Below are 72,089 nucleotides of genomic sequence, written 5' to 3'. Positions count from 1 at the left end.
CGGCAATTATAATATTTTTGGAGCTCTTCAATAATATTATGATTGTCGTATTTAAGATCAAATATTAATTCAATAATGATGGAAATACTCCTTATAAATATTTCCAGCATATTTAAAACACTGGACGTGCCCTAAAAGTCACACGATATCTTTCGAGACACGCTATCATGGTTCGACACGCATAACGTGACTCGCAGTCGGTAGTGAGAAAGGCAGATGATCACATAATCTCTGCCTTTAGGGTTTGCTTACGTCATCAAGACGAAACATACGTTAGAAAGAGAGAAGCGTACGTAAGAAGAAGGAACTGGGTGTTACACCTTGGACCTGTAGTTAGCACCCAAAGCCCAAGAGAAAGGGTCACTCAAGCCCCTGCATTTTCGGCCAACTAAGTGGGATTGAGTCCAAAAGCCCTAGAAAAGCCATAGGTCACGCCCAAGCCATGTGGCTTGTGCCGCTTGTCGCACATGCTTATTCCATGAATCTAGACGCGATAGTGGGCTAAGGGGGAGATAAGCTTAGGGTTTGGGAACCCAAAGGGCTTGCACAACTATCCTAGTGACAAGCCCTTGGACTTCCCACATGTCACTCATGCATGAAGGCTTCTTGAAGGGAATCATGAGATTCACTTAGGGGAGACCAAGAGCCACTTGGCCAACATGCCCCACACTCACCAAGAACCACTTTCACTCGCCACTTGTCAATTTATAAATCCAAGAGATCTTGCATGGGGAAGTGGCGCATGGGAAGACTAAAAGAGTTTATTTTTCCTAAGGATTTCATAGGGAACACCAGGAGGCTTTTGGATCCTCAAGCCACACGCCCACTCTAGGGAATTTTCAGACTTAGTGCTAATTGTCATTCGTGCGTTGGAGAAGGAGAGGTTCTAGAAGAAGTGTCACACGAAATTACCATTGTGACGCTAGGGTTTTAGCCACCACATCCAATCTTGTGCTACATGTCATGTTTAGGGTTTCTAAGAGGCATTGGGAAGCAGGAGAGTCACCTTGGGAATAAGCATAGGAAGAAGAGGGTTCTTACTTGGGGAGAGTAAGTGTCACACACGGGTAAGAATAAGGGAGACCATGGGGAAGAGGAAAGATCCTCATGGGGAAAAGAGAGAGGGGGACGGCACTTGAGGGACTCAACACACCAATGCCACTTGGCATGCATGCAACACCCACTTTCTTGGGAAGATGAAGAGGTTTGGAGGAAAATTACACAAATACACATGGGATTCATTGAACCTAGATGTTTGAAAGGGGGATTAGAGAGCATTAGGGTTTCGGCCAAGGGAAGAAAAGGGAGAGTCACGCCACATGTCTTTTATGCATTGGCTCTTGTTTGACCAATCGGCTTCAAGGAGGAATGTTATATAAAGACCTCATGACTAACGACCACCCTCTTTTCTTCTTGTTTATTTTCAAGTTCTCAAGGCATTCTCTCTTCTCCATCTATCTCTCACACCACTTAGAGGATTCTCCAAGTCCAAACACTATTTTCCCACACTTTCCTTTCATCCAAGCAACAACCATACACTCAAGGGAAGAACACAAATTTAGGAGAAGTTCCACGGTAAGAATGTTAAACTTCAATTTCTTCTCTTCTCACAGTCACACATGCCTATTCCAAGGTGTAGGAGATCTCAAAGTGAGTCTGAGGTTCCGAAGAACACACTCACACACACGGTTTCAATGGACTATTTCATCTTTGAAATGCCCTAAGGTTTTTCCAAGGATAGGAGGCCGAAAGTTTTAAGGACTCATATCCTCAAGGCATTCGGCCATGACACACGCACACTACTCACATGTTCATGACCTAGCCATGATCACATGAACTTGAAGGTCTTTGTGTTCAAGCCCTTGAATCAAATGCTTGAAGCCTCACTTCGAGCAAACAACCAACCCTAGCAATTCCATAACACATTAGGGTTAGACCCTTGTTCTAACAAGTTGTATCAATCTATTACAGCTTGCTAGTGATTATTCGAAGGATTTGTAAGTAAACCTTTAACCTACTTTCTGTTAATATTTGTATATACTTGTGTGAATCTTTCATCTTGTTTGATAGTGTGTATGTTTGCTATTTAGTGACTTTGTGAATACAAATCTTGTTGAAAATGAACAAGAAGATGCCATGATTATATGCATCGGTTTACATGATGTTACGCCATGATTTGAAGAGATTAGGGTTTCAGCTTATGGATGATTTGCTATGCTTTCATGTTTGGGATCTTGTAATGATCTTTGCCATAATCTATAGTCCATTGTAGTCCGGTTTTTATGCTAATGAACCTTATAAGTTTCTTCCATAGCATGTTTGTGTATGATGGATTAAGTGTCTTGATGTTGAACTATGCCATGCTCACATGTTACCATGCCACGATTCAAATGTGTTACACTTGATTATTGCATGCACGACATTTCATATGTCACATGTCAAGTGTAAGAAAGAGTATGCCTTAAGTCTCATGTCACATGTATTTGTGTAAATGATTTCTTCAAAAGCGTCTGTAAATGTTTTATCACGATCCCAAATGCTAAGACGTGAGAATGTTTTGGTGGAACTCCTATGTCCATTCTAGAGTGCTTAAGAATGAAGTGGTAACCCTTGGGTCAACAAAGAATCGTCGACGTACCTTGTATGGATCCTTTTGGGAAAGGATGCCGAAGCGAGGTAGCACCTAACGCTAGTGGGTGCCATGACTAAGGCAAATAACTCGACGAAGTATTGTTGTGTTGTAATGATTATGAATAAGACGTATTCACCACGATATACGGATCATTGGTGGTGTGGTAACTAGACGGAACACGCGGTGCTTAGGGGAGTTGTATTGTGTCCACCATGTGTTATAAGAATAAGACAATGAGCTCACATGATATAATATGATATGATATGAATCAAGTGATAAGATACGATATGATATGAATGTTTAAAGATCAAGACGAAAATGATGTCAAAGTTGATTTTTCGAAAAAGTCTAAAGATCTCTGTTACATGTCTTTCGAAAGGTCAAGTGCATAAGTCATGTTTTTGGTCACATCATATGTCAAGTACATGTTCATGCATGCATTCCATGAGTGGTCATTTGTATGCTTATATTAACTGTTGTATGTTTACTTGTTGAGATTTCTCGAAATCTCATTATGGTAGTTTCCACTATCATTCCCCCCACTTGGAATGGTAGAAGCTGTGACAGGTACCCAAGATCATGGACTCGATTAATGAGCTAATAGAAGACGAATTCACCATAGAGGCCCGCTATGACTTTGCGGCCGATCTTTTGAAAGTCATGGCACAATGCTTTAGGGACCTTTTGGAAGCATTGAATAAGGACAAATATGAAACTGAGACCGAGAAAGCCTCTATGATGAAGGACCACCTGGATTTTGTAACCAGATACCTGGGTCAGGTAGAGGATTACTCAATAGAGGCCAAGGAAGTTTCTGCTAGTGTGGGACTTCTAGAACCCGAGCCCTTGAGGACTTGGGGTGTTTTCTTGAGTCTCACTAGTAAAGGGACCTTAGTTGCTAGTGAAGTTTCTTATCTCATGAATTAAGGCCATTTTGTAATCTGTCCCTTTGTTTTGGGGAAAAAGTTTTTGATACTCTTGTTTTGGGAGACAATGAACATATCTTTCATCATGTACTTTTGAAAAGAATGTTATGTTAAAGGCAATGTTTGGATTATGTTTAGTCTTGCGGTACCATGTGCTAAGGCAATTGCTTTAGGCGTTGCCTAGTCTTATACGAACTTTAAATTTTCCGCTGCATTATTTATTGCATATTGCTAGTATACATAGGTGCATTGCATCTTATCTGTCATGTAGGAGGAGTATGTAATTATGTGTTGCATGTCCCGGCATTTCAGTAACCATCTAATCCCAAGTGAGAGCTGGGGGCGCCACATTGCGGTTTTTAGTTTGTTTAAAGTAGAAACTTTTCTCAAGTATTGGGCTATATTATGATGGTAGAAACTGGAACATTCCATGTTAGTTCACTGATTTCAGGTTATTAAAAGTGTTAGAAAGATGCTATGTTATATACCAAAGCTGGTAATTCATTGTGCATAGCAGCTACTTATTAAGAGTGTTTTTATTATATGAATATTATTTGTTAGTTTCTTTAACTTTGGGGCCATTCTAATATTTTATCGTGCTAACTTTTTTTGCTTTGATCATGCCTTATAGAGATGCTTCCTAAGATCATCCACCTGTGCTTCCAGGGCGGTATGATTGCACTTTCACGAGACCCTTTTCAAGTGGATCCTTATTCAAATAAATTTCACATATTTATGACTGAAATATTAGAATATTTGTTATTCCTTTATGATTACCATGTTATCATATTAGTTAAGGTTTTATGTGAGATATTATTACACAAGGAATGTCTATGCTGAACTGTTTAGAGGTAGAAACCTGCTAACTATTAGCTGGCTAGCTTTTTGTGGTGCATATTCTCATATTTGCATTCAGTAGCACTCGATGGATTATGGTGAGGTGGAATGTGATGGCGACCTTTGGGCCAATGGATTGGAGGAGTTGTTGGTAGAGATTCTCTACCAAGAAACCATGGAAGAGAAAAATGGTTAGGTAAAAAATCACCAACCAAGATCATGTAAGACTTGCAACAAAGTTGACTGCAATTGGGACAAAGGCAGTTGATGCCTCACAAATTAGGGAGAAAATGACTCACCTGAGGTAGAGGCAAAGACTGTTCATTGATTTGATGGGCCAATGGGAATGGGTTGGAGCCCACAAACGAACTGTAATTGCGACGGAGGAACATTGGGCTAATGCAATACATCAAAGAATGTGATGTCTGTCAAAGAAATAAAGTTGAGAAGATCATCCTGCAAGTTTGTTAAAACCTTTACATGTACCTCAGCAGATTGGGTCTAACTTGTCCATGAATTTTGTGGAAGGGTTGCCTTCCTCAAAAGGTTACTCATGCATCATGGTGGTTGTAGATAGACTTTCAAAGTACTCACATTTTATGGCATTAAAGCACCCCTTTACAGTTGCAAAGGAAGCCTCCTTATTATTAGATAATGTCTTTAAACTACATGGTATGCCCCAAATCATAGTGTCAGACATAGGCTCTACTTTTACAAGTTCTTTTTGAAAAGAACGTTTTAAGTTGCAAGGAGTTACACTTTCATATTCATCTGCTTATCATCCCCAAACTGATGGGCAACTTGAAGCTGTGAATAAGTGTTTGGAACATTTTTTGAGATGCTTTACAGGTGATAGACCACAACAATGGGTAGAGTGGTTAAGATTGGCTGAGTGGTGGTATATTACCACTTTTCTTACCTCAACCAGATTAACTCCTTATGAAGCAATGTATGGCAGGTCTCCAACCAGGTTACAGCAGTATGTACAAGGGATTACTGCTAATCAAGCAGTGGATGATCTGTTAAAAATCGAGAGATCAGATTTTGACAACTTTGAAACATAACTTGGTGGCAGCTCAAGAGAGGATGAAAGTTCAGTATGATAAAGGCAGAACTGAGAGGGAGTTTGCAGTAGGGGAACGGGTGTATTTGAGGTTACAGCCGTATAGACAACACTCCTTGATTGCTAGAAGAAAATTGAAGCTTTCACCCAGATTTTTTGGGCCATTCCAGATCACCCAAAGGATTGGTCATGTAGCTTATAGGCTTGCTCTACCACATGATACTTTAATTTATCCTATTTTTCTTGTTTCCTCTTTAAAAAAGAAGTTGGGGAATCATGTTTCACCACTTTCAATCTTTAAAAAAGAGAGTTAGCTCCTGAACGAGAGATCATTCTACAACGCAAAACCAAGAAGTTAAATAATCGACCACTTGTGGAAGTGTTAGTACAGTGGCAAGGAGCTACAGTAGAAGATGCCACTTGGGAATCGTATTGGAAGTTGCGAGATAAATTTTCTCACCTTGTGGGCAAGGTGCTTTGAAGGCTAGGGGTGTGTCATGTATCTCGAGAGAGTTGCAGACGGTTGTGAAGTGGCTAGACAAGTGGTTGTTAAGTGCTGTTGGCGCGAAGAAGAAGGTTGAATGACAGTTTTGTTGGTTAAAATTAGATGTAAAACGTAGTTGTTTGGGTTAATGTGATAAATTTTTGTCTATTGAGAGGATAAAACGTAGTCGTTTGAATTAGTAGTGCAGAAGAAACAATGTCGTTTTACAAGTCTATAGGGTATATTGTAATGAGCAAAACATTGTGTTTTGATAAATGAGGTATAAAGAGCTCCGTGAGTTGGGATTGAGGCCAACTCTGGATTGTTGCTCATTCTTCTATCTTTCTTCTCTACTTCTTGTTCTGATCATCTTCTTCTTCTGTTCTTCCATTCTTGGGTTCTTGGACAATGACTACCTTGAATATGTCATTATTGAAGTGGGCTCATTATAGTTGGCATCAGATTGTCAGTGTACCCTGGCTGAGGGTACGCAATCCTATGCTCAGATTCTTGATTTAGGTAATCATCTTAGATAGCAGTAGGAGAGGCAACAGAAGAAAATTGAAGACACCATTGCTTTGATGGTTAAATAGCAAGAAGTGGCTCGAGTGGAGAGGGAGAATTCAGACAAGAAGTTTAATGAATTGTTGCAGTTGATTTCCAAGGTTTCTCGCAATGGTTCTGAAGTGAATGGTCAAGCAATGAGGAATTTTCAAGAAAATGTGAATCTTGGACGTAATCTTGATATAAATGAAGGTGTTGGTGAAGTGGGAGACATAAGTTTTCATAAGGGGATAAAGATGGACTTCCCAAGATTTGGCAACAAGAACCCATCTGCTTGGATTTATAGGGACAATCAATATTTCCTTTATCACCAAGTACCACATGGGCAGAGAGTCTTTATTGCATCTTTCCATATGGATGAAGAGGCTTTGATTTGGTTCCAAGATGCAAGTGAGGTTGGGACTTTTCACTTGTGGGAGGAGTTTACTAAAGCTATGCAAGTGAGGTTTGGATCTTCTGCATATGATGATCCAATGGAGGCGCTTACAAGGTTGAGGCAAGTAAGTTATGTTACTTCTTAGAAAGCTAAGTTTGAGTTGTTGTCTAATAGAATAAAGGGAATTTCAGAAAAGAATAAATTGAGTTGTTTCATAAGTGGTCTATGTGATGAAGTTAGATTACCTATGAGGATGATGAATCCCACAACCTTAAATGATGCTTTTGGATTGCCAAAATCCAAGAGCAATACATATGGAGTACGAGGAAGTCTCGGAGGAGTGGTTCTACGGAATCTAATCAGAGTAGTTCTAAGTGGGGAAGATCTAAGAGTGGTCCATTGGGATCCATCTTAGGTACATCTAAGTCCTTGCCTACTACAAAATTGCCTTATCAGAAAATATATGAGGCCCAAATGCAAGAAAGGAGAAAAAAAGGGTTTATGTTACTTTTGTGATAATAAGTGGCATCAGGGTCATAAGTGTGTGGAACCACGGCTGTATTTGATAGATGATATGGGAACTTTTGATAGTTCTAGTAGTGAAGTAATTGATGGTGAAGCAGTGATTGAGAATGCAGTGGAGGAAACAAAGGGATATGGAAATATTGCTTCTATTTCTTTGCAAGCTATGGTGGGAACTCCTAACCCTAAAACTATGAGGGTAGTGTGTTATATTAATAAAAGAAAGGTGGTAATATTGATGGACACTAGAAGTACCCCTAACTTTGTGGATACTACAGTAGTGTCTAGATGTGGATTGTCTTTAAAAATGGAACATCTCATTCAAGTTCGAGTAGCAAATGGGGAGATGTTGAGTAGTAAAGAGAAGACTTCTAATGTTGTTGTGAATGTACAAGGCACTGTTTTTACAGTGGGATTTTTTGCATTAGACCTTGGGGTTGTGATGTGGTGTTGGGAATCCAATGGTTGTTGTCCTTCGGTCCAGTACTTGCAATTTTGCAAAATTAAAGATGGACTTTTCATATGGAGGTAGGCCAGTTTCTTTGAAGGGCCTTACATAGGCTACTGAGTTAGTTGATGGTTAAGAACTTTCTAGTCTTGCAAAGGAGGGGTCAAAAGGGTTTTGGTTGCGGCTTATGTGTGATACCCTGCTCATTCCTTCTTATGTACGCTTCTTCTTTCTGACGTAAGTTCATTCTTTATGACGCAAGCAAATCCCAAGGGTAGAAATTATGTGATCATCTACCCGTCTCACTAGCGACTGCGAGACTCGTCATGCGTGCTGAACCATGATGGCGTGTTTCGAGAGATATCGTGTGACTTCTAGGGCACCCCCAGTGTTTTAAATATGCTAGAAATATTTATAAGGAGTATTTCCAGTGTTATTGAATTAAGATTGATATTAAATACGACAATCATAATATTCTTGAAGAGCTCCAAAAATATTATAATTGACATAAATCATTTTAATAATATTATTAAAATGATTTCAATTATTTATAATATTTTTGGAGCTCTTCAAGAATATTATGATTGTCGTATTTAAGATCAATCTTAATTATTAAAATGATTTCAATTATTTAAGATATTATGAGATTTAAATTATCTTGAAAGCTTTCATTAATCAAATGGTTTTATTCTCTTTAATATATTACGTGAGACTTTATCATTTTATTAATGATGAAGAATATTATTTTATAAACTAAAGTTAGTTTAAAATAAAATTCTACCTTAATTCCTCTAAGCGCTTTTAATTAAGTTAATGTTTTACGCATTTTCAAATCAGTGTTGAGATCCATCGTTAGATCATTACGTGGATCCCCAGATGAAAGGACTGGGTTAAATACCCAGACCCCCCTCTTTTTCTCCCTCATTTCCCTGTAGCACTCTCTCTCCTCCCTCTCCCTCAAGCGTATGCAGTACGCAGCCTCTCCCTTCGCCCGAAGCTCCATGCCTCAGCCCGCCGCTGCCGTGCGTCGCCAGCCCTCACCGCCAGCACCACTAGCTCCAACTCATGCCGGTGAGTCCTCCCATGCCAGTCTCTCTCTCCCACACTCCCTCTCTCTCTCTGCTGGCCATGCACAACCCGAGTGGGCTTAGTTCTTACTGCACCGCCGTGCGCCACCCAATGGCGCCACCGCCTCCATGGCAGCTTTCTCTTCCACCGGCCATCACCCTCCAGCGAGCTCAGGCCCTCCCATGCAGTCACCTTCCCTGTCGCACGCACAAGAGACCCACGCACGGCTTCACCGTGAGCTGCCTCTAGCACCGCCGTACGCGGTACCCATGGCCACCAAGCACTGCCATGGACCTCCCCCTTCCTCCTCCATGCACTGGCTTCCCCTTCTCCACGCACGGGTTGCACAGCTCTCACTGCTGTGCACCACCACCCACGGTGACTGACCGCCACCTTCGGCTTCCTCAAGCCACCACCAAGCCATCCCAGCCATCCATGACCCCGATCTGCCACCCACGCACGCACATTCTCCCTCACTCTCCCACGGCTTCTCCTCCACCGTGTGGCCAGATCCACCGCCGTGAACCACCGTAGCGCCACCCCAGTGCCACCATGAACTCCACCGGCAACCCCTCAGCCCAACCCTAGGTCCAAACCACCACTTTGAGTGGTGGGTAGTTACTGCACGAGATGGACAGCCACTGTGCGTGGCTGACCTCCACTGTACATGGCCATATCCGTCGTGTTACACTCCTTGCCACCATCACAAGGCCACCACGAGCCCTTCCAAGACCACACCTAGCTATCCAAATGCCTAAACAGTTAACGTACGTGGGTTAGCCGCCATGTACGATACTTCCGACATCATCGGCTATGACGATCAACGAGCAACACACGGGTTATCCCGTCGATGGAATAACCCTCTATCCCTCGTTAATTATGTTAGATATTGATTAGTTGACTAGGTTGTGGACTGTGCTGTTAGTATTTGTGGAGTTGTGGTATTGTGATGTGGCGCTGTGTGATGAAGTGTTGGGTATTCTGTGTAGTGAAATGTTGGGCATATATGTGTTGGGTGGAGATGTGTTGTGCCGTGTAGTGCATTGTGAAGTGCTGGGCGTAATTGGAAAGTGTGTTGTAAAGTGTTGTGGACTGTGCCGTGTAGTGTGGTTGTGGAGTATGTGTTGTATTAGTGATGTGGCAGATGGAATGAGAATAGTACACGCTGGGTGTACTTGGTGTGTGGCGTAAGGTGAGACAAGGAGAGTATATGTAAAATATACCCTCCTGGCGTAGTGTGGAACGGGAAGAGTAGACACTGAGTGTACTCTGTGTGGGGTATGGTATATGAAGGGAGTACATGTGGAATGTACTCCGTATGACAGGGTGATGTGGCGTAATGCATGTGAATGGAGTACACGTGGAGTGTACTCCATGTGGTGGAGTGATGCACCATATGGCGGGTATGCCATAATGGTGATGTGGCGTAGTGTGCATGAAGGGAGTACACATGGAGTGTACTCCATGTGATAGAGTGATGTACCATATGGCGAGTATGCCATAATGGTAATGTGGCGTAATGTGTATGAAGGGAGTACATGATGAGTGTACTCCATGTGGTATAGTAATGCATCATATGGTGGGTATGCCATGATGGTGATATAGCGTGATGTATGTGAATGGAGTACACGTGGAGTGTACTCCATGTGGTGGAGTGATGCACCCTATGGCGAGTATGCCATAATGGTGATGTGGCATAATGTATGTGAATGGAGTATGCGTGGAGTGTACTCCATATGGTGGAGTGATGCACCATATGGTGGGTATGCCATGATGGTGATATAGCGTGGTGTATGTGAATGAAGTACACGTGGAGTGTACTCCATGTGGTGGAGTGATACACCATATGGCGGGTATGCCATGATGGTGATACAGCGTGGTGTATGTGAAGGAAGTACACGTGAGTGTACTCCATGTGGTATGGTGATGCACCATATGGCGGGTACACCCTAATGGTGATGTGGCGTGATGTGTATGAAGGGAGTACATGTGGAGTGTACTCCATGTGATGGAGTGATGCACCATATGGCGGGTATGCCATAGTGGTGATGTGGCGTATGTGAAGGGACCATACGTGAAGTGTACTCCATGTGGCAGTGACACTCCATGAGACGTGCCAAAGAGATAAGGATGGTTATGTGATTGATGGGCGTGGAACGTGATGGGTAGTGTCGGGAACTGTGGAACAGTGTCCAGAAGTAGTTATGGCGTAGCCTGTAGTCTGAGGTGACAAGTGTCACCGTGATGGACGTATGGCTAGGAGTATGCGTGAAGTATCAGTACAAGTATAAGAGTGCGCAGTGGAAGCATGACTGAGGAATGTTACGAAGTGACATGATTATTGATAATCGTGCTTGTGAATGGGTGAAGTAGCGGAACAAGTGTAAGAGTACGCAGCGGAAGCATGACTGGGCAACGCCACGAAGTGGCATGTTTATGGGCAGTCATGCTTACGACGGGTGAAATGTTAGAGTGTAGGAATGGCATAACGGGAACGTGACGAGATGTCACGATGTGACAGGAGTACGTGAGGAACCGTACTCGTGATGAGTTAGGAGTTGATGTAGCAGAATGTTGGGTAATGCGGCAAGGTCACAGTGTAGCTCTAGAGCAATCTCGAGCTATATAACGTGACATAAGGCGTAGTTGTGAATGGAGTCTTGTCGTGTTAAGTGTTGGGATGAACTGTCAAAAGAGAGGGGTAGCATGAAGAGTCATGCTAGCTGGGTTAAGAGAATGTTGATATCGGAGTATGGTGCTTGTTTATACAAGCAGGTGATCAACGTGTCATACGTTGATCTTAGGTGATAAAGGGGTAAGGTACATGTGTAATCTGGGTAGACATATGTGTCGGACGGATTCACCATATGTAATGGGTAATCTGTCATGAGTATAGTTGCATGGTGCTTAAGCCTCAGAGTTGGCTTAGAGCCGTGTGGCTTGTATGGATGGGAATGAGGATTAGTATGGGCTAAGGTGCATGAAGATAGTGACGGATGTATTGTCTAGGATTAGGATGCGTGACTTAGTCGGTCTGAGTCATGGATCGAGATGAGTTCAATAAGAAGAGTAAGACGAATGTCTTAGTATCTTAATCCTAAGGTGAATCATGGGTTCACTTTAGTGAATGAGCACTCGAGACAAGACTTTGAGTTGGAAGATGTGGTGACCGTAAGTGATCCCCGAAGGGTTTAACATAGTAAAGGGTACGTAAGTGCACGAGATAGAAGGAGAGTGTTCTAAGTGATGTGTAGCTCTATTTATAGTTTAAGTTGCTTATGCATTAGATAGAAAATAACGCTAAGGTATGTGTATGCATGTAGGTTGCCATTTGACACGCACATGAATGGACTGCATGATATGCAAGTAGCATGAAGTCCAGGCAAGTGTTACGTTCATACTCTTCTAGAGTTTTCCAAGATACAAAAAACGCTTTTCCTTTAAGATGCTGACGAAAAGAAACGAAAGGCGTTTTACGAAAGAAAATGCTAAGTGTTCAAATGTATATGTACGGCCCCCCCTTGGCAGCCCCTTTTTACGCAACCAAAGTATTAATTGTATGCATGTGAATGGATGAATATACACTGTATCTATTGTATATATTTTCTAAGAAAATCCACAAACTGATGAAAATGCATGAAAGGCATGAAGGCGGATGCTTTTATGGATCCTACGAACCGATGCATTCATGTGCGCCACGAGGTGATGCTTGTGGATGCCATGAGAGACGATGTTCAAGGTTCAAGGCGACGATTATGGATGCCATAAAAGCTGGCGTTTAAGCCCATGTATGTTCTTAAATGACGTTTTCATGAACGAACTGTTAAAGAAAGGATATGACTGAAATGAACTGAAAAAGGAAAGACAATTTTCGGGCTTACGCCCCAAACGATGTTTTTCTCATGAAAAGAAATGCTTTCTTATGAAAATGAATGTTTTCTCACGAAAGGACTATTAAATGAAATAATGAACTGAATGAAAGCTCCAGCTCTCTAGAGCTGACATGAACGAATGAATGAAAAGCAAGAAAGATATGAAAGCATGAAATGTATGAAGATACGTAACGACCACATGAATGAATGAAAAGGGTACCAATGAATGGGCAGATTGCAATGCCGGGTAAGTAGTACTGGAAGTGCACCCAGTGCTACCCCCTATGAAAGGGATTCCCAACCCATGGCTACGGGCGGAAATCCGAGTCCAAAGGATAATCGCTAACCCCAACACACGGGGCGTAACAGTGTGTACTGGCCTATAAAAGTGATAAGAACGAATGGATGTATGCATGTATGTACGAACGCACAAATGCACGAACCTTTAAGAAATAAAGGCACTGACGGAGGACACATTTTAAAGAAAGGAAAGCCTTTTGAAAGAAAAACCCCGTCCAGTGACGTTTTCAAAAGAACGCACGTATACACGTAAGCATGCACGAACTCTTGAAGAAATGAAGGCACTGATGGGAGAAATGTTTTACGAAAAGAAAGCCTATGCTTAAAAGAGAAAAACCCCGTCCAGTGACATTTTCAAATGAACTTACGTATTACACATATGCATGCACGTAATAGTATGTATGAATGATGAATGCATGAATGAAAACTTATATTGTTATATTTTAACTGTATGAAGTAATGCTTACGAGTCTTCGACTCATTTTAGTTTTTATGCATGTCCCTCCCCTCATAGGAACTGCATGATCGGGATGGACACGGCCCATGGGGAAGAGCACGGAAGTCTAGGCATGAGTTTTAAACGTATGAGAGGCCTTTTTATTTCAAGATTTATGTTTTCTGATGTAAACCTCTTTTATTGTCAAAGCACATTTATTTATAAACGTGGAGTCTTGCACCCTGGGTATGCAAGTGAAAAGTTTTAAATTGGACGGTAATTCTCGTCGTCCTTTCTAAAAATATTTTGTAAAAAGTCCCACCACAAGGACGGGCGTTACATTATGTCTTTTGAGAACAATGTGGTTGGGAGTGAAGTGCAACAAGAGATTTCTTAATTGTTGCAAAAGCACGCTAAGGTTTTTGATGAACCTAGTGGTTTGCCTCCCCAATGGTCTAAAGATCATCAGATATTGCTCAAGAAGGAATTAATGGCAGTAAGTCTTCGACTCTATAGAAACCCCTATTTTCAGAAGCAAAATTCTATTCATAAGCCTCATACACCACACACCACCTTTTTGTTATTTTTTAAAATTTTTTTCTCTTATCAAATGTGTGGTATATAGATGATGAATAGATGAATTCAATTATTTTAAGAAAAATAAAACCAAAAAAAATTTAAAAAATAAAAGAATTATTGTGTGTGGTGTATGGAGCTTATGAATAGCAAAGCTCTTTTCAGAAAACTAAAATTGAAAAGATAGTTGCTGATTTGTTGAAATATAGGGTGATTAGACCTGTCAATCCCCATTCTCTTCTCCAATTCTATTAGTCAGAAAACCTGATGGTTCATGGACAATGTGTATTGATTACAGACTTTGAAATGATGCCACTGTTAAAAACAAATATCTCATTCCAGTTGTGGATGAGTTATTAGATGAACTATTTGGTTCCACTATTTTTTCTAAACTTGACCTCAGGTCAGGTTATCACCAAATTTGAATGAAAGTTGAGGATGTACATAAGACAACTTTTAGAACACATGAGGGGCATTATGAGTTCCTTGTAATGCCCTTTGGACTCACAAATGCCCCCTCAACATTCCAAGCTCTTATGAATGATGTGTTCAAGCCATTTTTGAGACAGTTTGTGATAGTGTTTTTTGATGATACCCTTTTTTATAAGAAGGATTGGAAGTCTCATTTATCCCATTTGGCCCTTGTTTTGGAGGCATTAGAGAGGAATCAGTTGTATGCAAAGAAGTCCAAATGCCATTTTTCATGCACTGAGATTGAATATTTGGGTCATTTGATTTCTAAGGAAGGGGTAAGAGTTGATCCTAAGAAGCTTATGTTGAGTTGGCTATGTTGCTAAAAATGTTGTTAAGTCTTTAAGAGGCTTTTTAGGACTGACATGCTATTATAGAATGTTTATCAAGGGGTATGGTCAGGTAGCAGCACCTTTGATTGCACTATTGAAGAATGATGCATTTACGTGGTCTGTTGAAGCAGCTAGTGCATTTTAGCAGTTGAAAGAGGCTGTAACAAGTCCTCCAGTATTGTCTTTGTCAGATTTTACACAGAAGTTTGTGATTGAGTGTGATGCTTGTGGTGTGGGGTGGGAGCTATTTTAATGCAGAATTAGAGGCCAATAGCATTTTTAAGTCAAGCTCGTAAGGGCAAGAATCTCTTATTGTTCACTTATAAAAAAGAGTTATTAGCATTGGTGATAACTGTTAAAAAATGGAGGCCATATCTATTGGGAAATGCCTTTGTCATTAAAACAGACCATCACAGTTTGAAGTACTTGCTAGAGCAGAAGGTGGGGACAACAGCTCAGTAGAAATGGATTTCCAAATTATTGGGTTATGAATTTTCTATTGAATATAAAAAAAGGGGTTGACAATAAGGTGGCAGATGCATTGTCTAGAGTACATGTTTCAGAAAACTTTAGCATGCTTTCTGCCATCCCTTTTCCCACTCGAACTTGGCTGGAAGAACTGAAGCAAGCCTAGATACATGATAAAGTGGCACAACAACAACTAAGTCTTTTGCAAAATGGCTCATCAACCAATTCTGGATTTTCTTTAACACATGGTCTTTTGTTTAAACTGGGGAGAATATATGTGCCAAGTTGTTCTTAGGATTACGCATTTTGTGCATGCTAGCCCTACTGCAGGACATTTATAATTTCAAAAGTCATTGCAAGGAGCTAGGAATGACTTTTATTGGCCAGGAATGAAGAAGGAAGTTTGATAGTACATCAAAGAATGTGATGTCTATCAAAGAAATAAAGTTGAGAACATTCATCATGCAGGTTTGTTACAACCTTTACCTGTACCTCAGCAGATTTGGACTGACTTGTCCATGGATTCTGTGGAAGGGTTGCCTTCCTCAAAAGGTTACTCGTGCATCGTGGTGGTTGTAGATAGACTTTCAAAGTACTCACATTTTATGGCATTAAAACACCCATTTACAGTTGCAAAGATAGCCTCTTTATTATTAGATAATGTCTTTAAACTACATGGTATGCCTCAAACCATAGTGTTAGGCAGAGGCTCTATTTTTACAAGTTCTTTCTGGAAAGAGCTTTTTAAGTTGCAAGGAGTTACACTTTCATATTCGTCTGCTTATCATCCCCAAAATGATGGGCAGATTGAAGCTAGGAATAAGTGTTTGGAACATTTTTTGAGACGTTTTATAGGTGATAGACCGCAGTAGTGGGTAGAGTGGTTAAGACTAACTGAGTGGTGGTATAATACCACTTTTCATACCTCAACCAGATTAACTCCTTATGAAGCAATGTATGGCAGGCCTCTAACCAGGTTACAACAGTATGTGCAAGGGATTACTGCTAATCAAGCAGTGGATGATCTGTTAAAATTGAGAGATCAGATTTTGACAACTTTGAAACATAACTTGGTGGTAGCTCAAGAGAGGATGAAAGTTCAGTATGATAAAGGCAGAACTGAGAGGGAGTTTGCAGTAGGGGAATGAGTGTATTTGAGGTTTCAACTGTATAGACAACACTCATTGATTGCTAGAAGAAAATTGAAGCTTATAGGCTTGCTCTACCACATGATACTTTAATTCATCCTATTTTTCATGTTTCCTCTTTAAAAAAAAAAAGTTGGGCAATCATGTTTCACCACTTTCAATCTTGCCTCTAGTTGATTTGCAAAGAGAGTTAGCTCCTAAACGAGAGATCATCCTACAATGCAGAACCAAGAAGTTTAACAATCGACCACTTGTGGAAGTCTTAGTGCAGTGGCAGGGAGCTGCAGTAGAAGATGCCACTTGGGAATCATATTGGAAGTTGCAAGAGAAATTTTTGCACCATGTGGCCAAGGTGCTTTGAAGGGTAGGGGTGTGTCATGTATCTCGGGATAGTTGCAGACAGTTGTGAATTGGCTGGGCAGGTGGTTGTGAAGTGCAATTGGCACGAAGAAGAAGGTTGAATGACAATTTTGTTGGCTAAAAGTAGAAGTAAAACGTAGTTGTTTGGGTTATTGTGATTAACGTTTGTATATTTAGTAGATAAAATGTAGTCGTTTGAATTAGTAGTGGCAGATGAAACGATGTTGTTTTACAAGTCTATTGTGTATATTGTAATGAACAAAATATTGTGTTTTGATAAAGGAGGTATAAAGAGCTCCGTGAGTTAGGATTGAGGCCAACTCTAGATTGTTGCTCATTCTTCTATCTTTCTTCTCTTCTTCTTCTTCTTCTGATCATCTTCTTCTTCTATTCTTCCATTCTTGGAGGGTGACTACCTCGAATAAGTCATTACTGAAGTGGGCTCATTACACATTGTTGAGGACCTAGTTCTCTCCCCAAACTTCGAGTGCTTTCAGCTTCCTCCCATAAATAAATCATCGCCCATCCATTAGTTGTCTCCATCTCTTCACCTCAGCTGACGCCCCAACCTTGAAAACTTATCTCCTTGTCATTTCAACAAGATGCATAATTTTTTGCCGCACCCTTTATCTTCGCTCTAACTTCTTCATGTGCAAATCCTAGCTCTGCTTCCATTTCGCTTTCTTTCTAATATCTTCTATCATAGTTCATGAACAAAGTATCAGGCCTCAGTGGAGTTAATTTGAGTTTAAATGTTTGTTGGGCTATGAGCCTATTTAAATTCATTAGCATTTTCTTTATTTCAGTCCAGTATGTTATTTGCACTATAAGATAACATGTTATTGGTTCGGACCCTTAGTCTTATTTCCGTTCTCTATGATGTTAGTTTTAGTTAGCCTGGACCCATGTAAGGGTCAGCACACTTAAGTACCAAACTGGGGCTCTAGTTTCTCTTTAACCTGAAAGTAATAGAAACTTCTTCATACAATCTTCTTCATCCTTCTAAAATTTTTGAAGGTTTCTCACACTCGAAGTGAGATATTTCATTTTATTTACTATCAATCCATTGGGTGTGTTACAAATTGGTATCAAAGAGACAATTGTCTCTGTACTATCAAAATCCATGGAAGAAATTATTGCATCATTATACAAAATTAAGGGACTAATTGAACAATCACAACAAATGCAAGAACATATCCTACAAAAAATAAGAGATTTTAAGAACAACTGCAATGAAAGTTTAAGCTATTTGGAGCATGAGGTTCATGTGGTGCAGGAAGAACTAACAGTGGTGGATTCTTGGTTAGATCTCCGCTATGATCAAGACTGCCTCTCTCATATCCAGTTTGAGACTCCTAATAGTGAAACTAACAAAGGTAACCCCAAGATTTCCGCACCCGGTCACAACACTAGAATTTCCAAAACTAGAGATAGAGCAAGAGAAGGGCCATAGAGAAAAATGAGACGTCGTGCGGTTTTGGAAATTTCTCAAAGCTAGAATAGAGCACCACTGTTGCTCCAGCCTCAAGCTTCAGGCTCATATTCTCATATTTGGGAGGTTGACCCTGGTGGGTGTAAGGATATTGTTTCGTGAATGACTGTAATGGAGTAAATGGATTGAACAAGATGTAATGAGGATGGAAAAGGAAATGCAGACAAGCTGTTTGATAAAAGGCATTGAGAAAATCAGTGAGCCATTAGGGTACTTCGAGGGATCCCTTAACCTCCAAAACAAAGGACAATTCTATCAAGCGTTTTCAGATGATTCCTTCCACGTACTACTATGGGTTACATACTCTGCAGCCTAACAAACTCATCACCTAAGCTACTTACACGTGTCCCTTATTCTAACAGAAAGCAAATACAAAGCAAATGAAAACGGTAATAAAAGACATTAAACGACATTGCTGCATGATCTACTAAACGGCAAGTCTTCTTCCCAAACGGTGTGTTCCCAGTCTCTTCCCAAAAGGTGCGTTCCCAGTTCCTCATATTTCACTTCACTTCACTTTCACTTCAGTTTCGTAAGTCCTGAATCTTCTTTCCCTTACACAGAGTCATCCCTTCCTCAAGGAACCCTAACAATCCTCCCCCCTTAGAGCACCTTGCCCACAAGGTGTGGGTAAAGTCTCTGTAACTTCCACAAAGACTCCCAACTGTCATCTTCATGGCCTGTTTCGACCCATTTAACCAAGACCTCGGTCGTTGCACGGTGGCCCGTTTTCTTCAATCGCCTGTCAATCACTTCCTCACATTTGGGTAAGACTTCATCTTCGTTATTAGTTGGTGGAAGGTTTGATAATGGACAGATCTGAGCCCCGAGTTTTTGTTTCAGGCATGAAACAAGAAAAATCGGGTGGATCTGTGAGCTTGGAGGTAGACCCAACCTGTAGGCCACTTGACCGAGACGCTGGAGTACACAGAAAGTACCATAAAACCTCGGGGAGAGCTTCAAGTTCTGGCGAGCCATCACTGACTTCTAGTGGTAAGGTTGTAAACGAAGGTAAACATAGTCTCCTACTGAAAATACTCTCTCTGTGCATTTTTTATCAGCATAAAATTTCATTCTTGACTGGGCTACTGTGAGGTTGTTTTTGAGTAGTGTCTTGAGTTTTTCTCTGGTGCGTAGATAGGTATCAAAGAAACATTTGAGATAGTGCCAAGAATGTAAGTAGCCAACTGAAGGGGAGGGTAACCATAGAGGGCTTCGAATGGTGTGACTTTAGTTGATGTGTGGTAAGACATATTATACCAGTACTGGGCCAAGAGAGCCATTGAGCCCACTCCTTAGGCTTAGTCCCTACATAAAATCTTCGGTACCCTTCTAAGGTTTTGTTCAGGGCTTCAGTCTGTCCATCCGTCTCAGGGTGATAGGTTGAACTGTAATTTAGTGTAGAGCCTTGCATTTGGAAGAGAGATTTCCAAAATGAGCTAAGAAATATAGGATCCTTGTCTGAGATTACAAACTTGGGCATGCCATGATGTTTGAAAATTTCCTGAAAAAATTTCTCAGCCACCACTACTGCAGTATATGGGTTGTAACACCCAGGCCTAGCGCCAAGCTTATTTTTTTTTGCATATTTTGGATTAAGTATGTGAAAAATCCAGTTAAAATTTTTCTAGTTCTATTTTATGGGCCGAGAAAATTTAAGGAAGAACCCATTTATTTTTTTTATTCACTAAATTTTTTTTTATGGACCATAAAGCCCAAGCCCGTGTTACCTTATTTTCAGACTCCACGTTCTACACAGTTTTACGTCGGTTTTATCCCTATGCATGCATGCCGCTTTGTCCCATATCTAGGATTTTAATTTGGTCTTTCAATCACCTATATATACCACACGTTAGAATACACAACTATCTCGTTTCGATCCCAAGAGTAGCCGATGCCCAGCTTCGCGCAATTCCTCCCAAACCACTCCAACCATGCACCACTTACCCAGTCCTGCACCTCCATGTAGCTGCCGCCAGCCACCACCCAGTTTTTTTGTCGTCCCGTAGCACCACACACACTACACCAACCGCGGGGAACCAAGTAGAAGGTAGCCCCTGTTTCAGACACCCGAAACAGAACCTCGGCCACCCGAAACTACCTACGCAACCAAGCCCCACGAAGACCCCTTGCCCAGCACCTGAAGCGGCTGTAGCCTTCCTCTCCACCCTCGAAAACAGCCCAAACAGTTGCCACCATCACCAACTTTCGTGGGAAGCGGAAACTGCAGTTGCTCTGTTTTGAAGCCATGGAGACAGAGCATCCTCGTCCAAACAGAGAGCCATGCCTAGCCACAGTTGGGCAGCGACGTCACAATCAACATCAACAGATAATCCTGGAGATTATGCCACCACCGCCCAGTGATGTCCAGTGCCACCGTCCGAAGCCCCATGCACACCGCGTGATGCGTACAACTCTCTCTCTCTCAGTGTTATTCCACCGCGAGCCACTGCAAACCGCCATCTTTTGCATCAGAAACCACCGTAAAAATAACAGAAATCGGCGGTTGTGACACCCTCGTCACCCCATGCCGATCAGTGAGCCCACTGACTCTCTTCCATATTTGTTCCCTAACGATTGCTCTCTCTCACTCTCCATGCTCTCTCTCTTATCACCCTTTCTCTCTCTCTCTCTCATTAGTTGGTCTCTCTCTCTATAACCAGTGTTCTGCCGCCGTCCCCCACCATCGTAAACAACCACCCAGCTCACTGCCTTCGTGCCCTCCATCTCTCGGTGAGTATTGGTTCCTCTACCATACGAAGTGATACAGTTATGAATTGGTATTTATAAATCTCCATTATTTCCAAAAGAACCCTTATATGTTTTGTTTAGTTCCTAAAATACCCTTATCATCAGACTAATTATAGATTGATCATGTTTTGGTCTATATATATTAAACTCACTTTGTGTAGGTTTTGTTTCAAATAAAGATTTGAGATATATTATTAGTGATAATATATTTTTAAAAGTACATGGTAAGTGCAAGATTTTATTTTGAACCTTTAAAAAAAAAAAAAAACTGATTAGTCTATTTTTATTAAATGAAATTTTTACTTTTTTATTTTATCAGTTTTGTTATAATTATGATAAGAGAACTTTTAAACTAGAGATGTATTTTTTTTTGTGTGGCATAGTTGTATTCAGTATAATATTATTATGTTATTTTAGACATGACTTAGAGTACAATAGTCAGAAGAATTAAGTGATTATTGAAGAATATGGGAAGTGATGGTATTTTTAGGATTAAGAGAATTTATGACATTTAAGAAAAAGAGGTTATTTTAGTATTTTAGGTTTAGGAATCGAAATACTTGTTCTATTGAAATTTATGGGAGTTACATGACGATTTTATAGGTGGCGATTGATTGTCGTTCAGTACTGTTGTGGAGAATTTCTAATAAGCTAAGAAATTCAGGTAAATATGATTCCTATGCTAGACTTTGCATAAAATAAAATGAGCTGAAGTTGATTTTTGAAAAATATATATGTTTGGTTATGAAAAGAAATTTGAACTACCTCAGTTATTTATTCTGCATTACTCATGAGATTCTGTTTAAGAAGAAAGTATTTTCTGTCATGACTGGTGTAGACATGAGCTTATTTTTGACATTTTGTTTCTGAACCTTGCAAAAGAGAGCGAATATGAATTTTTGTGCATAAAATTATGTTTTGTGATCTGATTCTGTTCTGTTCTGAAGATGTTCAGTACTCTGATATGCTATGATGTGTTTTCTAAAAACTTCTGGCATAACATTTTGTTTCTGTTTCTGTTCCGTTCTGACCTTACTACGGGTGTAAAATAGTGGCCTCTGTTCGGGTTGGTACCAACTTTTCTGTTTCTAGTGCACTCACTTTGAAAACAAAGTGATTTTTTACGTGGTCTTTTCTATGTGCACACTTGGGAATCCGAGAATGAATAAGGGGAAGATTCACATTATGTTTCTGCTCGGTTAGCTACCGGGATTTGCACAACCATACCATAGGGGTTAAACATGGTATATGTTCTGATATGATAAGATAAGATGTGATGTTTCAGTTTATGCTATGCCAAAGAGATTTTGATTATGAATATTTTTGAACTTCTCTGATATTTTTGATAATATGTTCTGACGCTACATTTTGAAAATAAATATTCTGATTCTGCATTCTGAATGAGAATATTATTTCAGTATTCTGAACTCTGTAAATGCTCATGTTTACACACTAGTATATATCCTCTACTTACTGAGTTGTTAATAACTCACCCTTTATCTCCAAATATTTGTCAGATAATTTTGATGGTTCAGCTGGAGAACAAGAGTAGGAAGTTTTAGTAAGGTGTGATGATCGTAGTGAAATAAGTATCTGAGGGTACAAGTGCTAATTTGAGAGTCGTAGTTAGTAAACTGATTTATTTTTCAGTTATTTTGATCTGATGAGTTAAGAATATTTTTGAGTTTTTGGAAAGTTTCTAATTTATGTTATTGAGAATTTCTTTATTGTCCCCATGAAGGAACTTAGATATTTGGATTGATTATATGGATTAACATTTTATTGAGTTTTCTAGATTTTATAGTTGTGTTATTGAAGTTGATATTAAGTATTAAGAGCTAACTCTCCGGACGTTCAGGATTGGGGCATTACATGGGTGAGAAAGAGCAATAAAATGACCATACTTGGTTAAGCAATCTGCCACCACTAGAAAAACAGAAGCCCATTGGGATTTAGGTAATCCCTCCACAAAGTCCAGCGATATAGCTTCCCAAGCTTGCTCAGGTACAGGAATTGGTTGGAGAAGGCCAAGATAGGGAATAGTCTTATGTTTGTTGGCCTGACAAGTATCACACTCACGGACTGCCCATTTAATATCATTCTTCATCCATGTCCAAAAGATATCCCTTTTAGCAAGGTGATATGTCTTAAGAAAACCCGAATGACCTACATGGGAGTCATCATGTATGAATTTCAGCACCTTACCCTTAAAAGCTGAGTTGGGATCCACTACTATTCTCCCTTTCTTTAATATTAAACCTTGTTGAACAGAATACCCTTTAGGAAGTTCTTGGCTTGAATTAGACTTGACCACTAACTCCTGCAGCTCCTAAGAGAATTCATAAGTACCCTTAAGTTCATCAATCCACAGTGGAGTAGGGAAAGTGATAACTACCAGGGAGCCCTCCACACTTTTTTCATTTTCATGCCTTCTAGATAAGGCATCGGCAACCTTGTTTTCCTTTTCATGTTTGTACTCAATGGTGAAGTCATACCCCAAGAGTTTAGTAATCCATTTCTGTTGAAACACAGTCCCGACCTTTTGCTCCAATAAATTCTTGAGGGCTTGTTGGTCCGTCTTGACCTTAAAGGCTTGGCCCAATAAGTAGGGGCACCACTTTTGTACTACTGTGACTAGAGCTAGGACCTCTTTTTCATAAGTGGACAAGTTTAAGGCCCTACCCTTTAATGCTTTGCTGAGAAAAGCTATTGGCTGCCCCTGCTACATCAGTACAGCCCCAATGCCACTTCCACTTGCATCACACTCCAAAGTGAAGGTTTGAGAAAAATCTTGAAGTCTTAAAACAGGTGGCGAAGTGACATCCTGTTTAAGATCCCCAAAAGCCTTGGCAGCCTCTTCTAACCATGATAATGATTTTTTCTTTAATAAGGTAGTGAGTGGGGCAGCAATCAGTCCATAGCCCTGAATAAATTTCCGATAATACCCCGTCAATCCCAAAAAACCTTGCAAGGCCTTAATATTTTTAAGGATTGGCCACTCAAGCATAGTAGCTAATTTCTTAGGGTTTGCCTTGACACCCTTACCCGAAACAATGTGGCCCAAATATTCAACTTCAGGTGTTGCAAAGAGACACTTGGATCTCTTAGCAAATAGGCAATGTTCCTAAAGGGTGATTAAGACCTGTTTTAAGTAGCCAAAATGATCTTCCATGCATCTGCTGTATACCAATATATCGTCAAAAAACACCAATACAAATCTGCACAGAAATGGTCTAAAAACTGTGTTCATTAGCCTTTAGAATGTGGACGGGGCATTGGTAAGCCCAAAAGGCATTACCAAAAATTCATAGTGGCCTTCATGTGTACGAAAGATAGTCTTAGGCACATCCTCAAGAACTACCTGTATTTGATGGTGGCCAGACCGTAGGTCTAATTTAGAGAAAACCAAAGAACCATGGAGCTCATCTAGTAATTCATCAATTACTGGAATGGGAAATCTGTCCCTTACAGTCTGCTGGTTAAGTGCCCTGTAATCAACACAGAGGCGCCAACTCCCATCCTACTTCCTGACCAACAAAACTGGCAAAGAAAAGGGACTTGTGCTAGGCCTTATGACCCCTTGGTTGAGTAACTTAGACACTATTTTCTCAATCTCGACCTTTTGGTAATGAGGATATCTGTGGAAATGGGGTTAGTACCTTCCCGCAACACTATTTTGTGATCATGGGATCTGATGGGTGGGAGTCTTTCAGGTTCCTGAAAAACCTGATGAAACTGATCCAACAATTTGGTGATTGTTGGACAACAATTATCTATAGGCCTTTGTACCTCCACTGCCATTAGTTGCAAAAGAAGTCCCTTACCTTTGTGAAATGTACTCACCAAACACTTAGCATCCTCATTTGTAAAGGTAATCTCACTGGGTTGAATGCCCTGTAATTCCACCCATTTGTTTTCCCACTCAAACTTCATATTGAGGTTAGAAAAGTTCCAAGTAATGGACCCTAACCCGTTTAGCCATTGTATGCCTAGCACAGCATCACAGCCGGCAATGGGTAAAATAAAAAATCAAGGACTAAAAGTAGTGCCCTTTATAGATGCTAAAACTCTGTTGCAGCTTCCCGGACTTTGCAAAATCTCCCCATTAGCTACCCTCATATTAAGTTGACCAGACCCATCCATACATAGGTTATTTTTTACACAATGGAGGGATCCAGGAAGTTATGTGTACTTCCTGTATCCACCAAAATGATAACCACAAAAGAGCCAATTTTTCCCTTCAATCTCATAGTGGTAGTGCAGGGCGTACCCATGAGGGCATTAAGTGAAATTTCTGGGTTGATTTCAGGTTGTATATTGGGCACATTATCCACCAATTCATGTGAATCATAAAAAACCTCTTTTGTTTTCTTAGCAATATTATCATCAACAGCATGCATAAGGTAAATTTTAGGGGACTTACAAACATGTGAGGGATTCCACTTATCTCCACAGTGGTAAAATAGCCCCTTGCGTCTCTTTTCATCCATTTGTATGGAATAAACTCATGTTGGCAGTGTTGCTGGTTTATTAAATCTGTTGTAACTGGAACTTGAATAGGTCCCTTGACCCCCATGAAAAGTAGATGAACTACTTCTTTCTCCCCATTGTTTTATTGGTTTACTGGAACTAACCAAGTACTCCTCCTAAATTCGTGCGAGGCCATATGTTGCATTCAAGTTAATAGGATTGAACATGCGAAGAGGGAGTTTGATATCATCCTTGAGGCCACTAAGGAAGCAGCTCAACTTATGAGAATTGGGTAAACCCTTCAAACGGTTGGAGAGAGCTTCAAACCGACACTTATATTCGACAAGAAAGGAGGTTTGGTTCAACCTTGTGATGGCCTCTATGGGGTCATCATAAGCTGTGGGTCCGAACCTCAGCTGGAGGGCCTCAATGAAAGATTGCCAACACTGAAATTGCCTTGTGTCTACAGCATCTTGATACCAAACAAGAGCTTCACCATTCATGTGGTATGATGTCATGAGGAGTCGATGAGCAGGAGTTGTTTGATGGTATTCAAAATAATGAGAAGCCTTGAAGATCCAAGTTACCAGATCCTGACCATCAAAGTGAGGAAAATGGAGCCTGACTCCACGCTGTAATGGCCTTCTGTTTTCATTTTCCATCTCAGGTGGTGGCTCACGGAAAGCCAGCTGGGCTTGTAATTGTGTTTGAGTTCCCAACATAGTTCTGAGCATATCATTCATTTGCTTCAGCTGTTCTTGTCACTCATGTAAACGTTGGTCATGTTGATTAAGAGTCTCCTGGGTTTGCTTGCTGGAACATGTATTTTCTGCCATTAGAATCGTAGGCTCTTGATACCAATTGTAAGGATATTGTTTCATGTATGACTGTAATGGAGTAAATGGATTGAAAAAGATGCAATGTGGATGGAAAAGGAAATGCAGACAAGCTGTTTGATAAAAGGCACTGAGAAAATCAGTGAGCCATTAGGGTACTTTGAGGGATCCCTTAACCTCCAAAACAAAGGACAATTCTATCAAGCGTTTTCAAATGATTCCTTCCGCGTACCACTACGGGTTACATACTCTACAGCCTAACAAACTCATCACCTAAGCTACTTACACGTGTCCCTTATTCTAACAGAAAGCAAATACAAAGCAAATGAAAAACGGTAATAAAAGACATTAAACGACATTACTGCATGATCTACTAAACGGCAAGTCTTCTTCCCAAACGGTGCGTTCCCAGTCTCTTCCCAAACGGTGCATTCCCAGTTCCTCCTCATATTTCACTTCACTTCACTTTCACTTCAGTTCCCTAAGTCTCGAATCTTCTTTCCCTTACACAGAGTCATCCCTTTGTCTTCCTCTATCCCTTCCTCAAGGAACCCTAATAGTGGGTCCTCGTCCAAAAGCCTCTATCTCTGCAACTCTCTATTTTTCACTTCTCGCTGCACTCTGATCTGTCTAAGGCATCCATTCATGGCAACAACTATCGTATTACTCCACTCTCTACGAAGTCGTGACGTCACCTCCACACCTCTATCTGCCTTCCGATCCTTCAACAACAATGCTCCTCATGTGTGGGCTCCGTCAAAGTTGGGTCACAATTGGGCAAGTCTGACCAGAGCATTTAGTTCTAAGCCTGTTGTGAGTGATGTTGTTGGCATTGACTTGGGAACGACCAATTCATGTGTTTCCGTTACCGAGGGAAGGAACCCCAAAGTTATTGAGAAGCTGTTTGATTAAAGGCTTGAGAGAAGACTTGGGATGGATTTATTCCCTTTGCTACCGGATGCGTTCGTTCATGTGGATTAAGCAGATTGAATGGTTGGAAGCAATCACATGTCTTCTCGACATTTTTTCTACCCTAACGGAGGCTACTGGTGCCATTGTCGATGACTTATTCATGCAATGTTTCAAATCGAATCCACCCGAAGCATGGGATTGGAATGTGTAGTTGTTTCTGCTATGGTGTTGGGGAGTTGTAGTTCGTTATTTGATTCTATTTCTCGTCAAGGTTATAGTATTGACACGGCGGTGGGTAATTTCCCTCTCTTCTTTTATTCCGAATCATGTCCTGCTCAAAAGGCAAGACAAGTTGAGGAAAAAGCTCGAGAGGCATTTGGTGGAGTTAATGTGTAGTTTCTTTGTTGCGTCATGGATTGGAGTTGTCAAACACAATGGGCCTTGGGCCTACGCAGGTTTTTGTGGCCAATCATACTTCCATGATTGATTTCATCCTCTTTGAGCAGATGAAATGCTTTGGTGTTATTATGAAGAAACATCCTGGATGGATTGGGCTCTTGCAAAGCACCAGATTAGGAAGGCATACAGATTGACATGGAAAGTGTTGGAAAGGAAGGCATACAGATTGACTTGGAGGAAGAGCCTGATCCTATCCAAGAAAAAAGAGGTAGCAATGGCTAGATTCCATAAATTGCTTTTAATGGCTGGTGCTGCAACAACTGAAAGAGCTGCTACTCTAGAGTTCGGAGACCTTGAAGAAGCTAACCTTCTACTTGATGAGGCTAAAACAGCAGACTCGGAAGCTAAAAATCTCCAACCAATCTACATTTTCAAGGTGGAAGGGTTAAAAATTTGCAAGGAACTTATTTCTAACCTTGGGAGAAAGCAGCTAGCGAAACTGGAAGCTGTTGTTTCTCATTCAAGAACAAAGTACCAGGCCTCAATGGACTTAATTCGAGTTTAAATGTTTGTTGGGCTATGAGCCAGTTTAAATTCATTTGCATTTCCTTTATTTCAGTCCGGTATGTTATTTGGACTATAGGATAACAAGTCAAGGACCTAGACCTTTAGTTTTATTTCTTCTCTCTACGTTGTTAGTTCGGGTAAGCCTGAGCCCATGTAAGGGTCGGCACACTAAGTACTTGGCAGGTGCTCTAGTCGTTCTTTATCCAGAATGTAATAGAAGCTTCTACATACAATTTTCTTCTTCCTTCTGAATTTCTAAAACATTTCATTTTATTTACCATCAATCCATTGGGTGTGTTACATTTTTGTACTTTGATTCTTCTCATCTTTCTATAGCCATGACCTTCACTGTTTTAGCATCCCACCATTTTCCCAAACACCCATAAAAGGACATCTATATTTTTTCAGAAATATTTTCCACCTCTCTCATCAGTTTCACAAATACCAATAAATACACACCTGAAAAAATTCTCAACGATTAAAAAAATATCAAGAAATTTTCATATCCAAACAAGACTTCGGGATTACAAATTTCAATCCACAAATCCCAAGTATAAATAAAGTAAATGTGCTTTCAGAGAGTAGGTTCATGCTGTAAATGAGAGACCATTACTACACTTGGACGAATCCAGAACCTAAATTGCTCATTACAGAAGGCTCAAAGATTTACATGGCATCCAACCACATGTAAAAAATACTTCGAAATCCAAATAAGCAGAAGCAGGGACAGCTTATTAGGCAACAAAATAAATCACTCACTTTTAGCACAGTTAAATTATTTTGTTCAAATCACTATAAGCATTTCATGAGTATAAATGCCTTCCACTGTAAGGAGAAAATATGGATAATCATCATTATTTTCAATTACACAACGCATACTTCTTTTACAGTAGCCTCTGTCCCGGTCACTGTACAATTAATGAATTGTTTTGAATCACTGACCTTTAGCTTCTATGAACTTTTCTTGGATTCTTTCATGAAGAAACTCCAGGCTAGCAGAGCAGCCCCAACTGCAGGCTCCACCTGGTGTAGATTTAAAGAGACAAAATCGTGATGCGGTTACAAATATTACCAATGAGTAATGATAGACACACGAAATATGACAAATATACATATCAGAGGTCTTAATTTCACTAGCATATGCTACTATGCCTACCAAAACAAAGAATGAGAAAAAAACACTCTCAATAGAAAACATTTTTACAATATGAATAATGATTTTGGTCGATTGGTTTCTCGGGTAGAATACTTGGGTTTTCTACCGTTCATGTAATTGACAAATTTCATTTGAAGGCACATGTTTTGAACGTTATTATGTCACCAATTGTCCCAAAAGTTTAAACTAATGGGAATGAATAATTTCAATCATTTGATTAATATCTCAAAACTCCTCACGTGGGCCAAACTCCTATAACGAGTGGGCCAAACACGTGCAACATGCAAAGGGACACTAAGCAGGGTTCAAGCTTATAACCATTGGTTTGATTTGATGTTAAATTATCAACAGTCCCAAAAGATTAAGATAATATAAGAAGGGGTGAAATTTATCATTTATTGGCTAAGGTTATTCATCAAATGATCTATATACATAAATAACGAAAAACAATCACCTTCCCCATCCCATGCATTCAATCTATATCACCGCACTATACATATAAGAAGCATGTTGAACACTGGAAAGACTAGGATTGGATTCAGTTTCAGAAGATTATTAGCTTCTTATGGTTTCTGTTTCTTCGGCTGACATTTGTAGCTAGGCAATAAGAAGTATTTTTGAACTGAAAAACAGAAGGTAATGTTTTCAGATAACTGCTACACAGATGAATGTGAAATATTCTCACCGTCGGCCTAATTGCCTGTACCCCAGGGTAGTCCTTCGAGATGTAGTTCATGACTTCCTTCCCTATATCCCATCTCTTATTTGCTTCAAGAACGCCACCAACCATTACAAGCGGAAAATAGTCTTTCCCATCTGCAGTATTTTTTACTCCATAAATAAATCAATTAGAACAACCCATTCAACAGAGATTTTGTGGGAAACACTCCATACTATCAGATTTTATTTGCCAAGTTTGTAATTAAATTTAGTTTTGATAAAACCACAAGAAATACTCCTATTGAGAATATTGAAAATGATGTCTCATAGCCATATGCATGGTTTGCAACCTTCTTGATACATTCCGTTAGAATGAGAAACAAACATGGACCAAAGCATTCGACATACATGATATAATAGCTTAGTACATAGAGACTCTTCCTACATTGTTGATATTTGATTACATGGTCCAATATCTTATATGATCAAGACTTCTACAAGTTGTCCATTCAAAGAGGGAATAAACCCAAGGGACAACTACAGGGTGATATACAAGAAGAATGTCTCAGATCAGAAACACAAGCTGAAAACAATCACATGCGTGAAAGGTTTAACAGACAATTGTTTACTCCCCTCCCAAAGCATTATACTAGACCTTTCTTTTTATATAAGTAATGTAATCTCGTTATAAGTGCAAAGGAGGTACATAGGAAGTATACAAGAGAATCCATATTTAATTGAAAAAGAAAACAGCAATTCTAGAAATCTGAAAAACTAATAAAAAGCTGAGTATCATGAGCTCCAATCCACGCATAAAGGGAGTGGAGGACAGTCTTTTTCAGTTCCACCATTGAAGCTTCCTTATCCTACCAGTCCATGCATTTTGCTCTGGCCAAATACACCATATCAAGCATAAAGGAGCCAACCTCTACACTACCAAAAAATTGCCAAACACTTGCTGTCCTCCCCCAGCTCACCTGGCATAACACAATCAACACCAAATCCCATACATAGCACACACCACAAATTTCTTGCAACTTCACAATAAAGAAGTAAATCAATGGTGTCTTCATTCATCTTACACATACAACACCAATAATTGATGGCGATGTTTTGCTTCCTCAGACTGTCCAGTTTCAAAATCTTACCCAAACTTGTGTCTCTTGGATAGGATCCAACATATTCTATCCACACCTCTATCTTACTCTGAAATTGTAAAGCATCTCAAAATGAAGAAGCCAGATCCACCTCCAATCTTGCAAGGGTTTAGTTGAAAGTGTATCCCAACGAGTATTGTTTTTGATAAGTAAGAAGTAATTGTATTGATAAAGATAGACATAACCCAAGTACATTGGAGGTATACGTAAGAGTACACCAAGTTAAGAACTAGAAACTGTTACAAGAAAATCTTGGAAGCTGAGACCATTTAACTCTAAAGCAATGGCCCACATAAACAAAGTCTTCCAAAAATAACTCATAAACTCCTCGGAGGATCTTTCATGATCCTCAAAAAGCCTATCATTTCTTTCTCTCCAAATACACCAGAAAATACAAATAGGAGCCATCTTCCACACCGTTGCAATCTGTGGTGTCCCTGAGAGCCCTCTTCAGCTAGCTAGTAATTCCACCACCTTTCCTGGCATTATCCATGCTAATCCCATTCTACTGAAAAAGTAATTCCAAATGTCCCTCGAAAATCACAAAGTAAGAGTAGGTGATCTACCGTTTCCCCACTATTTCTGCAAATACAACACCAGTCTATAATTATGAGTCCACGCCTTAGATTATCCATGGTTAGTATCTTTCCTAAAGTAGTTGTCCAAACAAAGAAAGCAGCCTTGGGAGGTGCTTTACTCCCCAACGAGTATTTTCATTCAGGATTTTCATATTCTCAGCAACCCAAGCATCCTCACAACGAACGATAAAAAACCCCATCATTTATGGGAGCATAAATACTCGACCAATTCACTAAATGAAATTTAAACTTAGCACCAACTCCCCCACATAAGAAGTCTATGAATCATTTCAAACCTATTAGCCACTCTTACTGGAATAGAGAACAAAGATAAGTAAGAGGTAGGCAGATTGGAAAGAGTGATTTCCATTTAAATCAAATGACCACCCTTAGACAAATAAAAAGCCTTTTCCAACCAGTGAACCTTTGCTCCATTTTCTCCAACAAGATAAAGACTTGTAAATTGCACCCAAAGGCAAAGAACAAAATTTATAGCCAAGAATACGGATCAAACTTTACTCATCACAAACAGGAACAATATCAGATTTCGCCAAAACAAACCTAAAACCACTTAAAACATAAGGAAAAGCAGCAACTGTTGCAGTTGTTTCAGCATTTGCTTCACAAAGAAGAAAAAAATCAGTGTAGGATTTTCATCCTTAGGCCCACCGAATAACAAGACAAGCCCCGGTCCACTGTAGGATTCATCATCCTACCTATCTCCTCCATAACAATTACACATAACAATGACAAAAGTGGAGATCCCATTGCCTCAAACCACGAGCTACAAAAAAATCAAGATGATGAACCATTAATAAGAACGGAAAACCACACTGTAGGAAGACGATATGATATCCAAACTGTACATTGTGATACCCCATATGATAAGGATAAGGGTAGGTTGTGTATGAGATCCCACATTATTTGAGAAGGAGAAGTTCTTGCTCTTTATAATGGTTTCAATGGGGCTCTAATTGTATCATTGACTAGTCCTTTTGGAGTATAGGCCAAGTGGTTTGGGCCTTTCATTGGGGCGTTATAAATGGTATCAGAGTCTATCCCAACCAAAAATGTGGGACTTGAGCCGTGCTATCTACGATGGACTGATCCGACGAGGACGTCAGGAATTTAAGGGGGGAGATTGTGATACCCCATATGATAAAGATAAAGATAGGTGGTGTATGAGATCCTACATTGCTTGGGAAGGAGAAGTTCTTGCACTTTATAATGGTTCCAATGGAGCTCCAATCGTATCATTGACTAGTCCTTTTAGAGTTAGGCCAAATGGTTTGAACTTTCCATTGGGGCGTTACATACATGCCACCCCAAATCCACATCTCTTCACAAAAAATTTCAATCCACATGATCATAGGCTTTCTCCAAGTCCGATTTATGCAACAAATCACTTATGCCATCTCTAATCCAACTACCTAAACATTCATTAGCCATCAAAACCGAAATCAGACTTGTCTACCTTGAATGAAGGCATTATGGGAATTAGGAATAATCTTTCCAAAAACCAACTTAAGCATATGACCAATACCTCAGTAATATACTCATCCCACTATGCTAGGACGAAACTCCATGTATAAGGAGCAAGATATTGTATTAGGAGCAAGCTAATATGGTTGTGCTTGGTAGTGGACATCCATGGCTTGCACACTATAAATAAATGATAGAAAATTAGGGACACAATGATTTACGTGGCTCGGCACTAAGGCCTACGTCCATAGGTCTTGAATGCAAAATCCACTATAAATGGGGTTAAATACATGATCTCCCTCCTCTATAAGCTCTCTGTTATAGTGGTCTAAAATGGAGGATCTCACAGGTTAAGGATGACCCCCTTAGCTCTTCTTGTTTTGGAGAAGTCAGAACCCACTTTCGTTACCTCCTTCCTTCCCTCTTAAGCCCATTCCTCCACTTTATGTCTTGTCCTGCAGCTTTATGTCCCCTCCTTGCTTCATGCCTTCTCAAGTCAACTCCTGACAGGCCTCTTGTCTTATTCTCTCTTCTCTTCATTTGGTCATGGGCTTCAGTCCTCCATGGGTCCCTGGTGGGCTTATCATCTTCAATCATTTTATCCCCCAACAAAATGCATGCTCATATCTCAAAATGCCAAGAATGAGATATATGCATGGAGTGATGGAAGGGCATAGAAACAATTCTTTTGCTCCAAATATAAAAGTGTTAAATAAAGTCTTTTCACATATGATGAGCTATAGCTATTAGTTTCTTCTAACACGCACAACCATGGACCCTAAAGAAAACTTCTAAATTATGTCCAAGTCATGTTCTGCCTGCTTTGTTTTTTATGGGTCATGTTGTGTTTAGTTTCAATCTTATAGAATTAAGTTCATTCATAATAAGTGACGCATAGCAGTCTTGTAGATGGTTGAGGTATGCTAGAAAACAATTATTGACAAGACTAATTACTTGTAGAGGCCAATTCAAACAACAAATTACATTAACTGGTGAAGTACTGATACCACAAACATTCAACGGTAAAATAATTTAAGAGGTCAAGACGCGTGACTATATCATATGATTTTCTAAACACAGAAGCAAAAGAAAAGAAAAGATAGCTCTTTTATTTTCTGGTTTTAGTTGTATATTCCACACCTTCACCACACAAACCAAGTCTTTGAACAACAGCTTTCACGCTTGAAGCCAGCTCTTGGACTGAATCTAGCAAGATCGTATTTGCAACCTCATCACCTGCCTCCGCACAAGAAACAACAACTGGAACCAGTGCTGCAATGCGAGCCCAGGATGGATCTGCATAGGTCCACCTAAATTCCATTTGGGAGAAAAATATTGTGACCCAATATGCCATCCAATCATGTCCATGATATGCTTTCTATATCAATTTAAGACCTAATTTACAGTTTAAATAAGAAAAAACTAACCAAGCTCCTACATAATTTCCAAAGAATACCTTTAGCTAAGGACAACAAGATGGTATAGACAAAGCATACAACTTTAATACAAGAGTTAACCACCACAGATCGAAACTGAAATTTATGGTCAATAAGAAGAATGAAGGATAAAAGACTAGAAGGTTGACCAACATTTGTTCTCTCTCACAAAAGATCCAAAGATCATCTGCAACATCTGCAAGAAAGCAAATTTTTTTTGCCTCTGCCATCTTCAAATCAAGAACATACCACAAAATTTAAAGAAGGACAATGTACAGTGGTATTTTCATCTTACTTCCAGGAGGCATTTTTTCTTCAATATATTATATTGATGATTAAATAAATGTTGGTTAGCCTGCAGAGAACCTTATGCAGATTTATCAAATAGAATGGATAACAAGCATTGTCACGTTTTATGCAACAGCAACTAATTTTCAGATTGGTACCCAATGAGTTCATCTGGAGAAACAAGGTCAAGCGTCTGTAAAATACAACTTGTAAGCATTGTATGTGGACCGCGACCATCATGAGCCCTTACGATGGCAGTTAATGCCTGCGCAGCTATTCCATATCCACTGCAAGGAAATTAAACCATCAATGAAAACTCTGAAAAAGGAATTTTTTTGATAACCCAAGCTGAGATAACCAAAATTGTGTGGGAAGATAATCCAAAGGAAATAGAAAGATAAATTCTTCCACAATGAGCACATCAAATAGAAATTTCTCAAAAATTTATAAAATTATTGGAAAAGAAAACATCCCTTTATGAGTTAAGTAATTTTCAGTCCAACTAGATACTTGAGTACAGCAGCTTATTTATAAAACATTTTTTATATTAAACAGAAGAAGAGCATAGCAATAGTAGGTAGTGAGATTGATTTGAAAAGCATGACTATACTAATATATTTGGAAGATCAGCTAATTCATGGGATGGCAAAGAAAGCATCATCACGATGCGAATAGAGTTTTTGGTCGCACAATAGCATGATCTGGTTTCGTACAAGAAACTCATCAATAATGAATATTATACATTGCTTAGGAGGGAGAAGTTCAAGCCCTTCATAATAAATTCCAAGGGACTTCAATTGTAATTTTGACTAGTCCTTTAGGAGCATGGGCCCAAATGTTGTGTGGGCCTTCATTGGGTCATTACAAATGGTTTCAGAATCAATCTTACCCAGAAGTATGACACTTGAGCCATGCCAACCTATAATGGACTTGGCCCAAGGAGGTTGTCGGGAAATTAAGGGGCAGATAGTAATACCCGGATTGTGCAATTGTATATGGGAAGGTAGTGGATGAGATTCGTTCAAAGCCCTTTATAACGAATTTCAAGGGACTCCAATTGTAACTTGGACCAGTCCTTTCAGAGCATGGGCCTAAATGTGGCTTGGGCCTTCCTTGGATCATTACATAACATTGCTGCCACAACCTATTATTTGGCATTCTTGTGGCAATCTTCATCCATGAAATAACTAAACACTTACCTTAACAAACTTTAACAACCGATTGACTACAAAACAAAATTAGTTTTTTTCATTCTTCTAGATAAGTACAGAACAGAACAAAGATGTCAATAAGAAATAAATCTGAGATAGAGCCTGAGTCTGCCTTATTATATGCCTTGCCAACCTTATCATGCAGGTATAGAGAGACTGCTTTAAACTATGAAACTTTTCAAAATGCTTAAATTTCATTCTAGCATTGGAAATACTCGTCTCTCTTGGAGTTATAGCCTCGGTCGGATGATCTCAGACGTTTCTTCTTCCATACTTATTTTTCGGCTTCTGTGATTGTCCTCAATGGGACTAGCTCCCATGATTTTCTTGTATCCATTTCTAGTTCCTAACGTGTAACTAGGTGTTATCCATGTATACTTTCCCTAGGTACTTGTGCTTTGCCTATTTAATTATAGATCATCTTGAGAGAGTTTGACAACTGGTGTGGAAGAAGAACATCGGCCACATAAACCTATATACCTTCCCCAATCACCTAAGATGGGACCTGCACCAGCAGCCCGAGCTTCACGACCATCTTCTGTGAATCCATAAGCAATGGTCCCTGTACCAGCAATTAAAACACAACCATGAAGCTTTCCCATAGTCCCACTTGCTAGAGCTGCAACGGCATCATTCTGAACATATAGTTGTACGCGGCTGGGAAATATATCACTGTTCACATCGGGAGAGAACATACTCAAAACAGAAGATATCGATAGAAACAAGTGTAATGGGGGAGGGGAAGCTATTTCTGGATGAAAAATATTAAATCCATAAATGATAGAGCAGCATAACACATAAATGATATACAGTGCAAGCACGGGTGGTGACGCAACCATGTTGAAAATGCAGCTCACTGGATGCCTTCAAACCCAAATGCTCATACCCCAACACTCTGCTCCCCATAACCACCAACATTTTGCGCCAACATTCACAAAGTTTACAAATCTCCTACACATTTTTTATGCAGCTTCTATTAAATAATATAAATATGATTTCCAGGCCACAATATTGATCCACTATCCTACTAATCAAAAAAAAAAAATATCAATCCACTGTCCTCTCCCCTTTCTAAATCAAGTGTATATTGCATCCATTTTTCATCAAATGTTTTTCAAGAGTACAATTAGATTGTCTAAAATTGAAAGACCCAACATACAAAGTGCCCCACCACACTCTCCCTCATTCTTGACCAAAAATGAGGGAGCGACTGATTGCTACTAGAAAATTAGGATAATTGGATATTAGGGACAAAGATAGAAAACCATGAAAAGCTATGTACAGGACGTCCCAGATTTGATATAAAACACTAAATGCAAAGCCTTACGATTGATGTATAGTTGTTATGCAATTATTAGATATTAATGCAAAACAGAATCATCCATCAATTTCATGAACATTTGAGATATAACATAGAAAGGAAAGTTTTCTGTTCCTTTGCTGAAATAAGAGTTAGAATTTATCAGGAAACTATAAGAAATTCAAGCAGTCGCAATAGAAGGGATAGAATGAGCAGGCACTTTCTTTTCTATTTCGGAGTTGTGGAACATCGCGCTTAATAACCTGATTAAGCAACAATAGCTAATGGGATAACCAGCAAATGGAAAATGAAACAAATAAATGAATAAATAGAATATTACAAATTTCCATGCATTTCATGAACTATAAATATATGCTTTTATAGAGCACACCTAAGCCAATCTATAATTCTTTGCTGATCCGTGGGATGGTTAACTCCAGATACAGCTAGACAAACAGCTCGAACGGCAGTCCGATTTAAACCTGACTTTGCAAGTGCATCTGCCATAACTTGCTCCAAAGTTTCCCTTGCGGCAGTTTCTGTAGAGAGGAAAACATATTATCTGAAAATCCTAGCCATAGAATAACTCTATCTGCCACTTCATGTTTTATCAGAAATATTGTCCATTTTATGGTGCAGCTTTCTTTATTGATAAGTAAAATAATATATTAGCTTAGACAAAAAAATATAATATAATCTACTAAATGTCCTAAGGAGCTGATGTTCATGAAAGTATATGAAAGTTACAAATCCGTAAGGACCTAAGGTACAAGTGCTTAAAATGTCCAAATTCAGAATATTATCAGTATATGGCCATTTAGGCCATAAAAGACAAGATAGATGCAAAAACCAGAAAAACAAAAAACAAAAAACTAATGATGAGTAATAAGTCATAATTATGAATTTTGCTATAAAGGCCCAACAAATTTTAAATCTACACAAGAGATTAAGAAATATTTGCTAATGTTAAACACCCAAAGTTCCAATGGGTCTGATTTAAATGGCACTTCCTCCTCATACGAATGGGATGCAGGATGAGAACATAGATTAAAATACGCTTCATACATGCATAATTTATAGGTAACAAAGTTTAAAAGCAAAAATACCCTAACCAAGGTTTTGCACCATAGGTGACGGAAAAAATTAGCACGGCATGAACCGATAATAAAAATGAATTTACTAAAACATCCATAAAATGGTGCATATATTAATGCCTACCACAGTTACACATCCATATTAAGGCATGCCATTAAAAGAGAAAGCAGAAAAATAATGAGTTAAAAGAGGTCTGATAGACTTTCATGCTGCTGAACAAGAGTAATGATTAGAGAAGCCCTCCAATGATAGTAGCCCAGTAGTGCTGTCTTGAAACAAGTGACATTGCTATGTCCTTGCCATATATTCATTCTCCCTCCCTCTCTCTCTTTCCTTCTCACTTTTTCCACTCTTTAATGAGTTATCTATCAGTTCAGGTTAAATACAGGCAGCTGAATATTTTTTTCCCACCCAAAACAAAAGCGAAGCACATTTCAGTAATGTTTGCTAAAAATAATAGTTAAACTAAAAAAAAAAAAAAGTGTCTAATGTCCAATTTTAAAGCATCACCAAGGTTTTCTTTTTCTTCTCTTTTGGGTGTTAGGTACATCCTTTTCTTTTCTCTTTTGTCTTCTTCTTTTCCTTTTACCTGCATTTTTCTTTTTCCATCACTGAGAAACTACAGAACTCCAAAGAATTCTCAACAGGAGACCATCAGCCAATTTAGAGGGACATTGGACAAACATGGGGTAACTAACACGACTCCAAGTAATTGACTTTCAAAAATTGGCTTCAAGAACCTGTCTTGTGTTCAGTGATAGAATCTTTCTGGAGTAAAATGATGTGTTCCATGATGGGCCTGAAGCAAGTCACAACAACGAAGGCAGATTTTTTACAAGTACAATAATTTTTACTAATCATCATGAAAGGAAACAAAGACAAGATCGAGGTAGAGTGGATTATACTTCAAATGCACCTAATGAGAGGAACAAAAGAGATCACAATATATACTTCAGATACATCTAATGAAAGAAAGAAAAGAGAAGAAGAAAATCCTATAAGCTAAAGCTAGGAAGGTAGGTGGGTTGCCATCCAATGGTCAAGTAAATTGAAAAGTAAATCCTTTGTGGCAAAGGGTGTAACACTACTAAGAACAGTGTATCAAAGACAGCAGTTTCAAGACTCTAATCAGACTCGCCTATCCCTCTAACATGTCTAACGGCATCCCTCTCATTTCCACACCACCATCTGCTTGCTCCACTTATATTCATGCAAGCACCAACTCCTAAGGCATCAGGACGAACTGCTCCACCTCCAGGTTCTCCTTGCATCTACATGCACATGCACCCATCAAACATTCTGGAATTGATATATGTGATAGTTGTGGCCCATCAGCCCTTTGACTGCATAATTGATATAGGATTAACCACCCCCCTTCCCCCCCCCCAAAAAAAAAAATAAAAAAAAATAAAAACAACCAAAACCATTTGTCTCAACAAAGAAGGAATCAAGCCTCCACCAATGAAAAACTGCTCTGCACGTACTCTGAGAAAACAGAAGAATATCCCTCCAGCTCGGCATAGTTTGTTAGGATCATTTCCTTTTTGTCTTTTTGTACAGATAGCTTTTATTCTAGAACAATGTAGAATAGGTGTAGGTTGGTTATTCTTTCTATTTTTTGATTGGCTGAAAGGGTATTGCTCGAAGGATATATGTACTGAGGATGTGTCAGATTCGACTACTAAATGAGAATCATAATTTTTCTCTCCAATCCTTCTTCATTTCCTTTCATTCTTTATCTTTAACAATTTGTAAGAAGTTACAATACTTCGATACTGTGGATCTTCTCAATGGGAGCAGCTACGAAGCCCAATTCGTCCTCATTAAACTTGAGCCCAGCAGCATCTCCGTTGCCTATAGAAGATGAGAGTTTCTTTAAAATGCATTTGCGGATCGAGGTTGGTGCCGTAGCTTCGGAATGACTATCATAATACTAACACTAGGTTCAAAAGAACTACAATATCGTCCCAGAATTTCTTTTCTTTTCTTTTTTTCGGGGGAAGGGGGGTTAAATTCTTTTCTTAACAAACTAAGCCCAACAGCAGAAGACCTCAAAACATAAATGAAGAAGAAAAATTGAAAAACACGTTAATTCACTTCAAATTCCAGATAAAAAAAAATAAAGAAAAAACGTGGTAAAGAAAATGAAAAATAAGATTACCGCCTACACTGTTGTGGTTGGAGCAGCCGGCAACAGCGCGAGCGAGGACGGGGAGAGGGTCAGGAAAATGAGAGTGTGAACAGGGAATGACGGGCATACATACGCACACGGTCGAGGTCGTGCCGCCGTCCAATCCAAGCACGACATCTACCCCGCACTGATTGGCTGCCACCGCTGGCAATTCGTGCTCGAAGTCCCAGATTTCCCCATTCCTATGCCTCTTCATCACCCGCACTTATTCTCAGTGGCACCCCTTTTGTGTCTGATTTGGTTTCAAAAGAGCAAGAGACAAGGACCGAAGAAGAAATGGACAACAAGGACAGAACAGAACACGACCGTGGAGGAGTCAGAATTTTGGGTAACAATAAGGTCCCTGGCAGAGACAGATACAGGTAGAGAGAGCAGGCGTTACTGTTTGCGCCAAGGAAAATACAAACACGCGAGGGTGGGATTCGGACGGCAAATGTGCCAAACGCTACTGACGAACTCCACTATTTTTGAATGTATGTTTTTCTCTTTTTTAAATCTCAGTTACCTTCTTCTCAAACAAACGAAAATGCAAGTTGGTGGACTCTCTTTTAAAACTGAGTTATCTCATAATTTTGTGAACGGTAATAATTGGGATCTGAATGAAGATGTTTTTATTTAATTTTGAAAAATAAGATAAAAAAAATTGAATATAATATAATAAAATTAAAAAATTATTTGAATATAATTTTTAATATTAATTTATTATGAAGTTATAAAAGTTGTATTGATTTGTGTATGTAAAAATTATATTAATTTTTACGTTTGGATAATAATTAAGTAATAATTAGATGAAAAAGTTAAAATTAAAAATTAAAAGTGTTTTGTATTTAAGTGATGTTAAAGAATAAAATTACCTAAAAGTTTTGAAAATGATAAGAATTCTAATAATGTCCAAACATGCCCAAACGAAAATGCAAGTTGGTGGACGATCTTTTAATTCTCAGTTATCTCATAATTTTGTGAATGGTAATAATTGGGATTCGAATGAAGATGTTTTTATTGGATTTTGAAAAATAAGATAGAAAAAATTGAATAAAATATAATAAAATTAAAAAATTATTTGAATATAATTTTTAATATTAATTTTATTACGAAATTTATAAAAATTGTATTGATTTGTGTGTGTAAAAATTATATTAACTTTTTCGTTTAAATAATAATTAGATAATGATTAGATGAAAAAGTTAAAATTAAAAATTAAATAGTATTTTGTATTTGAATGATGTTAAAGAATAAAATTATTAGAAGTTTTGTAAATGATGAGAATTCTAATAATGTCCAAACATGCCCTTATTCTCTTACAAAATTACCGTGCTCTTTGTTTCCTATTTTTTATTTTGATGTTTTCAAGTTGTATGTAGGCTCTTACCCACCTTAGGTCCCCTTATTATGATACGAGTTTATTTTCAATTTGGAACACTGTAAACCAACCTTTTACGCTTTCTAACGAGGGCATCCTTTCTGAATTGAAAGGGTTGATTGATAACCTTTATGCATGTTTATATAACAAAAAAAAAAAATAGTGATTTTTTGGAAGAGTAATACTATATATAGTTGTAGAGTATGCAAATATTTTACAGTCATTTTGAAAAAGAATATGGTCTATTATTAAAAAATTAATTTTTTTTTCATCTAAGTCTTGTATTTATTCATTTTTTTTTAAAGTAGTTATGCGACGCTTGTTCATTCACGATTACAATTATAATTTCTTTTTTTTAGAATGTATAATATCTTTCTTTGTCAAAACAGTGCAGATAATTGAAGTATGTGGAGGAAGGGCATTCAAAGTGCAAGCTTATTGTTAGATGCTAGATGGCTGGCAGGATGCAAATGCTATTTCCAGCCTCAGCTTAATTGGGGAAAGGAAAGAATGAATTTCAGTTTTCATGCGCAAAACTGGTGTCTACAATTTTATTTATTTATTTTTTTTTTTTGATAAAACAATGCATGCTATTTTATTCATCATCCAAAAAGAGATTACATCAAGGCATCATGCCATATGATTTGTGAGACATCTTCAGGAAAAGAGTCCCACCAAATCACTAGCTCATCAATACACCATGACTGTCTTGCCAAACAATGGGCAACTGCATTGGCCATACGGCCTTTATGTTGAACTATAACTTTAGGAAATCTGTGTAACATCCGCTTGATTTCAGAAACCAAGTTTCCCCAAACAGACATTGACTCTTGTTCTTTGTTAAGTTCTTGGACCACCAGCAATGAATCACTTTCCACTTCTAACTCACTGATTCTCAAAGGAAAACAAATTTGGAGGCCTCTCAGAACTGCCAAGAACTCTATCTCGATTGGATCACTTACATCATGTTCTGGTTTGCTAGCTGTGAAGAGCACCTTCCCCCTCTCATCTCGAAGGACCATGCCCACGCCCGATCTGCATTGCTCATGGAATGTAGCACCATCGATGTTAAGCTTCAAAACTCCTGCAGGTGGAGGCTGCCAACGGCATTGAGGCATCAATCCTCTCTTTTGCTCATATGTTGCAGATAAGTGTTCTTGGTACAATGAAAGGGCATGGTCTATGGCCTGTTTTGGGGATAATTTCTTGTTCTCATACATGAGTTTATTTCTTCTGTACCATAAACCCCAAGCACAAAGGACCAAAGTCTCCATCTCTCCAGACTTATTTCTTCTTACCAATTCTTCCATAACTTGGACAAAATCTCGTGGAAAGCTATTGGAAGTTGAGCTGAAGCTGCAAAGACTCTTTGAAACTTGAACAATTGAGAATGGCATGATTTGTGTCCTCAATCTCCACTTGACACCATTTGCACATAGTATCTGTCACAACCTTCTTAGCTTGGAGATTTTTCAATGATGGTAACCCATTTTTGCACACCCTCCAAGCAAAAATTTTTACTCTATTAGGAACCTGCAGCTTCCAAATTCATTTCCACATTCTGCATTGCCCCACTCTAACTGACCCTTCACCCGACTGCCTCTCCTCATCAAAAGATGCAAACAATCTGTATGCACTCTTGACACTAAACAGTCCACTTTGCTCATGTTCCCAAACAAGACAATCGGGTCTTTGATCAAGAGTAAGCATCATATTCAGCACTTCATAAGCTTCCCTTGGTGGTAAGAATCTCCTCACCTTCTCTACATCCCACATGTTGGTATTACCATCTATCAATTCAGACACCTTCCAATTCAGCTGAGTTTGAGTAATTGAGTCTAGTGCAGGTACCAGTTTATGATTAGGCAACCAATAGTCAGTCCATATGTTAATAGCCTTCCCATCTCCTACTCTCCATCTGCACCCTTTTAATAAAAAAGACTTTGCTTCCCAAATACCCCTCCACACATAAGAAGGTTCAGATCCTAACTTAGCCTCCATGAAGCTAGAAGAAGAAAAATACCTGGCCTTATAGATCTTATGAAGCAGTGAGTCTTCCTCTTTAAGGATTCGCCAGCCCTGCTTAGCTAATAGTGCCATATTAAAACACCTCAAGTCCTTGAACCCCATCCCCTCGTGTGCCTTTGATTCACACAGCTTTCTCCAACTGATCCACCTTATTCTGTTTTCATCCTTCTTTTGTCCCCACCAAAACTTAGCAATTAGACTCTCCAGCTCAGAGCACAAAGAGAAAGGCAATTTAAAACAACTCATGATATAAGTAGGGATAGAGAGAGCCACGGCTTTGATAAGCACCTCTCTGCCCCCTTGTGATAAAAGCTTCTCCTTCCACCCTTGTAATTTTTGCCACACCTTACTCTTCAACACTGAAAAAGCTTGATATTTTCCTCTACCCACCATGGGAGGAAGTCCCAGATATTTATCATAAGATTGGTGCTGCTGAACTCCCCAGAACCGCATGATTTCTTCTTGTTGTCTAGAGGAAACATTTTTGCTAAATAACATGGAAGTCTTCTCTCTATTCACCATTTGGCCCGAGGCTTTTTCATAAACTTCCAGCAGATGAAGCATGTTTCTATTTGTCTGTAATGTAGCCCTACAAAATAAAACACTGTCATCTGCAAACATAAGGTGGTTTAGTTTTGGTGCACTCCTGCACACTCTAATCCCCTCCACTGCATCTTTTCTATCTGCTTCTTTGAGTGGAGAGATGAGCCCCTCTGTACAGAGAAGGAAAAGATAGGGAGAAAGGGGATCCCCTTGTCTTAAACCTCTCGTTGGATAGATAGGACCCTTTGGCTCACCATTCACCAGAATAGAAAAAGAGACAGATTTCACACAAAGCATTAACAACTCAATCCACTTAGCCCCAAACCCCATCTTCCTCATGACAGTTTCAAGATAGTCCCACTCAATGCGATCATAAGCCTTACTCATGTCAAGCTTAAGGGACATAAATCCCTTCTTTCCTTGCCTCTTCCTTCGAAGGAAATGCACTAATTCATAGGCAATGAGCACATTATCCGTTATTAACCTTCCAGGTACAAAAGCACTCTGAGAAGAGGAAATTAATTCGGGTAACACAACCTTAAGCCTGTTTGCTAGCACCTTTGACACCAATTTATATAAGACATTGCATAGACTGATTGGCCTCAAATAAGACACCACCTCAACCTTTCTCTTCTTAGGAATCAAAGTAACAAAAGTGTGATTTAACTGAGAAGGAAAACTACCAGTATTCAGAGCAATTAAAACAGCTTGTGTAACATCCCTTCCCACAACAGACCAGTATTTTTGAAAAAACAAAGGAGCCATACCATCTGGTCCAGGGGATTTTGTAGGCTTCATCTCCTTTAAAGCTGCTTCCACTTCTGCTTCCACAAACACCTCCTCTAGTCTTTGCTTCATCTCATTAGTCACCCTACCAACAAGGTTATCTAAAAACTGCATATTGCCTCTGTCAGTAGAAGCTGTGAATAGAGTATCAAAATAGTTGAGGATCACCTCATCTCTTGCATCTTCCACTTGCCAATTACCAGTAGCATCCCTAATGCCCCTTAACATATTATTTTTCTTTCTCTGTGTAGCCTTATGATGGAAAAAACTGGTATTTCTATCACCCTCAGCCAACCAAAGAGCTCGTGATCTTTGCCTCCACATAATCTCATTTCTCTTCAGCCATTTATGAACCTCAATTCTAGCTTTTTTTAGTTCTTCTTGCATAAGGCCCCTGGGATCAGAATCTTCAATCACCTTTAGGTGTAACTTTGCCTTTCTTAGATTTTTTTGAACATGGCCAAAGCTGTTTTTATTCCAACTTTCTAATTGTTCTCCACACCTTTTTATCTGTCTCATCACCCCCTACATTGTTCTTTCCCCAGATCCATCCCCCCAAGCTTTTTCAATAATAGTTTTACAACTCTTATCCTCCACCCATATTGCCTCAAAACGAAAGAGCCTCTTCCCTTTTCTTTGCATTCTGTTTGCCTGCAGCTGCAACTTAATTGGCACATGATCAGAATATGCCACACTACCATGGCTTACACAAGCCATAGTATATAAAGCCTTCCACTTTAGGTTTTCAAGCATCTATCCAACCTTTCACTAATGCAGTGAGCAGGTTCCCTTTTATTACACCAAGTAAATGGATTGCCCTGAAAACCCAAGTCCAACAGTTCACAGTCATCAATAACTTCACAAAAATCCTGCATCTGTTTATCAGTTCTATTTCTCCCACCACATTTCTCATTAGGACTTAACACCTCATTGAAATCACCCATCAATAACCATCCTTTATCACTTGGTACCTTTAATGATCTTAAAAGGCTCCAGGTTTCATGACGCCTACTAGAGTCAGGTTGACCATACACCCTAGTAAAATACCAAGGATCATCATCAGTGGTAGAGTCCTGAATAGATGCATGAATATGACTTCGAGAGAAATTCTTAATGACTATATTAACATCATTCTTCCACAGGAGAGCAATCCCTCCCCTCCTCCCCTCACTACTTACTGCCAAACAGTTCTCGTACCCCATCCTATACTTGAGATTTTCCATACCCTTCTCACTTAATTTGGTCTCTTGTAGGAACAAGTCCTTGGGACCTTCTTCCCTGACTAAATCAGAGAGAGCTCGAACGCCCCGTGGGTTCCCAAGCCCACGGGTGTTCCAACTAAGAAGAATCATTGGGTTCGGCAGGGCTGTTCAACAGCCTCTGCCGATAACAAATTATCTTGATCAATCTCAGACACCCTTGTCAGCTTAGCTTTCTTACTTCCACCAATTAGTGCAGTGTCACAACTACCACCTTCTATGGGACGTTTATTACCTGAACTCTCAGCATAAATACATGATTTCATACATGGATTACGAGCACGTTTTTTCCAAGTATTCCGAGTAGACCTTCTATTTTGTTGCACTGAAAGTTGATGGGCCTCATTTGATCCTTGAGCTGGAGAAAAGCTATCATCCACAAGGCCCACCGTGGCATTGTTTGCATGGCCATCTTTTACAATTCCGTGAAATCTGCCTCCCTCCGAATTTTGTGTAACGAATAGATCTTCATCCAATCTTATCGATGATAACGGAGACTTTTCGTGACAACTGTGCTCTTCCATCGTTCCCTCCTTTTCCTTATTTGTATTTTGAAAACAATCCCCGTGATCTAATCCTTCAACATTGCCTACAAACCCACTATCCATAACACCCTGCTCCGAAAAATCAACACCATTCCAATTTGAATTACAAGCGGCCGTCTTCCCTACTGGTACTGCACCTCCACCATTTTCGCCACCCTCCCCCTCCGTATGCTTCCCCATCTCCGCTTGCGTGCTCTTTACTGTCGAGTCATACTCTTGCTGAGAATAAAACCGAAGACGACGACCTCCGACGTCCGCTCGAAGCCAGCTACCAAACTGTTTTGGCACTCCCTTGACAGTTTTGATTTGACATTCGACACCATCATGTATAATTCTTCCGCACTGCAAACAGAAACGCGGCAACTTCTCATATTTGATTGGAACCCAAATTTTTACCCCTTGCAATGTAATAGTACGTCCCCTGGCTAGAGGCTTCTTCAAGTCCATCAGAATTTTTACTCTAAGGAATTTACCCCACCCCACGTTGTCTTCATCCGCCTCCACTTCCTTCACCTCCCCTATAGAATTTCCCAGCTTCCTCCCACACTCCCTGGACATCCCTACCAATGGCAAGTTATGGAACTGGACCCACAAAACTGCTTTATCGAAAGATATCTTATTCAATGGGGTAAACCCATCAAATGCATTCATCACAAACATATATTCCCATCAAAAAGCCATGGCCTACCACTCTCTACCCGATTCTTATCTGCATGGGTAGCAAACGTGATAATGAAGATATTCCTCCCTATCTCTGTGAACACCGCAGGTTTACTCAGTCTCCAAACCTTAGCCATTGTATTTTCTACAATATTCTTCCCGAGCTGTCTCTCGGACCATATTTTACTAATCAAACTGCGATCACCCTTACGTAGAATCTCTGGTATCCCCTCCCCCTCAATATCAATAGCCGCACCTTCTTCCTCATTCAACTGAAAATTCTCCAACATCTCCTGGAGATCCTCCATAGCTACACCTCACTCCTTCTCGTTTCCGAACTCACAACACCACCTCTATTTTCTAGAGAGAAAAATAGAGAGGCGACTTCTTTGTATATAATTAATTAGGTTGGAGGATTCTTTACAATATTCCAATTTGGAGGAAAATCTTGTACTAATATCAAGAACAACGTTAATTTCCTCCAAATTAAATTGGATAAGTCTACAATTGAATTGACGGGGGAGCTAATATTAACGTGTTTTATGATTTGAATTGGGAAAGATGAGATTAGTTAAAATGAAAGTTGAAAAATAAATAAATATTGTTAGAATATTATTTTTTAATATATTATTATTTTGAAATTTGAAAAAGAAAAAAAAAATCTATTCATCATCATTTTTTCCATTATCTTATGATGTGACATTAGATAATAGATTCACAAATAAAATATAATAAATAATTTTCAATCATATAATGTCACATAATGGGATGATAAGAGAATGATGAGAATTAGGATGATAAGTAACATTACTCTTGAAAAAATTGAATTGTTTATTATATTTTATGTGAAATTTTATAAAAATTATAATGATGAAGTAAGTTGAGAGTCTTTCTCAATCCAAACGGATCTTGCTATGGGATCTCATTCCCTTGTATCTCTTAGTGCCCAACTGCATATGTTACTTTTTTCCTGTAACACTCCATATTTTAGTGTATTTTTAATGAATGAATTATTTTTAATGATTCAGAATTTATTCTCTTGTTTTAAAATTATTAGATTTTTAATTGGAATGTTTTTATGATTTTTAATTCATGAAAAGTATTTTTGAAGTGCTTTCCTTAAATTAATTATTGTTATGCGTTTAAATTTCTTCTCAAATTAAATTAATTTATTATTGGGTTTAATTATTATTAGTGTTTTATTTTATGTATTTTTTTTTATGCTGAAGAGTTAAATTCCGTGGGAGTAACAGAACACGTCGCATGATTCCTTTTTCATGCATACATTTTCATCCCCTTTCCTCTAGGTTTTCCGTTTACTATTTATATCTTCTATATATATATATATATATATATATATATATATATATACTTATATGGTTAAGCAACTTAACCCTAGACTAAGTGCCGCTCGGTTCCCTCTCACAGAAGACCATTGTTCTCTGTAAAAACACCAAACCAAAGCCTCGGTCTGCAACAACAACCGCCACCGCAGAGCCATTTTCGTACAGCAACTCCACCATACACAGTCTGCCGGTACCTCAGCCACCCCGAGTCCACCACGCCAACCATGCCCAGCCGCACGAAACTGTCGCCCAGCTCCCTTGAAGCCTCTGTTTCAAGCCTTGCCTTCCTCTGTTTTGGTAGCCGAAAACAGAGCAGTTCAGCCCCTCAAGCAGCCGAAATCTCCTCCTCCGGAAGCTCCTCCTGGTGGTGACCCCACAAAAACTACCGGCGAGGACTCCCCCGTCACCCTGGTCCGCCACACGCCGCCTTAGTTTTTCCCACAGTATGCTCAGGCCACTCCTGTTGGGGTTCTCTTCTCTCGATCTCTCCCTCGTTCTCTCACCGTGTGTCCCTCTCTCGTCTCTCTCTCTTGCTCTCGCAGTTAGTGACCAAGCGCCACCCTCGTCCGCCGTAGCCAGCCCTAGCTCCATGCCGTCGTGCTCCCCCCACCTCTCCGTAAGTGCTTCCGCCGCACTGTGTGAAGTATTTTTTTTTTCTGTGTACTTACATATATATATATGCGGATGTATACGTAAAACCATTTTTTTTGGTGTAAATATATATATATATATATGTGTGTGTGTGTATATATATACGGATGTAATCAATTTTCTGGTGTAAATTTATATATATATGTATATATATATACGGATGTATACGTAAATTATGTTAACTTAATAGTAGGAAATAATATTGTTTTGTTTTTATTTTCTGTCCTCTTATAGTACGCCTCCAAGGTTAGTGTTTAGGGTGTTAGCTTAATTAAGTTTATGTTATGTACTTCGGATTTGAAATCATGAGTATATTGCGTGGGTTGTAAAGTATGTTTTATTTAAGCTTAGACGCATGGATTTATTTTGTTAAATGGGTATTTTTTTTTAATAGGGCTTATATTCTATTGGAATAGTTAGTAAGTAGACTGATAAGTAACACTTAAAAAGAATATTTTAAAATATCCTTTTAAAATAATATCTTTGTTTTATTATTATTTAAACAAAAGTATGAGTTTCTAATTATAATGATTTTCTTATAGTTATGTTACTTTGTATTATAAATTATAGTAAGATCTCTTTCGTAAATAAGTTAGAATTAAATGTTTAGTTGAAGTTAGATATTGATGAGTTTAGAAAGTGATGTGGGTATTTTTGAGAATAATGAGAAGTTTGAGTTTGAGGAATTAAAAATGGATTATTTTAGAAGTTGTAGGCTTGAATATCGAAATACGTGATTGATTGGAAATTTACGTGATTATCTTATAGGTGACGATTAATTTTGTTCGGCATTGTTGAGGAAATTTTCGAAAAGTTAAGAAATCCAGGTAAGCGGGGTTCCTATGCTAGATTTGCATAAAAAGAAATGAACTGAGGTTGGTTTGTAAAAATGTGCATGTTGTTTTAAAAAGAAAAAGTGAAAAACAACCTCAGTATATGTTTTGCATTCCCTCATGAGATACGTATGAAAGAGAAAAGAAATGTTTTTGACATGAAATGTGTAGACATGAGCAATATTTGACATGTTTCTGAAATATGCAAAAGAGCGAATATGATATCATTGAAATTTTTATGCATGTGATATGAAATGATTTGGATCTATTTTTAATCAAATAGAAATGATATGAATATGTTTCGCACGTGTTTTGATATGATATAGATATAATAAAACTTTGGCATACTTATCTGTTCTGAATATGGTTCTGATATGAAGATACTGTTCACGTGATATGGTTGGTACCACCATGATATGATATGAGTGCACCCACTTTGGAAACAAAGTGGTCTTTTTACGTGTTCTTTCCTGTGTGCACACTCGGGGCTCCGAGATTGAAAAAGGGGAAGTTCACCACATGATACTGCCTGGTTTGGCCACCGGGGATAGCACAACCCTACAACGGGGGGTTAAACATGGTATATGATATGATATGATAAGATAAAGATGTTCAGTTATGTTATGCCAAAGCGTTTCTGAATGTGAAATGGATCCTTAAATATGAATTGTTGATTTTGAGTATGAAAAGATTGAAAAGTCGCTCTGATTTTCCGATAATACATTTTTATGAGATCTGCATATAAAAATAAAATGTTTTTGTTTCTGCATACTGAACTTTCTGAAAAGGGCTCATGTTTACATACTAGTATATGTTCTCTGCTTACTGAGTTGTTGATAACTCGCCCCTTATCTCCACCATCTTTTTCAGATGATTTGAATGTTTCAGTTGAGGATCAAGAATATAGAGCATGGGTGAGAAGAGTTAAGAATGATGGTTTAAGTATAGAAGGTTTATATGGGTATTGAAAATTTTCATTCAGTAAACTTGTTGTGTTCTGATGTTATGATTTGTTGGGAGATTGACGTTTATATTAAGACTTTGTAATGCCTTAGAATAGCTATTCTGGAGTAAGTGATGTAAATATATGAGTATTTTGTGCGATAGAGAAAAATTAGAGTATGTACTATGTGGAAGAAAAATGATTTTTAAGTGACATGAGTTAACTCTCCGGACCCTCGGGGACGGGGCGTTACATTTCCAGTGACTGCATGTGTTAAGTGTGACTCCCCCAAATTCCGCTTGGGATCGGACGGACATTTGAAGTGTCGAGACATGCAACACAAGGTTACCTGCCCCTGTTCATGACATATAAGATGCAATATTCCTAACATGCATCTATCATTATGTAATATTCGCAGCGGACAATTTTTTTCTTTAGCAATACTATGCACCAAACGAAAATATCTCAAATACTTAAAACATACTTCATACTTAACGACATACTAAACAACTAAGATCACAATAATAGTCCATAAGGTTGTGATCAAAAGAGTGCTGGAGATTGAACTCCACCAATACAAGTAGTAATCTGAGGTAACTATTGAAATACCATCTACGTCGCACCGTCGCTTAGTCGGCCGTTTCCAGTTGGTCGATTCCCGGTTCTCCTTCAGATCCTATAACAAAATCTACCATTCGGGGGGAATGGTAGTTGGGACTACCATAGTGAGATTTGATTACAAATCTCAGCAAGTTAACGGAAAACTTCCACATAGGTTAATGATGCATGCATGGCAGTAAAAGCATGAATGCATAATCAAATCATAAGTAATCATAGCATAACTTGACATACAACATAACATAACTGGCATAACTTAAACTGAAACTGAAGCTTAGCATGAACATGACTTGAAACATAGCATGAACGTGAGCTTGAAATATAACATGGACTTAAAACATAACATGAACGTGAACATGCATAATTTGAACATGAACTTGAGCATGACATAACATAAATGTGAACTTGGAACATAACGTAAATGTGAACATAACATAACATGAACTTGAAACATATTCTTGTCTCATGGGATTACCATGATTGCGTGAACGTAAACTTGAATGTAACATAACGTGAATTTGAAACATGACTTGAACGTGAAATACATGAACTTGAAATCTTATTCAATAGACTTAATCATTAAAGTGACCATATGGGTGCTACACAGGTCCCCTTGAGCCGTGTGTCCCTGCCGATTACCGCATCACATCACAGGTTTCTAAACCAGCTGTGAGTGCGTTAATACGTACTCCACAGTTGTTGTGGCCCCACGTATTCTACGTGTCACAATTGCTGTGTCTCACGTAGTGTATGCTCCACAGTTGTTGTAGCCCCATACTTCATGCTCCACAGTTGTTGTGGCCCCATGACTTATTTGTTTGTGCCACACTTGCTGTGGACACACGTAACGTAATGTGTGGCACCATCAGCGTTAGTGCCTGGCGCGCTCCGGTGACCAGCTAATTAGGCCCCATTCGCAACCTCTTGACTGTGCTTTGTCAACCCAGAGAATTTCACACCTATTTAGACACTCCAGCGTGAACAAAGGAGTTCCACTAGGATATTACCCCATCCTAGCGCTTAGGGTCGTGATTGACATGAATAACTTAACTGGCATACATGACATTTCGTAACGTGACGTAATATGATCGTGACATAAAAGACAAAAGTCCTGACGTAGCATAACATGACATGAACATAAGATGACAGACATGACATACTTCAAGACATAAATGTAACAGAATACATTTCATAACATGGCATACATGTGACATGCAAGCAACATTTCGTAACATGGCATACCATATAACAGATAACATTTCATAGCATGGTGTAACATGTGACAGTGAATCTTACATGACATGAAATACATGTAACAGATGGCATACTTAACTTAACATGACATGCTTGCAATGTATAGGAATACGTGACAGAATATCTTTTGTAACAGATGAATAATTTATGACAGAATAAATTCTGTGTAACAGATAAATATGTAATGACTTGGCATGGCACATATGATAACATGCATACATACAATTTAGTTCCCTTACTTATCACTCATACACATTAAACTGATAGTAAGTTAAAAGCTAACTTATCTCGATCGTCGCGTTCTACTAGAATAAAGCGCGAAACACGAGGAACTGTAAAAGGTTATTCTAAAAGTTAGAAATTAATTACTAACAATTAGAAATGTGAAAAGAGCCAACTTAGAGTAAAATTACCATTTTACCCTCTACATGTGGGCAAATGACCATTTTACCCCCCTAACTTAAGGATTTGATATCCTAATTCCAAAAAATTACCAAAATTTACATTCCTCATGTAAATTTTGTCCCAAACTCAAATCTCAACTCAGAAAAATTTAAAACCAATCACAACTATGAAAAACTCACTATGGCCAAAACCTACATAGGCCATTTGTCTTATTTTGGTTGCAATTCTTTCAAGTTCCAAAACTCATGAATAAACCAAAATCTTGTAACAAAGATCTTCCTATCCTAAGTTTAAAAACACCCTTAAAACTATCCACTAAGAAAAAGCTAATTATCAATACCAAACTTTTTGTAAAAAGACCCAAACTTTTTAACAAAAAGTAAACCTTAAATCACAAGTTTTGACCTTAATAAAAACATCTCCAAGAATTCCAAAAAATCAAATCTTACTTCTAACATATTCATAACATCATCCTAAGATCAAACATGCTTTAAAACATCAAACAAAACTCACTAAAAAACACAAAACAACACTTGGAGTTTTTGGTTTTAAACTTAGTCCAAAACAGAAACTGATTTTCCCAACTAACTATGATCAATCTCTTGATCCATGGCTTAAAGACATATGATCTTCAAACTAACACATCACATGGTTTAAAAATGTGTCCTAAAGAAGATCCAACCATCAAACTTAAAATCACTTGGCTAAAATTTAATAAAACATGAATCTAACTCAAAAACATCAAAGTTTAGGCCTAACCGAAATCCTCTTGCATAGAAAATCATATCATTAAAAATAATACTAAATACCTTCGAAATAACATCCTAACATGTATATAAGAGGCTTAGGATCCTCATATAAAAATATCAAAGCCTTTGGAATAAGATTAAACCACGAAATATTCAAACTTTCACCAAACAGAAACTGTTTTTCCACTTCCAGTTTTCAAGTTTCTAACTCTAAGCAAATCTATCATCAAAAGCTTTATTCATGCAACAAAACCTCAATGAATATTCATAAACACATGTTAACAACACTCCATAAAATTTTCGGACCAAGATAAGTCCATTAGCTTGGTCAAAACTTCCAAAACATAACATACTCTCCAGTTTCACGCCCAGAATGACCTTTCCATGGTTAAAAATACTTTTGACCGACCAAATGAGAATGGAATGAGACTAATAATATATACACGGAAACTAGACTCAAAGACGAACAACTTATGTGAAGGAATCATCGTGCGAAAATACTTACAAAGGGTCGTAAATGGCCACGCAAAAAGTCTCAGAAATCTGCCCGAGAGAGCTCTTTTGGGTTTCTCTCTAGGAACGGGAGAAAGAAGTGATAAAATGGAGAGAAGTATGTCTTGCACGACTTTAGACTTCTGGAGGGAGAAGTTATGGTTTAAAGGGGGTTTGGTTAGGGTTTGAGATACAATCAAGCCCAAAATCAATTTTTCTTGGCCCAATCAAATTCCCAAGGTTTAAAAGGTTGAATAATGATGTCATAACAAGGATTTGATTAATTAATAGCATGTGGAAGTGATTTAATCAAGTGATTAAACACAATGCTAGAAATCGGATTAAAAAGGGTTTGGAGGCCAACTTTAGGGTTTGGGAAAACCATTTAGGGTTTTGGTTTCAACCAAGCTTTTGAGGTTTCAATTGGATTCCAATCATTTAGGGTTTTGATAGGGTTGAAACCCTCTTTGGTCTGGCACAATTTGGTTGAACAGATGAAACACAACTTTGCTTAGGTGGCATGATCTCACACCTTGATTCCTTCACAAATCTATCTAATGGTTCTTCTTTGTGTCAAGTGTCTAATACCATTCACTAAGTGTGGCTAAAATCTTGCCAAGTGTCCAAATAAAACTTTTCTAACCTAATTTGGACATTCCACACTGTGATTTTGAAAACACTGCAATGGGTGCGCTTATCGAGGTTACTATTCACTCCAAAAAAAATACATAATAAACTTAGTACTAAAAATTTCTAAATATTCATATTAACTTATAGTGAAAATCGTTTAACGAAATTCAACCCCGAAGTGCTCCTAAAAATAATTTCACAATTTTCAACAGACGTTTCGTCCGGAATTATGAAAATAAGTTATTGCGCCATAAAATGCTAAATAATCCTCTGAGTCTAATCGCGTAGACCATAACGCATTCTAACACTTCTAACTATCTCAAATAATTAAACTCATATTACTAGCACCATAGTGAGTGATAACACTGACTATGTTGACAGACTAAAACCTATGCGATTGGTCGATTCGTAAAAACTTATGAGGTTTTCACGAGATTCCTAAAGTCAATAGAAATTCCACCAATGAATTTCTAGCGGGCTGTTACATTAAGAATTGAAGTTAGATTTTAAAGAAACATATACTGCCCTTCATTCTCATAATATAATCTCTTTTTTATATTTTGGATCAATTTCAATTTTGGTTTGACTAATAATTAGGGTTAATCTCATATAATTATATGATATTATATATGGAAGATATTACAAATATAAAAATATATGAAGATATCAGTGGTAGTTAGATAAAATATTTGAAATGAATAAAAATATATTAAAAAAATATTTAAATAATATAGAGAAAATAAATAAATAAATTGTTGTATGGTATATTGTAAAACTCAATATATAAAATAAAAAAAGTAAGTCAAAGGCCAAGTGAGAGCCTCATTGGCATGATATATTTAAAAAATAGGATAATAAAACTATTGAGAGTGCTCTACGGACCTTACACGCAGCCACCTATAGAAATACAAGAACTTATGTGAAGTATACAATTATTTCCAAAAACACTAATGCTAATGCACTCAAATTATCTCTTTCAGTTTCCTCCGTAGTCAATCTCCAGAGCTAGTTTGCCATGTCTTCCCCAATCACCCCAACCGTGATGCTCCGTTGAAGTTTGCACTACAAAATTTTATCTTTATCTATGCCCACTCACTCACGAGGGTGGTTATAGAAAGATTTTGTGTTGAATCTAGTTGGGGACGCGTTTCGTATTCCTGCTCACGACTTCCAATAACCTGTAACAAGAAGATGAGTGGGGCTCGGTGTGGTGGGCGATACATCTGATGCCTAAATCAGAATGATGCAGAGAGAGAGAGAGAGAGCCTTAATTTTGAGGTGATAGTTCAGAAGTTACCTTAGGCGTGTTCTTTGACCTCTATTTATATGGACTGTGTGTGTGATGAGAATGGCTTGCCTCGTGACTTGATATTCTCTAATCCTTGCTAGATTGCAAATTGTTAGGGTTTCAAAACGACTGTTATGCCAAAGGGCAGTCAATACATTGGGTGAATGTTATGAGCAGATATCACACCTGGGATTTCTTGTTTGAATTCCACACTGGCGCATTTCAGGCAGTTGGACCTTTGGTTCATACTGAAATGAGATACATTCTAGAGTTAAAATATCTTACTCAATCTTCCTAATTACAAAACTTACTAACTTAGGGCCAATTTTGCAAAGTTAGTTATTACAAAACTTACTAACTTAGGGCCAATTTTGCAAAGTTACCCCTCAACTTATGGAAAATTACAAATTTGTCCCTAAAAATAAGGATTTTGCAAATAAATTCCAAAACTTTCCGATTTCATCCTAAATCCCAATATGAACTTAGAAATTTTTAAAACTAATCCCAACTATGCAAACTTTCTCTTGGTTAATTCATGTATAGGCTAAAATCTTGGGTTTTGTTGCGACTTGGTCATTTAACACTCTAACATGCTTAAACCGAAAATAACAATACTAAAATCACATCCTTAGTTCTAAAATCATGCTAAAACACTAAATCACACATTCCATAAAGACTTGGTCTCACTATATCAAAGAAAATCCCAAAACATCAAGATTAGGTCAAATCAAACCAACTCTTGATGTTCTCGGTCCAACACTTTCATATCAACTCTAATGACTCTAAAAGTTCATAAATAACACTTCTAGCATGTTCATCATTTAAACCTAAATGATCGCATACTTGACTAATCAACCAAAAATGACAAAACACGGCATAGAACAATCTGTTTGCATAGAAACTTAGAAACCGACATGCATGCTTTTGGACTAGAAACAAAGTGACTAGATCCTTGATTTTCATGAGATAACTCTTGAAAGAATACAACCATATACCTCACATTCAAGTTCTAGTTAGATCTAAGCATCAAATCTAGCATGTCATAGAAAAATTTCATCAATACAATCTATCAAATCTTAGAGCCTCTAGATTGAGCTTAAAACAAACTTTTGCATGTTCATCATCTTTCTAACAAATATCTAAATCATAACTCTTTAAAAATATATTCTAAATTCATAGACCAAAGCCTCAAGAACAACATCTATAACATCAAAGGCATAAAACCAAGATCCTAGAGCTAAAATCACAAACTAAGCCAAACAAAAATTTGTTTTGAACCAATCGATTTTCTACCTCTATGAAATCATTCAAAATGCTTTTATAGAAATCCTAATATGCTTGACTCATACCATAAACATTCATATAATCATATTAACACTTCATCATAGCAAGATATACCCAATATTTCACCAAAAGTTTCATAAGACTTTCAAAGCTCATCATAAATACTAAAACTGTCAAATCTGAACCTTTCCACCAATAACACTAACTTTCATCCATCCGAATTTCAAGAAAATTTCACCAACACACACCCACGTAAATTAGACTTAATTCTAGATAAAGGGAAAGATGGTAGAGCTCAAGAAAATACTTACAAAAGGTTGGAACACAAGGAGAAAAAATTGTCCAATTCTGGTCTCTCTAGCTGTGACGACCAAGACTTTCTAGGCCTTTGTGTAAATTATTATTTTTAGAGCTCAAGAGAGTTTCGACCCTTGTAGGAAATTAGGGTTTTTGAACCCCAATGAAATTAGGGCTCATGCCCAACTTAAGGTTTATGCATGGTGTTTGACATCCAATGAGGTTATGTATAGGGCTTGATGAATCTAGATGGCAATAAGAGAAAAGAGGTGAGAAGGAGCTAAGTTTTGGCTTACACGCCTATCATAGGAAAATTTGGCACCTTTTTGCCATGTGTCACGCATGCATGAAGATCTTTGCTTGTGGAAGGAAGCTTTTGACACATGTCACTATGGGGTAGGAAACTAGAAGGAAATGATTAGGAATATGGGAAAGTGGAACTAAGAAAGGCCAAAGGTCATGGATGACAACAATGGAGGAGCAAAAAGGTTGCTTTTTGCCAAGTGTCTTCCATGCATGAAGGTAGGCAAAAAGGTTTTCTTGGGAAGAAGCAAGATCAAGCTTGGAGGGAGGCTACACGCCCAAGGCTTCTAGAAGGATGTTTTGTGTAGGAAATCCCTTGAAGTGGATGGCTAGGGCAAGGGTCTTTGTGCCAAAAAGGACCAATCACTTGTTTGTCCAAAAGTGTGGTGAAAAGTAAATCTTCTAGGGTTTCGGTAGCCCATGTAATGCACACACCATTGTAAGAGATGGATGGAAATTTGAGTTTAGTAAAAGACATTAGCCATAAGATACATTGAATCAAGATAAGAAAAGAGAGGGCAAAAGAGGAAGTGAGGTTCGGTTGGGGAAAGGAGGACGCCTCATGCTAGAAGATATTTTAGGGTTTCCAACTTGAGCTAATGATGAGCTAGAGGAAGAAGGTAGTAGGGCTACACGCCACTTAGCAATCATGCATGAGCTTGCTTCATCTAAGAAAGCCCTTGAGTGTCTATAAAATGGGAAGAGCCGAAAACCCTAAGACCCTTTTGGCCATCTTTGTGTTTTGCTCTTGTAAGTTTCGGTCACCCTCTTTCTTCTAAGTATCCATCAGTTTCTCACCATCCAAACAACCCATTGAGAGTAAGGAAAGTGAAGGGACACTTGCAAGAAGAAGACCTAGAAGGTATGAAACCAACTTCTCTTTTGTTACCCACACACACACACGACTTCAAGGAAGAGAGGTCTCGATTTTGAGTCAAGTTCATCTAGAACTTATGCTCTCACACACGCACACTTGAACTAGAAGAAGAAAGTTCATGTTTGAGGAAAATGGGTCATGGCACTAGTAAGTAGTAGCTAGGGTTTGTATTGAAGGCAAGTTTTGGATTTTAAAGAGGGAAGGGTTCAAAAACTTGGATTTTCTTGGAAAGAAAAAGGTGTAAGAAATACTATACATGAAAACTTGGTTAGGGTTTTTCTTGAGCAAGGATTCTAACTAGTATTGTTTATGATTTTTCAGTTTGCTATTATTAAAAATACATTTCGGATTTTTGTAAGTATACCTCTAACTTGTACTTGGGATATTTTATGCATATGGTTTGTGAACTTGTTGGTTGATTCCATTTTTGTATGATTGTTTGGAACTTGATGTTCCTCCATGTGTTATGAACTTCTTTGTTATGATTATTTTAAAGCATGATGGAAATGGTTTAAGGGAGATGCGTATGATATGAAAAAGGGAGTAAGAATGCCATGTTAGGGTTCAGTTTCTACTATGTTTGTCTATGCATGAATGGTTGTCACTCAAATGTTTTAGTATGGGACTAAACTCAAGAAAATATTTTCCATAACCACAAGGAAAGGTTTCAGCCACCTATGAGAAATTATTTATTAATTTTTATTCAATACATTAGAAGATTCCAAGTTCATGATAATTGATTTTAATGCATGTCTACTAAGATAAGAGGTTTCAACTAACCTCTTGAATGAAAGCATGATCATTGGAGTCTAAAGATTGAGGTGTGACGAATGATGTTTGGTTACGTTAGGGTCCTATGTGTTTCGGCCCTTACATGATGAAGATTGAAATGTATGTCTTTGATTGGTTCGTATGTCTTGAATTGTTATAAGAGAACATATTCCATGTTCTAATATTTTCAAGCTATAACGGAATATGCATTGCATGTATGGATGCTTTACTTTATAATGAACAATCGGCATTCATGGTTATGATGAAGCATTGTGGTATTTCATGTGTCTCATGAAAGTTTTATGGTCCATTGTCATGTCACATGCATTGAGATTGTGAAAACCCTTTTTGAAAGGAAAATAATCTTTTTAAAAAGTAAAATTTTTATCACGATCCCAAATGCTGGGACGGAGGAATGTCCTAGTAGAACTCCTCTGTCCTCTCAAGAGTATTTAAAATTGAGAGATACCCCTGGGTAGATAAAGTACTGTCGGCAAATCTCGAATGGTACCTAAAAGAAAAAGATACTGGAGCGGAATTGCACCTAAAGCTAGTGGGTACACCTACAGTGTAGGTAAAATGCGAGCTACCGTATATGAAAGACAAGACGTAGTCACCTTAGTCAAAGTGGTCAATGATTGATGCGGTAACTAGCGGAGAACACACAGTGCATAGGGGAGTCATGAGGTATCCAATGTTATATTATGATATGATATATTATAAGTCAAGAAAAGTTACGGGCTGATAAGTATGAAACTACGTTGAACTATAACTTACGTTGAAACTACGTTATCTATAAACTGGTTCTCAATACATTGGTAAATAACATAACATCATAAAAATCAAAATAAGACAAATGGCCTATGTAGGTTTCGGCCATAGTGAGTTTTAAATAGTTGTGATTGGTTTTAAATTTTTCTGAGTTGAGATTTGAGTTTGGGACAAAATTTACATGAGGAATGTAAATTTTGGTAATTTTTTGGAATTAGGATATCAAATCCTTAAGTTAGGGGGTAAAATGGTCATTCGTCCACATGTAGAGGGTAAAATGGTAATTTTACTCTAGGTTGTCTCTTTTCACATTTATAATTGTTAGTAATTGATTTCTAACTTTTATAATAACCTTTTACAGTTCCTCGTGTTTCGCACTTTATTCTAGTAGAACGTGACGATCGAGGTAAGTTAGCTTTTAACTTACTATCAGTTTAATGTGTATGAGTGATAAGTAAGGGAACTAAATTGTATGTATGCATGTTATCATATGTGCCATGCCAAGTCATTACATATTTATCTGTTACACAGAATTTATTCTGTCATGAATTATTCATCTGTTACAAAAGATATTCTGTCACGTATTCCTATACATTGCAAGCATGTCATGTTAAGTTAAGTATGCCATCTGTTACATGTATTTCATGTCATGTAAGATTCACTATCACATGTTACACCATGTTATGAAATGTTGTCTGTTATATGGTATGCCATGTTACGAAATGTTGCATGTTACATGTATGCCATGTTATGAAATGTATTCTGTTACATTTATGTCTTGAAGTATGTCATGTCTGTCATCTTATGTTCATGTCATGTTATGCTACGTCAGGACTTTTGTCTTTTATGTCACGATCATGTTACGTCACGTTACGAAATGTCATGTATGCCAGTGAAATGTCATGTATGCCAGTTAAGTTATTCATGTCAATCACGACCCTAAGCGCTAGGATGAGGTAATATCCTAGTGGAACTCTTTTGTTCACGCTGGAGTGTCTAAATAGGTATGAAATTTCCTGGGTTGACAAAGTACAGTCAACAGGTTGCGAATGAGGCCTAATTAGCTGGTCACCGGAGCGCGCCAGACACTAACGCCGATGGTGCCACACATTACGTTACGTGTGTCCACAGCAAGTGTGGCACAAACAAATAAGTCATGGGGCCACAACAACTGTGGAGCATACACTACGTGAGACACAGCAATTGTGACACGTAGAATACGTGGGGCCACAACAATTATGGAGTATGTATTAACGCACTCACAGCTGGTATAGAAACCTATGATGTGATGCGGTAATCGGCAGGGACACACGGCTCAAGGGGACCTGTGTAGCACCCATATGGTCACTTTAATGATTAAGTCTATTGAATAAGATTTCAAGTTCATGTATTTCACGTTCAAGTCATGTTTCAAGTTCACGTATGTTACGTTCAAGTTTATGTTCACCCAATCATGGTAATCCCATGAGACAAGAATATGTTTCAAGTTCATGTTATGTTATGTTCACATTTGCGTTATGTTCCAAGTTCACATTTATGTTATGTCATGCTCAAGTTCATGTTCAAATTATGCATGTTCATGTTCACGTTATGTTTTAAGTCCATGTTATATTTCAAGTTCACGTTCATGCTATGTTTCAACTCACGTTGATGCTAAGCTTCAGTTTCAGTTTAAGTTATGCCAGTTATGTTATGTTGTATGTCAAGTTATGCTATGATTATTTATGATTTGATTATGCATTCATGCTTTTACTGCCATGCATGCGTCATTAACCTGTGTGGAAGTTTTCCGTTAACTTGCTGAGATTTGTAATCAAATCTCACTATGGTAGTCCCAACTACCATTCCTCCCGAATAGTAGATTTTGTTATAGGATCTGAAGGAGAACCAGGAATCGACCAACTGGAAATGGCCAACTAAGCGACGGTGCGACGTAGATGGTATTACAATAGTTACCTTAGATTACTACTTGTATTGGTGGAGTTCAATCTCCAACACTCTTTTGATCATAACCTTATGGACTATTATTGTGATCTTAGTTATTTAGTATGTCGTTAAGTATGGAGTATGTTTTAAGTATTTGGGATATTTTAGTTTGGTGCATAGTATTGCTAAAGAAAAAAATTATCCACTGCAAATATTGCATAATGCTAGATGCTTGTTAGGAATATTGCATCTTATATGTCATGAACGGAGGCAGGTAACCTTGTGTTGCATGTCTCGACACTTCAAATGTCCGTCCGATCCCAAGCGGAATTTGGGGGCGTCACAGTGGGGAATCATTTGGATGGCAGAAGATCCCTCAAACCACCCTTGAAAACAGGTGGATGAAGGTGGTTTTGTGGTGGCAGAAAATCAGTTTGGTTTTGGATCTTTTTGGGTAGCAAAAATAAGTCAAAATCCTTCATGATGGTCATGGGACTTCTTGGTGATTGGGTGGAGAAGGAGGTGGTGTGGGGTGGTGGTGCAAACCATGGCAAGAGGCATGTTCAAAATTTATCCAAATGGTTCCTACACAAACTAGACCAAGGTGCACCTGATTTGGTTATTTGAGTTGGTTGATGCAACCAATTTTGTGCAAGGCTCAAACTAAGTTTGGAAGGGTCTCATAAGGTGTTTAAGGACCGTATTAATCTTGAGGATAAACAATACCAATGCTGGTCCCAAGGGCAAAACAGTCCAAGCATTACAAAGGGCAATGCACAAAATCAATTGAAGCATAGTTTAGGCTTGTTATGTCATTTTTCTTAATGACATGTGGAATGGTTTAGCTAAAGTATTTACATGGTATAATCATGGTTTAAGAGAGTACTAATTCAAGAAAATTTGAATTAAAAAGTTTAAGAAGAGATTAAGCATGATTAAGCTTCAAAGCATAGCTTAAAGTGCACTAACTTCAAGTATGATGGTTAATGACCTTAGCCAATTTTCAAAACTTAATTTGGGTACTTTGAATATGATTTGGGTTTAAGGAAACCAATTGTATGGTGTATTGGGCCTTTGGTCTTTGAATGGTAAAATGAGTCCAAACATGTCTTTGGGCCATATGAGCTTGAAAAGGGCCAAGAGTCCAATCTACACCAAAAGTCTTACGCCTTCCTATACTTGGGCCAAGACTAGCCTAGATTTTCTAAGGGGTTGGTTCAAGGTTTTCTTGGGCTAGGCCCATGAATGCACTTGGGTGCTAAAAAGCCTCACCAAAATTACTAACGGACTTGCCTCTCTAATCCTTAGCTCATTAACACTAAGTACTAACATTAATGTTAATCCCAAAATCAACTTTAATGAAAGTGATTAACCCAAAAATAAAAGTCTAATATAGAGTACTTAAGGGTTAATCAAGAGTTAACTAAGCGGGGTGTTACATGACATAACATGCAATAGTGAATAGTTCGTGACATGACATATATGTAACATATGGCATATGTAACATGACATACTTGCAACAGATATAACGACGTGATAGAATATATTATGTAACAGATAAGTATTTCGTGAGAACATATGTAACACCCAGACCCAAAATTTGTACAGATGGGCTGTGATTTTTTTTTATTTATTTGGAGGTCTATGCCGTTTATTTATTATTATTTTTTTTCTCCCCGCTTGTTTTGTTTATTTTTTTCGTTTCCGTCTCTTTCCGTTTATATTATTCGTTTCGCACGGCTTATTTTGTTTTCCGTCGCACAGCATGCATACACACACGTTTTCGTTCACGGCATGCTTGCACACACGTCCCTCATGCGCGTTCCGTATCCGTTGGGTTTTCGTCTAGGGTTTTCTTTTCATGATTCAATCGTCTATTTATATGCTTACGAAGAAAGCTCGCGCCGCTGCCTTCCCACGCGAAACCGTAAGCCAGACCACCGTGAACCACTCTCTCGGCCAAGCCTTCCCACGCTGCAACCGCACGACTGGCCCCTCACACGACGGAAAACACTAGCCTGAGGTAGGACCAACCACAGCAAGTCTCCACCGGCAGCCTCACGTCGCGCATCTGAACCCCGAAGGAAACCAGGACTGCTCTGTTTTTGGCATCAAGAAACAGAGTACTTCCTTGCCAGACCCTCCTTCCCAGGCACGCGTTCAGCCACTGTCCTCGACGGAAACAGCCATAACCTGGTCTTGCTAGCTACGCCCTGCACCACCTTGCTGCGCTGCCGCCGACTCAAACCACCACCCTCTCTCTCGGTAACACCTCCATGCACACACCTTGTACCATCTCTATTGCATGAATGTTGTCCCTCTCTCTCACCGTGTTTCTCTCTCTCTCAGTGCCTCACCACCGTGACCTTCTTCGCCGCGTCGCGCGCAGCTCCTCCCTTGGCGGTGAGTGCCTCGCGCCCTGTCCGTACGGTGTTGCACCGAGTCTACGTGTTTTCACAGTTGTAGTTTCCGTAACTTACATTGTTGCATGGTATTTAAAATTGAATTACGGTTTTACCCTTAGTTTTAGAGTGTGTTCAAGTTGTTATGTTTGGTCTGTTTTTATGTGGTTTTTACGGGTGGTACAAGAAAAGTTTGCATACAATAAATAGGATTTTCAAACTGTACTTTGATAGTAAATTATTTTAGTAATTATGAAATTTTATTTTAAACTTTTAAATTACGATTAAAGCTTTTTGTTTATTATTAATTAACGAAATTGTCACTTGTACGTACCTTAAATCGTTTAAGTATTTTAGCATGTTATTAAGTAAATGTTTATTTTAAGAGTAAACGGTGTTTTATTTTTAGATAATGGTGGTAGTATAGGAATTTTTAGAATTCTAGGTTTTGAGGATTTAAATAGGTTCTTAGGTTCAAATACGAAATACGTGATTGATTGAGAATTTACGGGAATTACTTGATTATTTTATAGGTGACGATTAATTATTGTCCGACGTTTTGAGGAATTTCGAAAAAGCTAAGAAGTTCAGGTAAGCGGGGTTCCTATGCTAGACTTTGCATTAAATAAAATGAACTGAGGTCCTTTTTGGATAATGTGCATGTTCTGCTATGAAAAGAAATTTGAAAACAACCTCAGATATTTGTTCTGCATTACTCATGAGATTCTGTTTAAGAATAACGTATTTTCTGTCATGACTGGTGTAAACATGAGCTTATTTTTGATATTTTATTTCTGAACTTTGAAAATGAGAGCGAATATGAAATTTGTGCATAAATTATGTGGTGATATGATTTTGTTCTGTTCCGAAAAATTTTGTTCAGTACACTGTTTTGGAAAAGACGTGGTTTCTGAAAACCTTTGGCATGACTCTCTGACTCTGAATTTGATTCTGTTTCTGTTCCGTTCAGTTACGGCCCTGCCACGGGTGATAATAGTGGCATACGGCCCAACCACGGGTAATAATAGTGGATACGGCCCAACCACAGGTTATAATAGTGGATACGGTCCTGCCACGGGTTATAGTAGTGGTCTCTGTTTTGAGTGCACACCTTGGTGACAGAGTGTCTTATGTTCTGCTTGGCTATCCGCAGATGCACAACCCTACCACGGAGGTTATACATGGCCTCTGTTCTGATATGATGTTTTGATGATGACGATGATCATTTATGCTATGCCAAAGAATATTTTGAATGAAATTACTTCTAAATCTTCGCTCTGATATTTTAATAACATGTTCTGATTCCGCACTCTGAAAATGAAAATGTTTTGTTCTGCATTCTGATTTCTGTAAATGCTCATGTTTATACACTGGTATATGTTCTCTGCTTACTGAGTTGTTGATAACTCACCCCCCTTATCTCCATAATATTTCAGATGACATTGATGGTTCGGCTGAGGATCAATATTAAAGTCTATGGAAAAGATTAGCATTGATTTATTGTTGGGTATCTCATGATATTAGTGTTGGTGTTAGAGGTTATTTATCTTTCTTAAGTTTACTTCAATGGATTTAGACGGTTTATGGAGACTATGTTAATGTTTTATTATTCCTAGTTGTTATTTGAGACATGAAGAAGAGTTGATTTTATTTGGGTTGTTGGATTGAATATTGGATAAATGAGTTTATTTAATTTATTTAATTGAAGTATTTACGTTCGATTTGAGGTTTGGTAAAATGGATATATTCTTGAATTTGGAAGTACTCTAGCCTTGTTAGAGTTGTTTATCAGGTGTTATGAGTTAACTCTCCGGACCCTCGGGGTCGGGGCGTTACAGTTGGTATCAGAGACAGGTTTGAATTCTGCATACTGTAGACCTTGGAGGTTTAGATATCTGTGGGTTCATAAGATGTGGAAATTTCAATATAGGAATTGGAGGATTATAAGGATAGCCATGTAGATATTTAAGTTTGAGTTCCAAGAACCTTATGATTGATTTTGATGGGATTTGAGGTTTTAGATTTTGCTGATGTTAGGAATTGAATTTGGAACTTTGAGGTTATAGATTCTAGTGATATACGTGTGTGTTAAGTGATGTCAGATTTGCATAGTTATCTGATATATATATATATATGTATGTATATGTATTTATATGCATATTTTATTTATCCTCTTATTTTATTCTAATTACCTGGTATTTTCGTTTTCGTTCATTTTAGAGTGTTTCACCGAGTTTAGACTTTCAGGATGGCTGCTCGTCGTAGAGTTCGAACACTTGAAGATTTGAACGAAGATGACAATGGTGGGGGTTGCACGTTCGAACAATTTAATCGAACGCATCCTCCCACCTTTGATGGAAGAGGCAATGCGAACGCTGCGGAAGATTGGATACAAGACATTGAAGAAATATTTGGTGTTTTGGAATGTACTGATCAGCAAAAAGTTAAGTTCGCAGCCTTCAAACTATCTGGAGAAGCAAAGAGATGGTGGAATTCTGAGAAAGTTATCAGGGAAGCTGAGGGGATTGGAGTAATTGTTTGGGCTCAATTCAAGCAGAGTTTCTTCGATCGATTTTTCCCTAAAGCAGATAGGGATGCTAGAGCCCGAGAGTTCACCAACTTGGTGCAAGGGACCATGACTGTGCGCCAGTATGCTGCAAGGTTTGCGGAATTATCACGTTTCGCCGCATACTTGATTCCCGATGAGGAGAAAGACTAGGAAGTTTGAAGAAGGCTTGAACTACAGGATTTATGAGCGGGTGATGATCTTGCAGATTCAGAATTTTTCAGAATTAGTACACAAGGCGATGCTAGCGGAACAGAATCTTAAGAGGGGTGCTGAATTGCAAGAACAGAGAAAGAGAGCTACTCCACATGGATCCTCTAGTATGGATCAAGGGCCATGGAAGAAGAGAAATGATGGAAACAGCTTGGGACAAAGGCAAATGCAGGGTTATCAATCAAATAACCCCTGCAAGTTTTGTAACCACGTACACACTGGGGAGTGTAGAAAGGAAAATGGGTCATGTTTCCGATGTGGAAAGAATGGCCATTTCATCAGAGAATGCCCATTACTGTCAGACGACAAGAATAAGACCAACACACCTCCAGGTCCCCGTCAGACGACTCAGGGAAACAATCAGCGTAGAATGGGACCAGCCCGAGTGTTTGCATTGACAGCTGAAGATGTTGAGGACGATAACAATGCGATCACAGGTACCCCACTATTTCTTCTCCTTGAAAGCTTTTGTTTTAGTTGAGTTGGGATTAATCTTATGATGGCATGAAACTTTTCTAGTTGTATAGATTAGAATATTATGGTTTGGTGGAAAGGTTTTCAAAGGGATTAGACCCAATATTTTATATCTTCGAGGCACTAGCTTTTGGTGTTTGATGAGTTAGTATGTGTTTTGGAAGTGAAAAGGCTAGGAAAAATTTATGGTTGGAAGTAGATTTTCTAGGGATTCGGGAATTCGTGACTTGAGTTACCTAGGACTGAATTTTTTTGAGCATTTGATTGTACTATTATTTGGAGATTTAAATATTATTTTGGGAGTTCTCTTTTGGTTATTTGTGAGGCTTAGCTGGTAAAGACTGATTATGTGGAGATTAGTTCTTTTCCGACGTATGTGTTTGGGATTCAATGTTTTAGGACTAGAAGTTGTTAGAGTGAACAGCGGAAGCGTGGTTGTAATGATATAATAGTTTGAGAGTGTTTTTCGTTATTTATTGAGGTTGTATATTAGGTGGAGATTTTGGAATTTATTAGTTGTTTTCAATTGCATTATGGAGGTTTATATTCTAAATTTGATAAGACAGTGTGTGTGAATGTGTATGGCTAGAGAAATTATGGGAGAATACGATCGACAATATGGGAGGGTTAGAATTTGAAATATTAGGTTCGACAATTGCGGAATATTAATTAGATTTGACATTATGATTAACGAATGGGTTAGGCATGAAATTTATTGTAGCGGATAAATATTTAGGCCTTGTTTGTGATACTAGCAAATTTCGAGGACGAAATTTTTCTTAAGGGGGGGAGAATGTAACACCCAGACCCAAAATTTGTACAGATGGGCTGTGATTTTTTTTTTATTTATTTGGAGGTCTATGCCGTTTATTTATTATTATTTTTTTTCTCCCCGCTTGTTTTGTTTATTTTTTTCGTTTCCGTCTCTTTCCGTTTATATTATTCGTTTCGCACGGCTTATTTTGTTTTCCGTCGCACAGCATGCATACACACACGTTTTCGTTCACGGCATGCTTGCACACACGTCCCTCATGCGCGTTCCGTATCCGTCGGGTTTTCGTCTAGGGTTTTCTTTTCATGATTCAATCGTTTATTTATATGCTTACGAAGAAAGCTCGCGCCGCTGCCTTCCCACGCGAAACCGTAAGCCAGACCACCGTGAACCACTCTCTCGGCCAAGCCTTCCCACGCTGCAACCGCACGACTGGCCCCTCACACGACGGAAAACACTAGCCTGAGGTAGGACCAACCACAGCAAGTCTCCACCGGCAGCCTCACGTCGCGCATCTGAACCCCGAAGGAAACCAGGACTGCTCTGTTTTTGGCATCAAGAAACAGAGTACTTCCTTGCCAGACCCTCCTTCCCAGGCACGCGTTCAGCCACTGTCCTCGACGGAAACAGCCATAACCTGGTCTTGCTAGCTACGCCCTGCACCACCTTGCTGCGCTGCCGCCGACTCAAACCACCACCCTCTCTCTCGGTAACACCTCCATGCACACGCCTTGTACCATCTCTATTGCATGAATGTTGTCCCTCTCTCTCACCGTGTTTCTCTCTCTCTCAGTGCCTCACCACCGTGACCTTCTTCGCCGCGTCGCGCGCAGCTCCTCCCTTGGCGGTGAGTGCCTCGCGCCCCTGTCCGTACGGTGTTGCACCGAGTCTACGTGTTTTCACAGTTGTAGTTTCCGTAACTTACATTGTTGCATGGTATTTAAATTTGAATTACGGTTTTACCCTTAGTTTTAGAGTGTGTTCAAGTTGTTATGTTTGGTCTGTTTTTATGTGGTTTTTACGGGTGGTACAAGAAAAGTTTGCATACAATAAATAGGATTTTCAAACTGTACTTTGATAGTAAATTATTTTAGTAATTATGAAATTTTATTTTAAACTTTTAAATTACGATTAAAGCTTTTTGTTTATTATTAATTAACGAAATTGTCACTTGTACGTACCTTAAATCGTTTAAGTATTTTAGCATGTTATTAAGTAAATGTTTATTTTAAGAGTAAACGGTGTTTTATTTTTAGATAATGGTGGTATTATAGGAATTTTTAGAATTCTAGGTTTTGAGGATTTAAATAGGTTCTTAGGTTCAAATACGAAATACGTGATTGATTGAGAATTTACGGGAATTACTTGATTATTTTATAGGTGACGATTAATTATTGTCCGACGTTTTGAGGAATTTCGAAAAAGCTAAGAAGTTCAGGTAAGCGGGGTTCCTATGCTAGACTTTGCATTAAATAAAATGAACTGAGGTCCTTTTTGGATAATGTGCATGTTCTGCTATGAAAAGAAATTTGAAAACAACCTCAGATATTTGTTCTGCATTACTCATGAGATTCTGTTTAAGAATAACGTATTTTCTGTCATGACTGGTGTAAACATGAGCTTATTTTTGATATTTTATTTCTGAACTTTGAAAATGAGAGCGAATATGAAATTTGTGCATAAATTATGTGGTGATATGATTTTGTTCTGTTCCGAAAAATTTTGTTCAGTACACTGTTTGGAAAAGACGTGATTTCTGAAAACCTTTGGCATGACTCTCTGATTCTGAATTTGATTCTGTTTCTGTTCTGTTCAGTTACGGCCCTGCCACGGGTGATAATAGTGGCATACGGCCCAACCACGGGTTACAATAGTGGATACGGCCCAACCACGGGTAATAATAGTGGATACGGCCCAACCATGGGTTATAATAGTGGATACGGCCCAACCACGGGTAATAATAGTGGATACGGCCCTGCCACGGGTTATAGTAGTGGTCTCTGTTTTGAGTGCACACCTTGGTGACAGAGTGATTTATGTTCTGCTTGACTATCCATAGATGCACAACCCTACCACGGGGGTTATACATGGCCTCTGTTCTGATATGATGTTTTGATGATGACTATGATCATTTATGCTATGCCAAAGAATATTTTGAATGAAATTACTTCTAAATCTT

The 72,089-nt window shown here is 38.6% G+C and overlaps 2 protein-coding genes across 3 annotated transcripts; both read right to left on the bottom strand.

The window, feature by feature from the left end:
- Positions 1 to 29,044: 29,044 nt before the first annotated feature.
- Positions 29,045 to 41,331, bottom strand: LOC108990824 (N-acetyl-D-glucosamine kinase-like). Of its 2 annotated transcripts, XM_018964920.2 has the most exons (7): positions 40,835 to 41,330; positions 37,970 to 38,117; positions 36,759 to 36,950; positions 35,226 to 35,354; positions 34,484 to 34,653; positions 30,152 to 30,282; positions 29,045 to 29,333 (listed from the first exon to the last, which is right to left on the bottom strand). In XM_018964920.2, the coding sequence occupies exons 1-7, from the start codon at positions 41,058 to 41,060 to the stop codon at positions 29,262 to 29,264; spliced, it is 1,068 nt and encodes a 355-aa protein (XP_018820465.1). In that variant the 5' UTR covers positions 41,061 to 41,330; the 3' UTR covers positions 29,045 to 29,261. The 2 variants fall into 2 exon arrangements, with proteins under 2 accessions (XP_018820465.1, XP_035538756.1); XM_035682863.1 differs by lacking the exon at positions 36,759 to 36,950 and having other exon boundaries at positions 40,835 to 41,331.
- Positions 41,332 to 42,841: 1,510 nt separating this feature from the next.
- On the bottom strand, positions 42,842 to 43,621 carry LOC118348595. Its single transcript, XM_035690630.1, has one exon. The coding sequence runs from the start codon at positions 43,619 to 43,621 to the stop codon at positions 42,842 to 42,844; it is 780 nt and encodes a 259-aa protein (XP_035546523.1).
- Between the last annotated feature and the right edge of the window lie 28,468 nt (positions 43,622 to 72,089).

The sequence above is a fragment of the Juglans regia genome, chromosome 1 (assembly GCF_001411555.2).
Source record: "Juglans regia cultivar Chandler chromosome 1, Walnut 2.0, whole genome shotgun sequence".
NCBI lineage: Eukaryota > Viridiplantae > Streptophyta > Magnoliopsida > Fagales > Juglandaceae > Juglans > Juglans regia.
The sequence above is the reverse complement of the archived record's forward strand: the minus strand, read 5'-3'. Positions and strand labels throughout refer to the sequence as shown.

Coding starts and splice junctions, on each gene's coding strand:
- LOC118348595 (XM_035690630.1), bottom strand. CDS start 43,621: ATGCCATTCTCAATTGTTCAAGTTTCAAAGAGTCTTTGCAGCTTCAGC.
- LOC108990824 (XM_018964920.2), bottom strand. CDS start 41,060: ATGAAGAGGCATAGGAATGGGGAAATCTGGGACTTCGAGCACGAATTG. Junction 36,951..37,969: donor AGAATTATAGATTGGCTTAG/GTGTGCTCTATA, acceptor CGATGTGAACAG/TGATATATTTCCCAGCCGCG. Junction 34,654..35,225: donor TCTCCAGATGAACTCATTGG/GTACCAATCTGA, acceptor AATGGAATTTAG/GTGGACCTATGCAGATCCAT.